The sequence below is a fragment of the Aquila chrysaetos genome, chromosome 9 (assembly GCF_900496995.4).
Source record: "Aquila chrysaetos chrysaetos chromosome 9, bAquChr1.4, whole genome shotgun sequence".
Taxonomy (NCBI): Eukaryota; Metazoa; Chordata; class Aves; order Accipitriformes; family Accipitridae; genus Aquila; species Aquila chrysaetos.
In genome coordinates this window covers 6,489,882-6,561,970 of record NC_044012.1, presented here as the reverse complement: position 1 = coordinate 6,561,970, position 72,089 = coordinate 6,489,882, and the positions used below count along the sequence as shown (strand labels likewise).

Genomic DNA, 72,089 nt, shown 5'->3' with positions numbered 1-72,089 from the left:
CAAAAAAAAGATGTTGTTTCATTTGCATGGAGCTGATTTCCAGATCAGAAGGCAAACATCTCAGTTCCAGCAAAGGCAATGGCAAAGTTCCTGCTGACACCACTGGGACAGCAAAAAAGTTTTCAAGACTTAACTTGAATGTAAACTTCCAAAACTTAAATCCCTAGTGAAGAAATCTGTATATTTTTCATCACATTTCCATTGGTAGTGAGCCAGGTACAACACATGATTGCATTTCCTGCTACTTTTTAAGCAAATTTGTAACTCCAGAATCTGTCTCAGGCATCGATCATTGTGTGCACCACGCCGGGCGCACGATGAATACACCATCCCTGATGCCCCCATCCTTTAACCACGGTACAATGTCAGGGATGGACTCCCCTTTCTGAGAGTCTTGGCCATGATCTGCTGCTTACTGCAATTTTAACTGCTGTCTTCTAGAGCATTTAGGCCTGGGTATCTCACTTGGGAAGAGCTGTACCACTGAATTGATAATGTCCACAGCTTCAGCATGATACAATGACTTACTGTTGCTGTCTGTGCATTTGTCGATAGAAAGGCAGACCGCGTCGTGAAGAACAGGTGAATTTCTGGTAACCAGGAGGTATTAGCAGATTGTCTTAAAATTTCCCTCTTTCTTTCTAAGCTTCTAACTTGGCTGCAAGGTTTACTTAAAAATAATAGATTTCCTTCAGATGCCTTGGTCCAAAATTTCTCCTGCTTATTTAAAGAAATGATTGCCTGCTGTCCAGATTTTATTTTGCCAAAAGATAAGCTGGAAGGTCTACTGAAACCTTTTTATCGTATTCCTAATCCAAAGTGTTCTAATGACGTTAGCCTTGCTAATATTATACTGAAGAACTTCCATTCAGCCTCTATTTTTCAAAAGAGCTTTTAATGTTTTGCTTTCTGGTGCCACCCTTTCTTTATTTATTTACTGTGGTGCTTTGTGGTGGTGGTGGGTGCTCGATTGCACCAGTGGAAGGATGTGCAATCAAACTTGCAACGAGACAGTAGTCTCTGATTGTCATCAGCTGCAGCTCATTATTCTCTCAAGGATTCCTTGTGCCAATCGATGATAAACAATGTGTAATCACTTGCAATTGATTGCAAATCAGATTGCATAGACTGGCATGTGGAGTCCTTGATGGAATAATGAGCGATGCCTTTTGCCCACTCCTGGGTCTGTAAGGCCCACATGCCATTATCTGATAGCTCCTCTCCTCTCTTTGACTCAAACGCTAAGCAAATCATGCAGGACGTATCAGGTCAAGGTTGCGCTTATATTTGGCACATGACGTTTTGGCTGTTCGTTTCATACTGGTCTTGTCTCTCCCCACGTGTGCTCTAGGGCTGTATTTTCCTGGGACGTTACCCTCTGTGCAAAGTTGAAGAGACAAAATCTGAGAGCTTAAGGGGATGTTTATCATTCAGTCCATCAACAGTGCACTAAATCTATTTTCCTTTCTAAAGATTTCTAAATCTCTATTTTCCCCTTCAAAACTGGCTTGACAGCTCAGTTTTGAAGCAGTTGTTCGAAGAACGGTCTGGACAAGTCACAACTAACAGAGGAATAAGCCCCTGCTGACTTGTTCCAAAGCCACGTAAGATATGTGGTGAGTTCAGCTAGGTTTTGCCATTTAGACTTTTACCTTCTAAGGTAGTGTTAATCGGATCTGGTCTATTGACCATTGGTGGCCCGAAAAGCACCACAAAAAGTGGTCAGTGAAATTACGGCAAAAAGAAGAAGAGATGGCAAACGTCTTCTGTAGCTGCTTTGTGATTGACGTTCGTGGCTGCCACCAGGCATAGCTGGCACTGTAATTGAAAATGCTGGTAACCAAACACTAATATTTTGATTTTAGAAGTATTTTGTTTATCTAATTTTTAAATACATTGTTATTTACCAACCTCCCTCCCAGCTGCTGTAGGATAGTAGGTTTCTAGGCCAGAACTCTTTTGTTTATAAAAAACCTCATTAAAAGAGGTCAAGAAACATCATTTTAAATCAGTTCTCTATCTGGATGTTTTAGTTTTTAAGGCCTAGGTGTATGTGAGACTCCAATGATCTCATTCCAAGTACTGATCTTAGAAGAGGACATGAAATACCATCTAATTTCCACATGAGAAAAATAAGCAAAAAAAAACATTAAAAAATACTCCTGGAGTAGGTTGTTCAACTGATAGTGGGCTTTTTTTGACTTCAAGCAAGCAGGGTCTTGGCTTGATCTTTATATTTAAATGAGGAAAGAATAACATTAGCATTCGCTGAATATTTTGATTGAGATAATAATCTCTATTGATAACATACTCCCTTTTAAACATCTGTAAGGCAATCAATTGGAAACTGATGCACTGCTCTAATCTTACTTTAGAATCTGGTTCTTAGTAAGGACTTGAAAACCATGAAGGACCAAAAAGTAGACTTTAACAGAGATGAAGCTCTTCTAGTAAGTATGCTTTAAAAATATTTTTTAATGGTTTTTTCCTGAAGAAAATTTTCCTTGCAGTTTATGTAAACCAATGTAGCTCCGCAGATTTCAACAGAATTAACTGATTTACCCAAATAACAGTGAGGTCAGGGAGAAAACTACACAATGAAAAATGCACAGCTAATAATTAAAGAGATGGCCTGGTTTTGTAAATCTTTTTCCAAGTGTTTCATTAATAGTCATTGGTGTGTTAAAGTACAACTTTTTGAAGCTGCAGTATAGCTTGCAATTGCTCTTCTATGAGCATCACAACAGCCATCCTTAAAGAGATAAAGCACATATATTATCTGCAGCAGGCTTCTAGAAGAACATTATTCCCCATGGGAATTCCCTTTTCAAAAACAAAAAGGGTCATGAATTTATTTCAAGTCCATTCTCCTTCACTGACCAAAACTGGTATGTCAACAAAGGAAGCAAGTAGACAAGTTTGGGTTTTTTTCCCTCATAATCTCAGCTTATAAACAGAAACAGAAGGAGATATTGTCTTAGTTTTTTGGGTTTTTTTTTAAAGTACAGTCTTATCAGCAATCTGAAATATGTCAAAATTCTCCAGTATTTTAAAAGGTCACATATTTGAATAGTTGGTTTAAATTACCTACATTAGAAACAAATTCCTGACAATTCACCTCCCAGACTTGAGAACACACTCTAAAACTATGTGAAGCTTTTGAAACATTACATACAAAATGTGAGTCAAAGTGTTTTGGAAAGGGGGGAGCAATTTCTCACTGGTGTGAGCCGTCCCTGCACGGCAACGGCCAGCGGCAATTCACACCGTTGACTTTAACGGCTTTTGAGTCAAGCTTTTATACCCTTTCCAAAACAAATTTTGGTCATTGAATTGAAATATCCAGCTCTGAGCAGCACTAGCCCAGGACAAGGCATCGCTGCACAAGGGCTGTGTATTTGGGCAGCGCGGTATTCACGGGCAAGCGACTGCGCGGGCAGATACGTCGCTGCCAACAGGATTCCTCAACGGCAACGGGATCCACGGGTGCCAACGTTGGCAGGGGCCTAGCAGCTGGTTTTCATTGCTCCTTGAGGTACACACACAGTCGGCATCTCCCTCGCGAGCCAGGGGTCTCCTCCATCCGTCTGCTCTCCAAAGAGAGAACCTTCTGAAGGCGGTGCTGCAGGAATTCACCACGCTCCCCGCGCGGAGCACAGCAAGGCACAAAGCACGGGGCTGGTTGAGTTACGGGGCTGTAAACCTGCCGTGGCTGGCAGGAGAGCAGTTATGAGATGAGCTTTCGTCTGCCCTGCTGAAGAGGAGGGTGATTTATACGTGGTGTGTGTCTGCTCGGTGCTTGAGCTGGACAGACAACTTTAGATTGGCTTTGTTACACGTCTAGAAAGAGGAGAGCTCTAACCAGCCTCGTGATAAAGGGATGATGAAGGTGTGGATGGTATGCTGGGATCTTTGCTGTGCCTACGGATGTCTTGTGTAAGAGGAGTTGTGATGTGGTGTAAGCTGTGGGAGACATCCTACATAGTTTTATTTATTTACACTGGCGCTTTTGCATGACAGATATCCAGCATTTTACATGTGTCTCTTATGTGAGTTGAAATGTTGGCCAGTTTACAAACAGAGTGGGCACGGATGTTCTGCAAACTGCTTGGTAAATAATTATACCCACGTTTGTATTAACTGCTTTTGCTTTCTGCAGCATGCTGATGGATATATGCAATTGGAGAGCATCTGTGATATGTGCTTGGATTTTCTCTGGTTTTGTCTTACTGTAGGAAAAAGCAATTTAATTACAAGCACCAAAATAGATAAAACATAATTTGTTTCTGTTTTGACACTTGGTAAGGATTTTTAAGCATTAAACAGTAAAACAAGAGCTATAGTTCTGGCTATAGATAAATAATTGCAGCAACTGTGTAGAATGATGAAAATACTAAGGCAGGATTTATATCTTCAGTGTGATAGCAAAGAATATACAAACTCTCTCACACTGAAAATTCTTTCCCTGGGTGTATATATTGTCTGCTATATTGAGCAACACTTGTAAACCAGAGGTGAAAAACCTGTGCACATCTGAGAATTGGACAAGATTGTCCATACCAAAGAAGCAAGACTGCTTTTAACCAACGATGTCAAAAATAAATGCAGCATAAAATATGGAGTGGTGAGAAAGATGTTTATGCCTGGAGATGGATTCAGTTTAGGGTTAGTCTGGGTTTTGAGGTTCAGTTGAGAGACTTAATTAAGACAAGGGCTGTGTTCAACTGCAGAGAAATCTCACGGAATTTCAAATTCTCTTGGCCCAAACCTTCTAAGAATCACTGTTTTCATGAGATTATATGTATAGCATATACAAATGGTCCTCCTGGCTTGGATGTGACTTAGAACCAAAAAAAAAAGAGTTTGGATTTCAAAATCTAGCTTAGCTCATTCTTCCCTAGTGGTAACAAATTCAAGGAAGAAAAAAAAATATAGTAAAATACTATGAAAGTGTGAGAAAGCAGATTTAAACATGAACCATGGAAAGATGATGGGTCTGTATCACCAGTCCATGCCTATTTATCTTGCTACTAGTATACACGGTCTTCTGTCAGACAGTCTTAAATTGTTGAGCAATGTGATATATTGTTGGAAAGTACTTGGAAAATGTTCATGACTGAAGTGTGATTTACAGGTCTAGTCTTACAAAGAGCAGCACACAGTGCACGAGAGAACCTTTTTACAGCATTTTTGAGCAGAGACGCCATGCCGTACTGTGCTTTGCAGGTAGCTCGGTACATTTTTCATCCAAACCAAGTTAACTTCTATTTTCTCCTCCGCAAATCTTTAAAAAGTTTTCCTTGAAGATGAAGCCTCTATTATATGGTGTGTATTACAGAAATTAATAAAGCTAATGAAATCAGGCACTGTTGGTTCATGTGTGATTCATCAGTCACACATCTCTGTTTAATTTGCACAGGTTTGGAGCCTACTTCTCACTTACACAAAAGTCTCACTGTTAGTTTAAGAAGCCCTCGTATAAATAGAATCCATTTTCTGATGCACCATAAAATATCTAATAGTAATGACTGATTATAGTCACAAGAGCTCTTTTGGCTGGACTCATGGTAGTTCCCCAGGCCCCGGATTAACACCGCTTTCCCTGCATTTTGAGAACAGAGGAATTGTCAGTATCCTCCAACCAGCAGTGACTAAAACCAGATGTTTCAGTGGAAGAAACCTCTCATTAGGCTCGTAGGGAATGAGCTTTGAAAAACTGGTTTGCTTGTTTGTTTGTTTGTTTTAACAAAGGGGAGTGCAAATGCACCTGAGTGTAAATGCAAATTGGGCTTTTTGAGTTTCATGTTGATACAGCAAAGCCTAAAGGAAATGACAAAAATACCCAGCCAACAAACAACCCTATTTAGTTTGTGGTTTCAGAGCTGAACTCCAGCCCTTGAGGATCACTGAAGGCAAGCTCAGGTTAGAATTTCTGCCCTTTGGAAATTCTCCTTTTTGTAGTAAAGGTCCCAAATTGGCAAGGCATGTTTCATTCTGAAGAGCTCATGTAGGGCTACCTTCATAGCCAGGTATTTAGCTTGTTCAAAATGGTGCTATTTTGGTTATAAAGAAACCAGAGATGATAAGCCCGGGCTCTAAGTGTAGCATTGACACGTGTCTTCAAGTTGGACAGGTTTTTAAACAGTAGCAATAAGGCAGGATAATACGAAGCTCAGATCCAGCAATGCCTCCAGTAAAAACACCACCCAAGGAAGAAGGATGGAGGGTGGTGTGTGCTCTGGCGGTGGATAAAAGAACCTACTTCAGAAACCAGGCATGAAGTGAGGCATCCTGGCTGCAGCAGTTTGCTTTGAAAGTTAACTCCTCTCTCCAGGCAGTCCTGTTGTGTCCCATTTGCAATTGAGGCGTATTTGCCTGACAACTGTAATGAAATAAGCGTTTGCACTAGGCATGCAAATACTGAGGTAAATGTCCAGAACTTTGGAGTCCTGGACACATACTTCAGCACTTCTATTCCCCTTGTCTGATATCTATCTGACCATCAATATATAACAATACAATACGGGGTTATGGGCAATTAATAGGGGTTGAACGTTCAACTCCAGCCCAGGCTGAGCTGTTAGGAGTCAGGACAACCTGTAAGTAGCCTCTGTCCCAGGAACGGTGGTGCCAGGACAAGCTGCCTAAAGAACGTGTGCGGATGAACACAGGACCATTGCCCTGGCTTGCTCATGGCTGTGGTACCCCTGTGACAGGGTGATGGGATGAGAAGTACAAGCATGCGCGTGGCCTCCTTGCCAATAATAATATCTACCTACCTAACTTCAGGTAAGTCACTTCGCCTGACTCATGCTGCCTCTGCAGATCGGACGTTGCAGCTCCCTCTCAGACGGGATTTGGGGATGAAAAGTCCTTTAGCAATCCTGAGGGCTCTGAACAGTGCAGAACCCCGTAACAGCATGTGCAGCGGGGTAGCCCCCACCTCCTTCCTACTTGCAGGGTTGAAAATCACTACCATCAGCCCCACGACACCGAGGCTATAGGGAGAAATATTCATACCAGAGGAAAGGCTCCCCGAGGGATTACGCACCTTCTGTCTGAATAATCTCGTGTGCCTCCATTGTGGGTCTTTGCCTGACATTGCGTTCTAGGTTTGGGCTCTGGCAGCCAGAGAGGTGTGCTCAGATGTGGCACAACAAAATGGCTCAGAAAAGCATGCCGCACGGCAGTGAAACTCTGTGATTTTTTTGATTGGGTTTTTTGCATTTAAAAACAAAATTCCAGTGAAATAATAAGTCCTTAAAACATGTATTATTTATTTTCAACAGAGTAAAAGAGCCCCTACAGTATTTTGAAAGAATGTCTGTTTTATAGGTCTGCAGTGATAACATGTTGGAAGTAACTAACAATTATGTTATTTTTGTCCTCGCTAATAATGCTCAGGGAGCAATTGATGTTTCTTTTAGAGTTAATAAGAAACATTTGCAGCAAAAGCAGGAACTGTGGAGATAAAGCAATTGGCAAGAAATAGTATGTTTAAATACCATAAAACAGCCAGTATCCAAACAGGTGTGAGATAAAGTGGTATAAATAAACTACTCTGTATGCAGCCCATCACACAGCAGAGTTGTGTAAAAAATTGCATGAAATAACTTCACTCCTGTTCAGAGGGAAATATAACAAAACCAATCCTTGTGTCTCCTAATTAGCTTTAGCAGCTGAGAAAACATTTCTCATGTGGAAATTTCTAAAAGTTAAAAGTTGTTCTGCAAAAATGGAAAACAAACAAAAGAAGCATTCAGATTTGCAAACCTTTTGGAGAAACTGTATCTAAATTTTGTAAAACTCTTCACCAGTTAAAGCCAATATCCCGAAGAGACAGTGGAGCCTCTTTCAACCTTGCAAAGCTACACCTGGCTCTTTTAGTTATACTGCATTGCCTGGTGGCATTACGATACTAGATGATGTCTGTGTTATTTTTATTGGTCCTGCTTTCACAAACACACAGACATTTGCCCTTTCTTCATCCAAACATTTGGTTGCATTAAGGGTTGTTTGGTTTAGATTAAAGATTTTCTTTTTTTAAGACCGGTCAAATGCAAAGTAAATCAGCACTAGCAAACATGAGGTGAAAATAATTACCCATGCTCACATGACTGATAAGCAGAACTATGGAAAATGGCTCACAACAAAATCCACCTGGTTTCTGTGGCTCCTACAAATAAGAAGCCGCGATAGGTTCATTGAAAGATTTGTCAAGATCCGTCAACCTTTTGCATAAGTGGAATGACTTGTATTTTTCGTTTAATCAGCATGTGAATTTGTTCAACATGTGAATTTTAGGTGACATACTATGATTTTTGTGAGTCTTACTCACTGGCTTTGGGCTCTTTCAAACCCATGTTAAAGGAAGACAAGAACTTAGATGTGCCTGTGTGCATGTAGATACCCATGATGTGAAACTGCTGAATTTCAGGTGGGTTTAGAAATCAGAGCTTTCAAACGTTCCTCACTGTAACTCCCTCGTTTGTGAATCAGGTCCCTGAACCCAGCTCTGTGCAGTCCAAGTTGTGCAAAAAGCCAAAACAGAAACCACAGCATCTCTTTGGAGACTCGTTCTCTGGCCTGTAATACGCTGTGACTTGGAAAAAGGAGCTTCTCCACGGATACTCTCTGCTGACAAAGCCCTCCCCATAAGTTGTGTTCTGCATAGCATGGAGGAATCCCTAAACACGGTGACTTGGTTCCCACACAGTGCCTGGACTAAGGGAAACACGCTTTGTCTAACACCAATGTTTACTTCTCCTCTGTTATTCTGTGCTGGAAAGATTCGGAGGGGCTGATCCGGAGAGTACCTAACCTGTGTTGTTGGTATCTCACTCACAGCCTGCGCACACTGGGATTGCTCTGGACCAGCCTTCCATCAAGGGGAAAAGACAGATATCACATCCAGGTGGACGCCACGCTCATTTTGGAGTCCTTTGAATCAATCACCATCAGGGCTCCCCTGGCCAAGTCGCACCTAAATAAATACGGTGTTAGTGAAGAACTTGGCCCCGTGGCTCTTCAGGAGCTCATGTTTTTAGCTTCTAAGCTCTGTTGTCTCGGGCTTGCTGCATGAACAGAGACAAGGGTGGGTTTATGAGGATACTCCCACGAGATGCTGACGTGAAGCAGCGCCACGCTAATCAAACTCGAGATGCACACGGGGTTTGCTCTGGTGCAGCACCAAACAGATGTGAACTCGCTTTGGTTGTCCAAGCTGGTGCCCTTTTCTGACAAGCACTGCGTTAAGCAAGCTGCCCGGAGAGCTCGGAGTTGCAATGTGTGACATCGCGTGCTGTGTACACGCTCTGGAAGAGCAGAGGTGTTCAGAGAGCAACTGATGCAGTACCGAAAGACACGCAGAAACGGGAACACTTCTTCTTCGAGCTGGCTCTTTTCAGTTAACCACCGATAGATGTGATAAACTCCCGGTGCTGCTGCTAATAAGTAAAGGAAAGGAAGCCGATGTTCTTTTATACTCTGACACATGGTGCATTTTGGTTTCCCTCAGAGTAGCAAACCTTTCTTTCTCGTAGCAAGTATTATAAATAGGCCCACTTCTTATCAGATCCTCCTCTTAATGTTTTTCATTAGAAAACCACAGTTAATTTTAGATAATTGTTAGAGATAATCTCAAATTTGTGTGTAATGTATGCCCCAGTTCTAAGAAAAACATGACATTGGGGAAGGTACTGCCTGCCTAACAGCTTTTCATTTACAAGACTGGTATGAGATCTCTTGTTCTTGTCAAATGAATTCTAGTGTCTTAGACATTCAGACTCCTATCTCTCAAAGCAGATAAAATTTTAACTTGCTTAGTATTTATTGTCTTCTATATTTTGTAACAGCTTCTGAGCAGTGTGCTCAGGGACTGAGCACATGTCCTGCCAAACAAGAAGAAAAAGGTTTCCAAACAGTCTATGCCAGAATTTGCAATGGCATATCTGACTCTTTAAGCTTTCCTGTGGGAGTCAATTTTACTTTATTTGACAGCAGTGCCATTTGCTGCCAGAAGAATAAAGACAACAGTTGTTTAAAAAAGCACGTGTGTCACCCTGCACTATCAAACAATCTGCTCCACGTTGCAAGAGATTTAAGATGAAACGAACAGATGAATTCCCAGGACCAAGGAGAAAAAGTCTTTCTAACACCAAAGGAGGAAGGAGGTTCATCTACCAATAAGAAAGGATTAAAAGCGGGCTGCAAATAGTCCATTAAGCCTTCTGGAAAGGACAAGGAGCAAAACCGAAACATGACGAAAGTTTAGAAAAAAAGCATTATGCATTGCCCTTCCAGTCCAGTTTTCTGTTCAGTATAATTGCTGGATATTTTTTGAATAGCATGAAAATAAATATAAAATATAGTGGCATTTGGGCCTATAATATGCAAGACATCATATGCAAAAAGCAGTCTCTGAGCTTCCACTTTAAGAAAGGCAATGGGGTAATAGAGGTGCAGTGTTTTCTTTGGGATGCCAGAGGATGGTCAGAGAGAAAAGTGAGGGACTTTTAGATACTGTGGTCTTCCTAGTCCCAAGCAAAGACATCTATTCCCTGAGCAATGTTTACTTTAACAACTTTAACAACTAGGGCTGAATGTTGCAAATATTTGTAGCTGAATTCTCTCAACATTTTGAAGACTATGTACCTTGAATGTTGTGTTTTTCTGGGAAAATTAGCGGAGAGTTGTTCTTGGCATGCAGAAATGCTAGGAAATTCTAACATCATGCACAAAATTTCAAATCTGCCTTTAGGAAAAGCCAACTTCCTTCATAAATTGGCTCCTTCTCACTGGCAAAGGTGAGCAGGGTCAGGCAAAAAAGCAAACACAAGCTTACTTTTAACTTTGTGAGGAAATTTTAAACCCCATAAATTTCAATACATTTTGCCTTTTATTGTGAAGTCCTGGCATATTTCTAATCACAAGTTTCTTAAACAAAGTTCAGCTCTGCTATTTTATACTCTCTGTTTATGATACGTGTGAATGGATGTGTATCCAAGTTTATAGCTGACAGCCCCATCAGAATGTCAGCCAGTCTAGAAGTCTGCAGATTTTTGGGGTCAGCCCCATTTTTCACTCCCTGTGGTCCACAGAAATCCATAGTTTATAGATCTTAAGATAATAGAGGGACCATGGTGTTTTCACCCAGAGTTAATTGTATTTCAAACCATCAGGCATATACTTTTTACTGTGATACACACCCATAAAAACCATCTCCCTTTCATGCTTATTGGTGAGGGAGAATAAACTGAAGGTTGATAGCTTTATTCATACACAATAGCTCTGCTAATAAGCCTCATTTCTTATCTTGCCGTTCCTGTCTGGCACCTCAAATGAACAGAAACTGCTAGTAAGATCAGAAGGTATAGTGTTTTTAATAAAGTGATACATTAAACTCATTTTCACCTGTGATCAGAAGCCTTTCCATGTAGACTTAAAGAAGTTAAAAGTTAATGTATGTATGACACAGATTAGCTAGCCTGGGGTATTGTAGAACAAAACATTCCGCTTTTTAGTGCAGATTATTCTTGTGGCTGCATTAGCAAATTAACAAACGAAGGGAAAATACAAAAAAACACAATGTCACAAACACACTTCATGCTCATTAAAAAATACCTGTTAGATCATAATGTATCTACAGCAAAAATGAGTTTTAAGATTTCACAAGTAGAAACTGCTAGGTTTGCAGTAACTCATTGGTTCTTGCTGTCACTGTAGTGCTTTTTAGATCAGCAAGGCTCTGCGGGATAGCTGATGTCATGAGTGTGTCCCTCATCATAAGAAAAGTCATAAAACATACAAAAAAGTCTTTATTTCCTGTTTTAAAACTAGAGGTACTTGTTTGACAGCAAGCTAAGTTTGACCAGAAAGTCCATACTAAAAATCCCCAGGGTGAAATTTAACCCTATATAGCTGATTAACCATTTAATAAACATGCTGGCAAAAAGGCCAAACCACTGTCTGTACTCTTCTGGCCAAGGACAAGGATAACGTTAGCTTTTAAGAGGCACATTTTGTTTGCTGAAGCATCCAGCAAGCTGCCAAAAGGGATCCTCTTATTGGACCGGCTATCACAGGAAGGTTTAGAACTCCCATCTCTTGCCTGCACAAAAATCCAGTAGCAAAAGATAAGTTCCCATTTAAACTGTTCTTTCTTTCAAACACCTACCAAGTGACTTATCTGCAGAAATACAGGTGTGGATTCCTTCCCCCTCTCCGCTCCTTCCCTCTTGGCCCCATGCTGAATTCAATTCCATCGTAAGGGTGATCCAAGACCACAACCTGCAGTGGGGGTCCACTGCACTGATGGCACTTAGAGGATAAAATTGATCGTCCTGGCCCCAGAAGGTATTTTTCTCCTCCAGCCTCCAGCCTTGCTTCCTATACAGTTGTGAGAGGATGCTAACGCTAGCACACTCACTTGCAATTGGTTACGAGCTGCTTTCTTCATTGCATGGGGCTACAGATCAAAGAACCGTGGAAGTCTACACCCAGGTAACACTCCTGAGCAACCTACAGCTGCGGGGCCCTGCATGGGACAAGTCTGCATTTCATCGTCCACCTTCAGTCCAATTACAGCACAGTGATGACGATGACCAAAAAATGCATCCCACTTTCCAAGTGCAGCATAGCAGAGAGTGGTTTTGGCTTAGTTGCTCTAAACAAGACACTGATTAGCTAGTAATCAGCAAGCGATTAGCAAAGACAACTGGGTCACTTGGAGTTCAGCGTGTGCATTGTTTGCTGGGAGGCACTGAAATGCCTGTGCTCAGCATGAGCACACATGCTGAGATGATTGTCCACCGCAAACATCCATTCAACAAACTTGATTTGGGAAATCGACTTGCGTCCCATAAAATTTTAAGCATAAATATTGCAAAATAAGAATCATAATACTGGCTAGCTTTATAAAGCGTTATAAGATGTAGGTTGTTAATGGTTTTGATTGAACAGCTCCAGTATATAACACATAATCAGGAACACTGTGATATAATGAAGAACCACTTTTTTTTTTTTTTTCCCAAAGATTATTATAAACAAGCTGTACCATGTTCCACAGCCTAGCCACGATCATTCAGTATCAGATCAGGAGGTACCAAAACCCACTGATAGCAGCTTTGCATAAAGGATAACTACAGAGCAGCCCTTTCTGAGTACAGGCACACCAAGAGTCACACACAAAACCATAGCTGATCTCAGTTAGAAGGTCTCCATCAGGGGCCAGCTGAAGCCCCTTGTATTTGCAGATCTCCTGCTCCAAGCCAAAGCTTGTATTGATTTTGGTGAGTCAAAGCTACGTCCTGTGAAACCTGCGAGTCCTAGTTCAGCACTTTTATTCTGTGTGCCACCTCCTAGATATCAAGGGAAATATGAAAGAGAGTCATTTCAACCACTTAAACAACAGGGCTAGACTTGTGCCCGAGGCAATTTCGTTGTCTCCACATTACCCATTGCATTTAGTTTCTGCTAGACTGAAGTATCCAGTGTATCTTAGTAACTCTTCACTAGATATGTCTGAAATCTTGTTCTTCGTGTGTGGAGGTGGTGGAATGGATATGGTCTCACTTTGGGAGAGCGAGGGCAGGCATTTTGGCTATCTAGAAGAAAACAGATTTTTATACCAACACATTTGCCCCTTCCTTGCTAAAACAGTGGATGCCTATTCCTGCCAAAGCAGGATTTTATTAATTGTATGAAAATGCTGTTAATTTTAGGAGTCTCCATCTTCTCCGCCAACAGAGCTCCATGCAAGGATCATAATCCTGAAACTCAAAATCTAGCAATCCCAATACGTCTGTAGGAAAAATTCTTTCTTCACATACTGCCCCTTCCTTCTCCCACCTTCTTTCCCTCTCAATAACAGAACAGAAACAGAATCATCTTGTAACTAGCACGAGCCTCGTGAGCAGTGACACTGCGTTCCCGCTTCCCCAGCACGCTCCTTCCCCTTCGCCTGCAGATAAGGAAGTCACGATCTTTTCAGGCAAGTCACGATCTTTTCAGGCACTCTTTCCAGTTGACTTTCTCTGCAGCAGGACTCTGTGCATGGTTAGGGCTGAGTGATGGCTGGGGTGCATGCGTGCGTGTGCACACGTGCAATATAGACACAAAAATATGTGCCCATATATATATATATATATAAAAATAACATGATTAATAGTGCCAGAAACTCGACCCTTAAGACTCCAGCTAAGCGCTTTAATACGCTGCTGTACAGCAGGCCTCTTCAGTGACTTGCATTTCCTGATAATATTAATTTGAGTGCCATTGGACTTCTATTCCTGCTTCGAACTTGGTTGCTGTTGACTTTAACAAAGATTGTAATGTAAACTTTTGAAACTCATATTTTTGCCAGGTTAAAAAAAAAGCAAAAAATTCCCTGTGAATCTGACCTCTTTTTCTTGCAGTGCCTTTCAGTGGGTGTTGTAAGAAAGCAGCTACTCAGTTATTAAAAGCAGTGACCGTTTTGCTAAAGCACAATATTTGAAGTAAATAGATACAGCAGAATATGTGTATGTATGTCCCAAAGTTAAGTTGAGCCTAGAAATTGGATGCACTGAATTCAACTAGAGTTAAATTAGGCTGGAACAAATATGGGCAAATCCTCCAGCCAAGAGACAAAATATTTTTTTTGTTTCCAGTCTCTAGGACACTAAAAATATCCTGTCATGGCAACACTATATAATACTTGAAGCCTGATATGCTACAAAACAAAGTCTGAAGATGCTGTCCTGGAGCCATTCCTTGCATCGGCGCTGAATTTGATCCCCAATACTTGACAAGTGTGTGTTTCATCGGAGGGTGACCCCAGCCACCCTTGGACAGGCAACTGCCCGTGCCAGAGGTGGCTTCATGCCCCAGAAGAGTCCCAGCCCAGCGCCATGAGAAGTTCCTAGGCTGTAGAAACGGTGCGTCTGAGACACTGCTGGTCCCATCCTCTCCCTCGATGTCTTTCCCTTCTCGGGGGACCAAGGGGGACAGAAAGCTAAGGTGCGTCCCTTGTGTGTCTGTGACAGAGCACACACACAGAGCTGCTCTGCTGAGGGCAGCGGGAAGAGTTCTGACTTTGCCACATCCAGGCTGTTGTAACCGAATGTGTGTGAAGAAATGCGACATCAGATTACGAAACAGAAATGAGGCGTATGGAGATATTGCAGGAAATAAAGCAAATGGAGAGGAGAAATATTTGAAGGTTTTTTCCTTGCCAAAATCACACACATCCATAATGTCAGCATCACACCAGTGCCTGCTCTCAAAATAATGCGTATAGGGCCAAGGGAAAACATCGCTGTAATTATTACAGAATGATTAAAGAATCGTTACTTGAGAAGAAAGCAGGACGGGAACAGCAGGGCTTCTCATCATGACTTAATGGCAAACTGAGTTATAAAAGCGCCTCTATTAGCAGAGACAATGCTCCAGAAGTGGCAAAAAGCACCAGGAGAAAGCAGAGCAGGGGAAGAAGGTGCGACAGCGAAAGGGTGGGTGCAGGAAGCAGGTTTTTGCTGCTTTACAAAACCCACTTGATTTTCTCTTCAAATGGAAGTGGTTAAGGAAGGTAACCCAACTTCTCATTTTTTTCCGAACAAACCCACCCTTATCTACTGTATGTGGAATGAGGACAAGGCTGATCAACACGGTAACTTCAGCACGAATCACCTTGTGCCCATGAAGAGTATCAGCTAAGCTGAGATAGAAAGATATTACAACCCTTATTGCTTGAGCAGGATGTCTACACTATTAATTGCAAGACATCTGCATCTTGCTGCCATAAAATGGGTGCACATTTTGAAGGCACCCAGGGAGGAAATGAACTCATAAAACAGGAGGATTAAAAAAACAAGAGAAACTATTTAGTGGCAGCCTTTCAGGTTGGCGAGTGTCTGGGCTGTGAGATTTTGCCTCAGTCCCCTACTTTTTAAGATCCCGTAGACCAGAGAGAGGAACACGGCGTGCATGAAACAAGCAAGGGAAAACTAGATCACTTACTGATCCCTGCACCTCACCTCTCTTCCCAACATCTTCAATCCTCGTTCTTTTGTGGATTTCCAAACAGATTATCCTAAACTTTACAACAGAGCTGGTAGGAAACTTTCAGCCTATATGGACCACAGAGCCCTCCATAACTTTCACCAGGTACTTTCAGGTGAGATAAAACTGTTCTTGATGTTACATAAAAGCTCTGCAAGGAACAACTGGTTTTGGCATTAAGTTTATTTTTATGTTTTAGCCTAATGTGTCTCTTTTTACCCTTCTGGAGGCTGACATAGGAGCACGTTAAGTTCACGGTCAGAAAACGGAGGCAAATGAAACCAAGCAGAGCTGCTCTTGCTCCTGGCGATGCACTAACCGTGTGCTCGCTGCTGCACACAGCAAAGCAAGCAGTACTTTCAAAACTTCTTAAGAGGATTTGGATGGCTCTTTTCCCTTAATTCCAGAAAGCAGAAGTGTTTCGGGGTGGTTACGTAATGACCCCAAAGCTGACATAAGTGAAGGAAGAAACGGCAGAAGGGCAGCCACAAAGGGGAATCTTTGCCAGGCTTGAGAGAGACTGGCTTCCTACTGCACCGGGATCAATACTAAGATTTCAGCTTTTGATTACTTACAGTATTAAACAGCTTGATGCATTCTACTGGAAAATATAGCAAACACCGGGCAAAGATGATAATACATGCACGAAGCGAAAGGCAGAGCTTGCATCATTCGTCAGCCTGTTAATTCATATTTGCCTCATGGATATCCTTGCCTGCTGTTGTTAAAATAATCCTAAAATTACAATTGAGCAGATCTATTAAGAAATACAGCCAGAGTATCAGTTTACACTGCGAGAGGTTCCTGTGCAAATAGAAAATGCCGGCTTCTTGGAAACTGGAAATTCCTATCTCCCAGCCTGCAACTCCGTACTGACAGTCATGTGTTTCCAGCCCATCAGGGCTAATAGGCTCTACAAAACCTAAGGACTGATTATACTTGGAGCACAACACAGCACTGAGCATTATGTAGCAACTTAGCCGGTATATAATTACTTTTGAGGAAAAGGCATTGCAGAACAACATCACTTCTCAAAGATTTAAGTTATTAAGGAAGATTAAGGAATTTCACTCTGGAAAATAGACTTCACTGTGACCTAATTGAAGTTTTTAACATTCTCAGGGGAACTAATAAAAATTGGTTCATGCAAATTCTCCATACTTTCAAAGAACACGAACACAAGAGAACGTTATCTAAAAAAATTAGGAAATTGAGATCAAAAAGAATTTAGGAAAAAAAACCCCAAAACAACAGAATAATTTGAATGAGAGGGGACTGTTCTACCAGGTCATTTAATCCATCCCCTCCTCCCCTTGAATCACAGAAGGATTGATTTCCTTATCCTTAAATAATCCCTAATAGATGGGTGTCTACTTGAGCCAATGATGACAATTCCACAACCTCTCTTGGCAGCCTGTACTTTCAGGAGAATAAACATACTGAATAAATTATTAAAAAAGGCCACCGTGGGCAAGGAGAATCAATGAAATCAAGGAAGAACTTGTTAATATAGAGTGGGGGATGAAAGACAGGGAGTAAAAATAAGCTTATTAGATGAATGAAAGATGAAAATGGCAGAAAAGGAACAGAATCTTGTGGCGCGTTTTTTTATTCTTGTAGTACTGTTTTCACTTACTATTTAAAGAAATTACACAGAAAGAACACCTACACATTTCTCCAAGCATGAAGCAATTTCAAGAACGATCACATGAAAACTGCAGCGAGTGTAGCCTCTGACAAAAGAAAATGAACAAAAGAAATGCCCAGCAGTACATACAGGAACAACTTTCTTACAAACTGAAACCAACACATTTGCAAGAGACAATTTCAGGTAGATTCATAAGACATTCACACACAGGAAAGCATACACAGAAATAAACCACATTAATAAAGTACTTACACGTGAAAGTTAGATTTTCAAGGACACGAGGTACAAATACATAAAGCCCCTCATCCTGCAAGCGGGCATATATTTAACTTTTCACACATAAGAGCAATCCTGGTCAACTCATTGGGATTATTCACCTCCACAAAGTGTTTGCCAGATGAAGTCCCCAGATGTGCACAGCTCCTCACCCTGTGGCCACCCCACCAGTTAACTCTGGGAAATTTTTGCCGGTGTGCTTGGTGCAAGACTGTCAACAGAAAACCAAGTGCTTTCCCCAAAACCGTCACCTAAATACTTCCTGCAGAAACACAGTTACGATTTCGCACTGGGCAGGACAGCATTGGCAAGGGCAGTGGAGAGCCAGTGCCCGCGAGTCACGAACATCAGGAGATGGCTTGCCTGTCTTATCAGAAGAAAACCTCCTCAGATTCTTTCACGGCTTTCCCAGTACTGACTCGAGTGTGAAACCATTCAGAAGCTATGCTTGTAGGACGGCAGAAAAACTTCAGAGGTTGCAGAGTGGGGCTGCTGGAGCCTTCGGAGTTGCTCAGACATGTTGCGAGCAGCGCTCTGTGCTCCAGAGCACAGATCTCTGGGTGTAATTCAGATTCTTCACGTGAACTTTTACATTGGGGTGTCACTGGCTGATGCACTTGCACCAAAATGCCTGGAGACAATTTTTTTTTTCCTAGAATGGTGTCAAAAGTCACAACTCCTCCTCTCTTCCCTTTCCTTAAAGTGCTCGTGGTGGGTTATCATTAGACGTACGTGAGTCTCTGGAGAGGAAAGAGAAGGATGTGGCTTGATTGCTTTTGTTTGGATGGATTGACTAACTGCTCATGGTTATCTTTGACATTTGGATTATTTTCCTTCATGCATTTTTGGGTTTTGGATTTTGAGTGGGGTTAGAGCACTTCTGATTGCTAGACATTTAACAGAGACTGAAAAACACAACAAATAGGAAAGTGGAAAAAATCTTCACTGCCTACAAAGTCCTAAATAAACATGCTGTGATTAAAGAGGGGCAGACGTAACCATCAAACACTTAATTATTTTTTTTTTAGACCCTTTCCAGATTTCTCAGATATTCATATACCATGTTTGCAGTATGTGTTCACTCACTTGTATACCTGAAACACTGGATCACTTTAATTCTTACTGTCACTCTCTGTTTCCCAGCAATAATGTTTATTTTTCATTAGCCTTACTTCTATAACTTCCCTATTTATTCAGGCTATTATGCATAGCACCTGGTCATATTCTCTTTACGGACTGTCCATGCAAGGCATTTAAGTGACCTGCAAACTATAATTATAACTGTATAAGCACATTCTGTCACTTTTACTACAAACATTATTGATTCGCACAATTACAAGATTGTACCTGTTTTAATTTTAAATGTAGCAAAATTTTCCTTAAAAAGAAAGAACAACTCTGATTTAGGAACTTTTGTGCTAAGTTTAGACTGTATTTGATCGGGCTTTAGCTGTTTGTTCACGTGCAGCCCTTGCTGAGGTGAGTTTATGTCTATGCAATGGATGCAGACCAACTTTTTTGTTCCTGACAGGTAAAACTATACTTCCCTAGGCATTGAGTGCTTTCTCTCTCACGCAGTTTTATAATTTTGTGAACGCCTTTGCTTTTGAGATGTGAATTCTAGTTCTGCCTTGAAATGTATTTTGCACTGTACTTGGACTGGTTAATAAAATCCAAATGACCTCATTTCAGCTTAGGAGACATTGTGGGAAAAAGATGACAATTAAGACATAAAGATTTTGTTTTCCTGCATTTATGTTTTCTTTTTCTCCTAAGAAATATTTAAGTGAAATTGAATTTAACTTAACTTGAGGTTTGTTTAAGCTCAACAGTCATTGGTTTATTGCAGCTACTTTCAGAGAATTTTTATCTTAAAAATCTTTGGCATTAAACCAGAAAACATTCTAACCTTCTTCTCCTTCGTCTTTAAGCTTATGACTTGCTTGTGCAATTGTTGCATGAAAGTAATTCTACATTTTTTTTTCTCTTATAGGAAAACAGATGGAGAAGAATTTATCTGCAGTTGGGATTTGCTGCATATAATTTATTTCACAGGATCAAGTAAAAGATAACTGTGAGCTCACACTAGCCAAGCTTCCAGGACGCCGTCACTTCCAAATTATATATATATTTTTTGAGATTATAGTTATGGAGACACATGGGTAGAAAGCCATTGAGGCATTTTTCAGATTTCCATGAGAGCTTAATGCTTCTCTGCAGCTATACAGTACATTCCTAGTGCTCCCTCTTGACTGGGTGGCTCCCATGAATAGAAATATATTTCATATTCTGTCTCCTAGCTTTCTGAAGCACTTGGTATAGAAGAAACGGTCTACACACCTAAAAGAGCTGCTCACTTTTCCACGGTGGGCACAAGTTGGGTCACTTTGCCATATGCTCAGATTATGTGGACAGGATGGAAATCATTCTGACATGAGCTTATTACAGAGCCCCATTCCTCAGTGGAAATTTTCTGGTATGTCCTATTGTTTTAGCATTACATTTTATTATTTTTTCATTAATACGGTAGGAAAATCACATTGCTTCCAGAACACGTTGATGCTAGTCAGGACGCTCTTGAGGCTAACAATGAGTCAGGACTCTGGACTCCTACCAAGCTTTTCTTCCATTGAGCTGTGCTCTCTTTTCTTCCTCCTTAAGGAACTAGCTTTTATTGGCCTCTTTAGCTTTGGATTAACTTACATCATACATTTCATAGTATATATATATTCCAGTAAAAGAATACACAGAGTACCATGCAAATTAACCTCCTAATCAAATTAAAAGGTTGACTGACATATATAGAGCAGTGTGGAAAAGAGGTTCCACACGGTAACGTGATGGCTCGCCTTATGTGCCTGGCAAATCAGGCATCTACAGTGCACTTAAGGGAGTGATAAAGCCAAATTACACTTGTGAGTCAAATGCTGAAAGAGTCGTGACAGGAAGTTGTGCAGTGAGCAGGCTTTCACTTCCCAATGTGTTTTAACATAGGCAGGCACGGCACTACGTTACGGAGGACACGCAGCAGGTCTAAAGGGAGAGCAGGAAAGGTCGTATCCGCTAGGAAAGGAAATAAAAGTGGGTTTCTGTCAATGGCACAAAGGGACATAAAGGTTCAACTCCTGTTCATTTCCTAAGTACCTTTAAAAACCTCCCTAGGAAAGGTCTAGGAACGCAGCCATAACCAGGCAATGGATTGCGGAGAGCGGCAGCTGCTGGCAAGCCTTGCCTGCGATTTTGGAGTGTGGGCATCCGCGTGCACCTCTTCTCTCCTGGTGGGAAGCTCTCCTACACAAACAGGGTCTGCATTGTGGTAAAGGTGTAGGATGAAATAGTGCCAGCATGTGTGTTATGGCAGTTTAGAGCCTCTCGATACCACTTTGGTGCCAACAGTGCTGTGATAATTCCTCTCTCCTCCACACCTTCAATTGTTTCACTTCTCAGCAACATATTTTAGCCCTATGGCTCCACTGGCTTTTTTTTTTTTTTTGCTTTTTTTCCTTCTGTTCCTAAGCATGGGGTCATTGACTGCCTTAATCAAATCTCACACCATAATGAAAAGTCAAAGGCATAATGTAGCATTTAACAGACTGACTATCCCCCGTGCTGACTGGCATATGATTTTTCTCAAAGAACGAATCTTCAGTAAGACCTGAATGGTTCAGTTCAGGAAGAAAGAGAGGCCAAATCGTCTTTCTAATCACAAACCTTTGCCCCATGGGGTCTGAATTCTTGCTTTAAGGACCACATCAGAAGATTTATGAAGTCTGCTGCTTTGTTCCCATTTTTAGGAACCACTCCAAGTCACACTGAAGTCAATAGGAGTCCTTTCATTGACATGATCGGGCTTTGGAGCAGGTCCATAGAGAATGTCACTTTTCTATGATAAAAAGAGAACAGCGCTGAACACTCTCAGCATTTCCACTGATGCTCACGTAGAGTGGAAAGTGTTTCTTTCTGGATGAGTGATCATCCTGCACAGTCTGTAGAAACACTAACCAGACGCAGCACTTGCCCAGTTCATCATCCCAGTTACTCAGAGCAAGGCAGTACAACACTACAGACACAGCTTTAAGTACACTTTAAGATAAACTTGAAAAACCACTGAAATTCTCAGTTTCTCAGCTAGACCCTCACAATGCAGAGCCCAAAGGGACCTAAGAGAAGGCAGCTTTCACTTGGTCAAACCACCAGAGTCTTTATAAAATGAAGCGCTCAAGAATTCATTACAAATTACTGCCATGTTTACGTGGATTTTTATATTCTTTTGTGGCCCGAATATAGGTGACAAAAAAGATTGTGTTAGTGTGTGCCAGTTTGCTAGGCGTGAAAATCAGATCTGTGTAATGCCCCAAAACTCTAGATCCCAGCACGCCAGAAACACGTCAGATGTGATACCTGTGGCATAAGGAGCAAAGCAGATGTATTTGTTGTGGTGTTTTATAATGAACCCTTCAACGTGAGCTCATTGGCATAATTACCAATGCCTTCATTCACTAAATGACAAAAAGTCACCTGTTTCCTACCAAACATTTTAGTAATGTGAATGCAACTAACGTTGCTTCAACTGGGCAGTAGCTTCTGCCTGAACGTGCAGACACTGAAGAGCTCATCCTCTTCACCAGAGGAATCCTGGGTAAAGAAACTCCTTTGGTTATAGCCCAGAAATATTTTGTGTCCTTAGAAGGGGAACCCCAAGTTGGCCAGAAACGAAGCTAGTTGAATTACTGGTGCTTTTACCAACATAATAAAGAACAGAAGATCTTCACTCATGGAGCATCGTGTTACAACAGCAGCAGCTGGGTTCATCTCTTTCTCCAGCGGGCAGCAAGCGATTCCACCCTTCTCATTTCAGTGGGGTTTGGGGGTCCAAGACACCCTGGTTTTCACCACACATTGATAAAAAAGATGTCGTTACAAAGAACGTTAACTAATACACAGGGAAGGAAAGAAACAAAGTCGTCCATGGGAACACTGGATTGAATTATCTTGTTCACTCCCAGCTATAGCATGCAATCAGTATTTATTTACTTGCAAGTGGAAGGTGTGCCATTTCAAATACTCTCCCTCTGATGGATGCAGGGCTCTGCTGGATCATGCTGTTTAACTCTCTCTTTGGGGCTGTTTGTCTTTGGTTTTCAACTGTCTTATCATGATATATGTGTACTGTGCGTACCATGGTGTGTCAGGCTAGATCAGACTACAACTTGTCACACACAGCAACAAATTAAGGCAGTATGAGTGAGCTGCAGATACATATCACATGGCATTGGGAAGTTAACAAAACTTAGTTTGGTGGAAAATATTTTGGTGTGTAGCAAGCATCCTTTGGATCATGCTTCCTTCTCGCTTGGCTGGTTGGAATCTTTTTTTTTTTTTTTTTTTCACATGTACAGTTTGAAACTTAAAAGGTAATTATGCTATTTAGAGGTATATGTTTAAATTTATGTCTTTGTTGTTCCCACTGTTCCCTTAACAGACTAATTGGTTAAAGTCATCTTTGCAAAATTATTCCAACTCATTTTTATTTTATCACTTATTTTGCATTATTAGAAGAAGCTATTAACAGAAGATGGGAAAGCTCTTGGTAATTACGGAAGCTATCTGGGTATTTATTTAAAGGAAGCTATGTTCACAAGAGGAAGAAGAACATTTTAGGCTAATATAAGAACCACTGAAAATTTTAGCCCAGATGTCCATTTCAAATTCACCCAGGCATTTCCTCCCTTTGCTGCCCACCATACACACTTCCACAATCTGGGTCATAAGCGTTGAAAGCTGCAAAGAAAATAATTCCCCTTTCAGCCCCCATCCTTCCTTCTTAAGCCAGATGTGTTGCTGAGAGCTTGGCAAACCTGGACGAGAAAAAGGGTCTTGAACTCAGAGCACCAAAGGGGCCAGCCAGGACGCCGGGGCTCTGCGCCGGGCTCTGCCCGTCACCCTGTTTGACTTCTTATAGTTTGTTTAGGCATCAGTTCAGGGAGACTCAAAGCCACGTGGCTGACTCCCAGCACAGGTAGTTTCACAGGAGTCAACTGAAAACAATAGGGCTGTTAAAGTGTTGGGAGTCGGAGCTGTACGAACGTGTTCCCTTCGGTCTGGTGGCTGAACGGCAAATTGAAAAAATGATTCAGGTGAGGTTGAACCCAAAACACACAATGTGTTGGTGGAACAGACATAGAAGCCCCCCCCCAAAGCTTAATTTTGGATCAACTCAGATTGCTTTGATTGATCTAGAATGGAAGTTTTCATATTGTTTTTAACCCCAAATTTAAGCAACAAACAGTTCTAGCTGAAAAAATCCTCCATTTCAAAACATCGAAAGGAAACTTAATGCAGTGACAATTCTTTCTCTTACTGAGAAGTCTAGTATTCTATTTATCGTATTACTTTCGAAATAATAATGAACAAAAAAGGTTAACTTTGAAAAGTAAGTGGTTTAAGACAGGTCAAAATGACATAGATTTTTTTGAAAACACTGAAATGAAACATTTAAACTTTCCCGAGAAAAGAAATTCCCCTGATTTTCTTTCTGACAAAACTCTTCATTACATGCAACCTGAATTTGTGAATAGTTTTCCACTTCAAATTGCACTTTTGGCAAACTTAGTCTATCCTGGAAAGATTCCACCAGCTCTGTTGAAACTGGCACATGCTCACATACTTCACTGAATAAGAGATTTCATCCTGTAAAATGGGGATAAGAATAAAACTTCCCCACTGATGGAGAAAAATCTATAGGTTGAGCCGTTAATGCCTGTACGATATAAATGTCTAAGGCAGACACCAAAGGTTTTGGCTTCCCGAGGTATAACACTTCACAGAGAAAGGAATTCTCTTTGTCTTAATGGGAACTAGATTAGGTCTTCAAAATCTTAACTAGGTAGATGAATAAAGAGCTAAAAGATAACACAAACTTAAGTGCTGTAAAATTATGATATAGAAGGCCTCTAATTTGCAGTATTACAATATAGCTGTTCAGTTTCGTTTGAAGTGATAAATGGACACGGGCATCCCACACGTGGCTGCGGCAGCGAGGCACACAGGGGTTCCCGCTGCAGGCACAGCACGGGGATGGTGTCCCGTGTCCCGCTGCAAACCACCAGGATAATGCTCTTGGCTGCAAGAGGTCTAGCAGTGCTCCTGCGCAGGCGTCACCTACCACTGTCTTCCTTGTCCTCTTCTTCTTCCTTACCGGGAGGGGATTTCAGGACGAAAGCCAGTGATCAGAATGTTTTGGGTGGAATTTTCCTGTTTCGTTATATGTGACATGTTCGAGACTGAGTTTTGCTGCAGACTCGTAGCCTATGGCGGTGGGCAGGAGAGATGAGGCTTCACTGAAATGTGGAGCAAACGTCCGCATAAAGAAGATGGATAAAACATTAAAACGACAGCTTGCTGAGGCGGCTTTTTGTTGGAGTGGCTTTAGAATGATCACAAAGTGATGTGCAGTAGTTGACATAGCTTGCTCTGACGTGGTGAAACAAAATCGATGCTCGGTTTGCCCCACTAGACGAGGATTTGCTACAGGCACAAAATTTCCCAACCGGGCCACAACAGGTGTGCCAACAAAACGGTGAACGTACAAAGAGACGTGTCTATACGTTAGGCTTGAATCAAACATCTACTCAAACTTTGTCGAGATGGATTCAGAGGTTTGATCAATGAGCTGTGCTCTGCGGCTCAAGTCCATTGTTAATTTTAAAATGCTTTTGCACCCCATGCAATGTGACAGCATAGATACAGAAAATGATGTCAGAGTTTATAAAAAAACCTCAGAGCCAGAAGAAATGTAAGTGTTTGGGTCAAAATTCCAGCATCAGTAAAATCAATGGCAATACTCCCACTCCCTTCTGCAGTGCCGGAATGTCACCCTTTACCTATAGAAAAGTCAGCAGATACGCAATAATATGAATATCCGCTACACTGGGGTTTATTTTGTAAAAGTCTTGGGTTTAACTTCTGAACATAATTTCCAATGAGCTTTTGTTTAGCTCACCAAGGTCAATTAACGTAATTCCGGAACTTCTGGATCAAGTTTTGTGTAGATCATTCTCTCTAATGCATCCGTCTGTCATGAACTACTCACAACTTCTATTTTCACTTAATTCCCTTTGAAGTTACCTGTATGCCTAAAGTTAAGCCTCTTTTAAAAATCTTTACAGAATCAGAGACATAGTTTTTGTAATTCTCCATTCAGCTGGTGTGGTAAGAGTAATAAAAAAGGGCTGTGATGTATGTAGAATTACATGGTGTGCTCTTCCTCCGAGCTGCTGCATTTCTATAGCAGTACAAAAAAATCCTGTCTGCAGGGAATGTTGTTGTGGTTAAAAATCTATATTTTCCTTTTCTCCATTTGTTCGACAAAACTGAACTAACAGGCACAACAAACATACATACAAACGTGCATACAAATATTTAAGAACAGCAATCATACTGGGGAGGAAAAATATGCACTTGTTTTAAGCACTATAAAAGTATTTCTTTCAAAGCCTAAAAAAGGAAAATACTCATTTGTTAATTACCACAGGATGTGCAAATATAGGAAGGGTTTTTTTCAATGTGCTTTTAGAACTTATACGAGAAATGTTGTCGTTTAATTCACATACAGTATGAAATGTTAAATTTACATTCCTATTGGTTCCAACAAGATTATTTTATCATCTACAGAAAGAAATAATAAATACCTATAAATATAATAAAACCTGCTTGCATAACATGTTATTTTTTAAAAGAAAAAGATAACTTATCCTAACTGCTGCCAAATATTTAAGTCATCTCTGTTTCTAGCATTCACTCGAAGCTCAAGGACTTCAGCTGGGAAAGCTCTTGCGAGCAGCACAAGCGTACACGTGCGCACCCGGGTCAGTCTCCCCACGGGAGTGAGACGATACCCACTTTCTGCAGCTGCAAGTGTTGATGAAGAGGAAAAAAAAAGGTTTAAATGACAGATGCCAACTTCCCCGTCTTTCATCTCTACGGACAATAGGGAAAATTAATCCTCCTCTTTTTACAACTTCCAGTGAAAATTTCCCCAGCTCTTCCCACGCTTTATGTGCATCGCTGGTATGTCGAGGACCTCCTGTTTACCCACAGGCAAGTGTGACACTGCGTTTAACACGGCCTCGCTGGAAAAGTGCACCTTTTGCTCGTTTTACAGTTAGGTAGCAAAAAAGCACAGCTTTCCCTGTTTTGGACACAAAAGCAAGGCTTCGCGCACACACTGAACCGGGGAGGGGTGTCAGTCCTGCCCGGCGGCAGCCCGAGGTGGCCTGGCTGCCGTGTCCACGCGGGGCAGGGGGGACAGCCACCTTCTCCCACGCTTTTACCAAACTTGTCCCCTTCTCCCCCCTGTACCGACGCTTTTGAGCACCAGCTTGGAAAGGCCTCAGCTAGTGCCTTGCAGAGGCAGTCAGGGCTCTTGTAAATAAATAAGAGGCGCTCTGCTTTTCTAGCTCGGGTTATCCTACAGTAGCAGTTGCAATGTAAATCTTCTCCATCACTACTCCTCTTTTTTCAGCCTGCGTTTTTGAAACCCAGCGCTTTATTCTGCTCTTCCAGAAATGCCTGTAACGGCTGAGCCAAGACAGCCCTTTCCAAACGGGCGGTGAAAGAGTTAACAATGCCCTTTCATGCAAAACCACAAACAACTGGGGGGAAAGAAAAGAAAAAGAAGGAGAGAAAAGAGTTTTTAACTGAGAAATGGAAAGGCTCCAAATTCTAACCAAGAGTAAAAGCACAGAGAGAGTATGAAACGCGCAAATCATCCCAGGGTTCGGAGTTGATAAAGTTATTAAAAAAGAAAAAAGGATTTGGGGGGGGGGGGGGGGGGGAGAAAAAAAACCCTTTGTTTCTGCCCTATACCTTGAGGCTGTGGGAGCAGAGCAGGAGGGAGAGCAGAACGAGTCAGACAGGAGCCCAGCGCGGAGCCCCATCCATCCCCGCGGGGCTCCGCAGCGGGAGCCGGGCACGGGCTGGTGCTCCCCAGCTCCTCTCTGCTGAGCTCTTGGCATGAGCCGGGTCGGGTTTGCTTGCATAAACTCGGCACTTCTTTGGCTTTTTTTTTTTTTTTTTTTAAATTATTATTATTAGCAAGTGGGAGAAGAGAGGCTTTTAATACAGGCGGGCTGGAGCCTGGATCCGGCCGGAGCGCAGGGTGGGGTTTGGAAGGCCCTGCCGGCTATTGGGCCATCCGCTTAGCAACAGCATGGAAAGGGCCAACCCCAGCATTTTTACAGTTGGGCCACCTTCCAAGGATGGGTGCCAAATGCTCCGCTCCTCTGCCAAGAAAACAAACAAGGGCACTTTTAAAAACTCCAGAGTTAAAGAGGTTTTGGTTTTTTTTTTTTCTTTTTTCTTCTCTCCTCCACAAACGCTCCTCGCTGGCAGTTAATGATCTCTTTCCCTTTATTGCAGAAGTTCAAGCTTCAGGGAATTGTCACTTCTGCAGGTTTCAGGAGTCGCTTCCACTTTCCCCTTCTGTGGCAGTCTCCCATCTCTGCAGGCTGGAGCAGGCGCTGGAGTTCAGTCAGCCGATTTCTCTTCAGATGCTGCAGGTTCCCTCCTTTCTTCCTTAACGGTAGAAATCTCTGCCGTCCGCATTAGCATTGAAATCTGCTTGCTATTGCCATGCATTTATATAACTTACATAATTTACTACCTATGTCACTCTCTCATCTTTTACCTCTTCATTCATTTCAAGCCTGCTAAAGAAGTGGAATAAGAAGCACAGAGACTTAAAGAGGCAAAAAGTGGCTCGTAGCTAGAAACCTTTTTTTCTGCAGAGAAAGAAGAAAGAATTTTGCAAGTCTTGCTTCCTTTTATTAAGGACATATTTTTACATTATATTTTTAATGCAGTCTTTCTTATATATTAGTCTTTGTGATTGCTGAAGTTGGGGTAGAGCCAAACGTTTGCTAAGAAGAAATATGGACTATGGTTTTTACCAGCTGAGAAACGTGTAGGTCCATATTGTGACGCCAAACCTCTTCTTTTCCTGTGAAGGGAGAAAAGCAGAGAAGTCAGAGCCCATTTCCAAGAAGCACCAAGCGTCTTCAGGTCCCTGTGGCTTAGCGCCTGCCCAGAGAGAGCTTGGACCTTGGCTCCTATGCACTAGAGGAAAAAAAATGAAATTGAGATTTCCGTTGCTGCTGTTGTTGTTGCCGTAAGATGCTTTGGTACGAGGTGAAGCCAAACAGTATTTCTTAGGAAATACTAAACGCTACGCAGGGACAGGCCTAAAGAGGCCAACATTGCAGCCCTTTTCTCACGCCAGTCATTCCATTAATTTCAGAGACACTGCTCACATGAGTGAGGCTGGCAGGGTCAGGCCTTTATTTGCACACAGTAGCACCTCCGAAGGTTAAAGGATGTCATTTGCAGTCATGATCCTGTTTCACTTCCTACCTCTACCTCTGATTTACTGGGAAACCTCGAGTAAATCACTTAACCTCTCTCAGACCAAGTTTAGCCAAGTGCAAGAACATTCTGAGCCTCCAACAATATTTGTGAAGTGTTTTGAGGTCCTTGGAGGAAAGATGTACTTGCGAATTAACGGTGTAGCTGCTTTTATGGAAATAAATCTAAGTTTCTGTGTTTAAGCACATGTCCCTGCTGTATCCCAGTCTCACGTCTGCATAAGAGTGGTTATACACCATAATCTACTTGGACTTCATAGGAAAATATGCAGGAAAACTGCTTCAAAGGGCACCTCACTCAATTGCAGCCAGGTCCCTTGATCCAGAGAGCTGGGCTTTGGGCATGCTATATGGTGCACTTCATTCTCAAAACAGTTTTATCTGATATATTGAGGGATATGTTTCTGCAGCTGCATGCTTCAGCTGAAACTGTAGTTTGCTGATGTGGTAGCCACAGTCCATGCACTATTTGCTTTCTCAAACTACCCAAACATCCATTGTTACAAAAACTGGGCTGGAGAAGATTTTTCTGAATAGCAAAGAACCAAGATGATGGGAACCCGTGTGGTTGTGGCAGTGTTCCCTGTCCCAGGCAGAACTAGGAAATATAGGAACAACAACAGGAACCATACAAAAAAAGAGTTTGGGTAAAGGTTCACTGCGGGGAGAAAAGGGAAGGGGCTTCCTTTTTATCTGTACTGGTTCTGCTTATCTTTTACTAGAGGTTGTTTTTAGTGATGAGGAAGTAGAATAAGAAATCCATTTGTTTTTCTCATGACACAGCAAAATCCACAACCTAATAACTCAGAATAACATCCCTTCTGCCCTAAAGAAATAATCTGACAAAATTAAACCAAGACTTTATCCAGAGATTGCCCAATTCAATAGTAAATTTCCACTGAAACTGAAAAGGCTTCGGATAAAGCCTTCATGTGGGAATCCAGCAAATTGAAGCAACATCATAAATGCTTGATATTAATTCAGGACTAGGGTCTTAATTATTTTTCATTCATTACTCAGGCGAGCAAAGTGCTACATATTTTGATGGGAATTTACGGGACTACAAAACAGGACAAAATATTGTGGCACATAAGGACAGCTGGATCAACCTGTAGGCCTTGAGCCAAGAGTCAGCCGATACGCATTGAAGCACCATTTATCACCATGCTTTCCCCCAGAACGGCTTCCCCTCCTGTGCTGCTGGCTCCGGCGTGTTCAAAATAACACCACCACCCTCTACAGCACGTTTTACAACCACCTGAAATTGTATTTTATTTAAGGGGTACATACATTGTGTCGGTAATTCCTATATACCCATAATTGGTTTTATAACACCTGGTTACAGTAGGCAGTATAATTTGCCAAGAACTTGATATGAATGCATTTCATAACATGCTTTATATAATCCATTATTAGAGAACATTGCTGCATCTGTAATTATGTTTGCAAATGCATTTTATTGAGTTCTACATAAAAGTATGCAGTACTGAAACCAGCTCTTAGGCTGCAGAAGTATATATATACTTTGTTTCCTTCCACATATTTCTTTTTTTTCTGTATAGTCAACACTACAAAGGGGAAAGTGCAAAATTTAGCCCCAATTTCCTATCAGATTCCAGCCCCTGATCCAAGCATCCTTGAACCTGGGGACAGTTCAGACCTTCACCGGAATCCTGTCATTTTTATCTGCTTTAGTTCTACACACCAAAAGTGTTTACGTGAGTCCTGGCTTCAGGCTGACCAAATCTTTCCGTGTCTCCTCTGCTGTTGACACCACTGTGAGAGGCACAAACTACATTTGGTACAGGCGTACCTTTACCTGCAGAACCCACACAGGTAACTGAGCTGGGATCTACTACAGCTGGTGCTAGAAACGTTAAATATAGTCTGATTTCCTAGCCTCTTTTTGGCAAGGTATGAGCCAGAGAGAATCTAGGTTGATTGTCACATTCCAGATTGACTTTGAGTGACCAGCAGCTTTGGGAGGGGAGCTGCCTTCGCTGCTCCTGATGATACCCATTTGGCTAAGTGTAGCCTTAGCCTCTTGCCTACAGATTTCCAAGAAAACCTCTCCTTTGCGTTGCTTATTTGCAGGAGTCAGGCAGTTCAGACAGCAGCAGCATCTTTTCTCATACTGCCTTTCCAATAAACGCCCTTTCAGTCGGGGTTGATTATTTCATCTGAAGCTGAAGTCCAAGACCATCACCAGCCCTTACACATACTGAGCAAACATACTACCACGCTAACCTGTTGTGAGACAGTTACCTGTTGTGCACTTGAAAAATACAGAACATGTGAGTTTTGGTGCACTTTTTTCTCGTCCATGGAAATACGGTAGAAGTGTGGTAAAAAGCTCAGACAAGGTAAATTAATTATAGTTCAAGCCTTTTTCCATTTATGGTGAGCTTTCTCCTTCTTTCCCAGCCCCCCAAGGAATTGCACTGTAAAACACTCTCTCTAATAGGTTTTATCTCATTCTGCCTTGCCTCCATTTTCTCCGGCTCCTCTAGTGAATATTTGTCTTTCCTACCTGCTGCCCAGTTAAATCAGCCTCGGAGGCAGTGACATATGCCAGATCGCGGGGGCTGTCACTTTAATTCCCCGTGCTCATATTTTTCTCCTCCTAGCAGGGCGCTGGGGGCAGATGTTTGGAGAAGGGACCCCTTTGCTGCCTGGCACACTGAAGTCCTGACGTTAGCTGCTAATTATGGGAGTCGAAATCCTGGCCCCGCTTGCAGTACCCAGAGTTAAACAGTCGGCTTCTCCCGAGCGCAGTTGAGTGCAGGTTCTAGACGTTAGAAATGAAACCTTACACTCCACCATAGAGTGCTTCAGGAGCAATTTCTTCCAGTTTCAACTCAACTGTCCTGTCTAATTCCTGCCTGAAGGCATCGGCCCCCCCAAGGCGTGCGTGCTAATGCTGGTCGGCTCCCATCCTTCAGCCTTCCAAAACAAAGCTATTTTCCCATCTGGGAGAAGGGATAAAGAGACCCAAGAAGCTGTGGCCTCCACCCCTGCATTGCACGGATCATGACGGGCTCCAAAGCACCGCTGACTCCTGATCGCTCCACTGCAGCACAGCTTGCCCAGGGAAAATGTTGGTGAGACCTCATGAGGGACGATGGCCGGGTGGGTAGCACATCCCTTGTAGCTCCCTGCAACGGGCAGCGGTTGATCTGGGGCCACATCACATTGCAGATAAGCCAACAGGTTCGTATTCTGCACCTTCTCTCCTCCTCAGAGGGAAAGGGAGTGGATGTCCCCTTCCCCTTCAACGCAGATCTGCTGCTCAAATCCACCTAACTCAGGTTTTGAAGAGCCTATGAAATTTTTACCCTACGGGATATATCTCAAAGCCTTTTGAAATCAATGGAAATATCTCCATTGACTTCACACGGCTTCCACGGGAATGTTGACTTTAAAAATCTCACTGGGCCAAAACTGCAGTCCCTACCTGGCTTCTTAGAGGTGTCAGTAATTTTTCTGCCAGTCTGACTACGAGAACCTATTCTTCTGCCGGCAGCTTTTCTCAGGAGTAGAGTGAAACCCTAAAGCTTCGGATGGTTTGCTAAAAATCCCCAGCTACACAAACCTTCTCTCATCTCTGGCACCATATGGAGCACCCTCATCTAAGCCTTCCTCAGGGCAGTGGAAATTTAAGGCCTAACCAGATGAAAGCTTGATAGAACAAAATAACCATGTTTTCTTAGTGGGCGACATTTTGGCGTTTAAACTGAAGTTTATTGGGAAAATACTGGAAGGGAGAAAACAGTCAAATCACTGATGAATGCAGGCACAATGGCAAAAGCAGCCAAATTGTAGCTCCTGCCTGGTGGGATAGAATAAAATGGACCATGGCCTGTCATTACCCTGCTGTCCCCCCACACCCAGATCAGGGGAGACCCTGACACGCTGCTGTCCTGAAAAAAAAAAAAAAAAAGACTTTGGTGTTCCTTTCCGGAAAGATACACTTCCCAACACCACACCTTTCTTTTCCAGCTAGAACTTAACACCATCTCTAAACAGACAATGATATAACACACATTTCCAAGAGCGAGTGTCCAGGGAGTGATAAATTGAAGGTTTGGGGTTTAGTTACATTAATAATGCATCCAGAAATGTTATTTGAAAATAAGAAAATGATACATTTTATGCTGTGCAGTTTGGGGGGCAGGAGTGGAAAGAAGAAATTTAGTTTTACGTTTCCTTTGTAGCGCCGGGTCAAGGTGACTCCCAGCGTAAGCTGGCACAACCCCACCGGCAACCTCCTACGCCCCTACCTAGCGTTGCTCCAGCTCCTCTCCCCAGCTTAGTCATTTCTCCAAGCATATCGTAGGGGGAGAGCTGGGAGAGATAAGGCACAGGATTGCCTATCCCCTCCCTAGGATGGCCTGGCCTGGGGCATGACACGGGAGCTCTTTCCACTCCTTTCGTCCCGTCTCCTGATCAGAGCAAAGGATTTCGGTGGGGAAACTGTGCCTAAGGATGTAGTTGTAAATCATGGAAGCAACGGCTGGAGCAGAGCCTTTAATTTGTTATTACTCAAAAGAAAGCAAGCAAACTGTTTCTACTGAACTTCAACGAGCAGACAAACTCGACATTAAAGCAGTGTGCGAACATTCGCATTGCAGCGCGAGTTTGCTCCAGCTGTACTGGTACAAGATGGCAGGCCACGGGCATTTGAATCCTGCACGGTTAGGGAACGCATGCCTGACTCTGCTCGCCGGCTCTGCCTTATTTTACGAGTGCTTGATTCACCCGGCGAATGAAGAGTCCTAGCACGAAGGCAACCGGGAGATGAACCCGGAGAACGCTGCACCCTTTGCAAGAAGGACTGCTCACACGTACAATTGCTTTTACTGGGGGCTGTCGTGACAGAAAACTGCAGTGATGCACTTGGGGATACTTTCTATGAGACCGGAATGGAGCATTGCTTAACAAAGCAAGGCTACAGGCTTCCCAGCATACCACTGCGCTGGCAATTAAATAAGCCTCTGAGCCACATGTGACTGTGCCTTAAGAAATTAGTGTGATTCAGAATGATTTGGGTAGAGGAAAATATTCCCTTAAAGGATCCTGCCTGGGCTCCTCAGTGCATGGAGGGTGGGAGAGGAGAGTTTCCCAGTCCTTGTGCAAAGGTGAACTCTGCCCAGAAAGAAGAAATTCAAGCCCACTGCAGCCACCTAAGGGCATTCCACCAACCAAAATGGAAAATTAATTAAGAGAGTGAATCATTTTCTGAGACTTACTCAGTTTTGTTCAGCTTTAGCGTTCGTCTTTTCTGTCAGTAGAGAAGCTCTTGATCCAACACGGTGTTTATAGCCACGTTTCCATAGAGCCCTGGCGTGCAGAGCCAGCTTGTGCGAATGACCTGCAAGACCTGTTTATAGACCTCCATTACAGAGCCTCTCATTTTCTTGGATGATTATCGTAGGTGTCAAATAAAGCCAGATTACCTGTTTTATGTCTCAGAATGATAAGCAAGCCAAAGCAAGTCATTTGGCTCATGTAGTTATACAGGTATACCTAGATATATGCATACATACATTATTTCAAACACTCAAGGCAATCTTACAGCCTTTCTCGTCGAGATTTCGAAATCTTTTCATTTTACCAAAATGTCCCTCTCGGTAAGGCGATGCTGGAATTTCAGCTCCTCTGGCTGAGCTGCAGAGCTAGTTTGCAAGAGTTAGCAGCGGATGGCCTGGGCACAGCAGAGCGGTGTCACGGGGGCAAGAAGCCCTTCTCCCAGAAGACCGGTGGAGTCCTCGCTGACGGAACTCCCAGCCGCGACACGGCTTGGCTCAATGGCGGTGCCTGCAATGGTAACAGGAGGTGAAGCATGTGCTGACAGAGCTCATTGCTGGGAAGCTTATAAATGATTCCTGGCACTATAGTTGGCAGTGGCCAGTGTTACCAGTCCTACCATTGCATAACATCTGCACTTTGCCACAATCACCAAAAGAATCAAGAAAGAAGAGCATGCTAACGCTTGTTGGAGAATAAACTCAGCAGTCGCTCTAATATCACCCACTTTTCCAGCTCGCAGCTCCACCTCCTTCTCCTTCCCTGCCTGGGACGAGTGGGCTCCTGCGCCGGTACCCGGAGGCCCCACCTTCCCGGGCGTGGTGGGGACCCAGCCCTGCTTCCCCTGGGCAGAGATGTGCTCAGGCTTCGGGATGCGCTGACTCAGTGATGCGCGGCTGATTGCGAGCGGCAGTTTCAGTCGGCCGGCCAGCTCCAGCTAGTGTATAATATGCATTTACCAACAAACAGACACAACCGCAAGCTTCTTTTATAAATGGATTCCAGAGCTGGACGGCAGAGAGCTGGCTCGGGCTGAAGACTCGCACGGGGCAAATGAGGGTACCGTGGGAGGCCTGCGCGACGACGGCCTTTGCGCTCCCACAGCTTGGGTCAGCTAAATTCTCAGCGAAGCCCCGTTCCTCAGCAGAATCGAGAGATGCTCGGAGGCTGCTCTAATTAAAACCGATTGCCGTGGCCCTGGGGAGGCTGTTCCGTGACATGGACTTCGGTCGGACCTAGGGAAGCTCTAGGAGAAACCCCTTTCTCTTCCACCTCTTCTAATATATTCATTTATGCCCTCAAAGGATCCGCTCCTCAAAGGTACGCCCTAGAAGCCAACAGATTCAAGTCCCTGCAGGACGAGCCCTAGACCAAAGTAGCCCTTGCGAGAGTCTCAAGTCCTCACTTGAGAGCAGCTCACTCTCCTTCCCAAAAAAAGACGTTCCAGCTGACACGCTGCTCCTCTCAAACGATGAGGCAATATCCCCTGAGAAGAGAGGGTGTCTCTCGCATAGACAAGCTATTCCCAGACTGCTGGGCCTGATCCAAAATCAATTGAAGTACATGGCGAGTCTTTCCACCGATTCCAAAGAGGTTTGAATTCGGCCCAAACGTCAAAGCCAACACCATAAACTCTGCCTGGGAGCCAATACGCAGCCAAGTACCAATTCCTCAGCATCGGTGTCATGTGCTTACAGCGAGATACCCTGCTTATTCAGCAGGATGCTTGCCTTCTGCACCGGCTCCTCACTTCCCAGGGGATTTAGCTCCCTTTACTGCATTGCAGTTCTCAAGTCTTCAGGTGACAAAAACATGGATAACAGCACCAAGGTCCACAGCCACAAGGAAAGGTCACAGCACTCGCCGCCAAGCAGAGATGGGGGCGGCGGGGGGGGGAGAGGACAAAAATCAACAAACTTCCTGTACATAAGGAATGGGGTCTCCGAGCTCTCGGCCAATTATGTTAAATAGTGGAAAATCTTTATTCCCCCACAACCAAATGGAGCAAAATGATGACACAATGGCCTCAGTGCTTTAATCAGCAGGACAAGTCAAGCCTTTTATTCCTTTGTATATTCCAGTCAATGGAAAGTTATTGCTTAATTAACCCCCTTGAATGAATACCTGATAATTAATAAACCCATATACTGTACCCCAAGGCTTTGAGTTTAAGAAATCTCTTCTGTTCAAGTATGAAAAAAGAAAACATGCTGAACTAATGGGAAATAATTCTGGTAGAAGGCAAACCAATTAGGATTAGTGAATTCCATTTCATTTAAAGTTCCAAGATAGAGAAGTAATTTATCTAGTAAATTAATAGTGTTAGTGACTTTCCTAATATATTAGCAAGTCTTTCGTATCATATTAGTGAAAACCAAGCTGGCTAATACAATAAAAGACTTATTATAAAGGTATGAAGGTTACTAATGTGATAAGATTTTTGCATCCAATTAGTATTAAAAGAACGCTGCTCTAAAATGGACTTTTATATTTATTTATATGATTACCCAGGCTACTGTCGAGACCACAACTTTTATCTAAGCAAATTACTAATTCTCCTCCCAAATTTGGAGCTACTGTATGTTACGTTCCTCATTCAAAACTGCATGCGTGCCTGTATCTGCAGATCTGCATGGACAACTGACCCAGATTATTTGGTCTGGCTGCATTGTGTTTAGCACAACACTACAGTGGTTTTGCATTCTCCTAACCTTGGATCAGCTAGAGACTGGTCTAATCAGATACAGCAGCCTAAAGGCAAAACAATTACACTGAAATTATCATATGGAATCAAGCCAATGCTCCATCTTGTCTGGTATCCTGTCTTCATCAGTTACTAGATCCTCCCACCCTTCTCTGGAGCAAGGTGAAAAATACCTGCTGCACCGAGCTGATGGAATAACCTACTTGTACAGGCATTTCTTCAGAGCCTAACCAGGTACTGGCTTCCTGAATGAAACAGCAAGGTTTATGTCCTTTTTAAAATCCTGAATTATAAACCTTATTATTATAATACAAACCCATGTAACTATCCCTGCCTAAGGCTATGCTACTGTGTCAGTGAGTTCCAGAGGTGACTTTTCAATGGCGTGAAAAGGTATCTGCTTTGGTTAATTTTAAAATGTGCCGTCTTTTACACTGTATTTTTAGATATTGTATGAACACAGCTTTTTTTCCATGAAAGATCTCACCTACCTCCTAATGCCTTTGCTGTGGGTGCAGTAGCAAAAGAGCAGATTTGCCTTCAGTGCCAACTGCAAAATAGGTTGCACATGGCGGCACGCAAAACCAGAAAAGACAAGAACCAAAAAGAGGTTTTGCTACATTTATTTGACCCATTGTTGTACAAATGGGTAACACTTTGGATCTGCATATAGCTAACCTTATTTACTCTTATCAACAGTTCTGGAGTATCTGCCTATATATATGGCTTTGCACTGTGTTTATGCACAGTCTTGGGAAAGAAAGTTTTGAGATCATCATAAAATCCCTTCTTATGGGGTTGGCAGTAGAATTGTACAGAATCAGAAACGTACACATGGGTACGTAGAAATCAATTGTATTAGAGAATATAATTGGTGCTATTTTTCATCTTTAAAGTTCCTGCAAGAGTAGTTTCCTTAGGTATATCAAATTAGTAAAGTAGAAACAGATGCAGTCGATTGTCCATCATTCAGGTCGAGGTATGGGTGATAAAGACTGATCACAGTCAGGGGATGTTAATGTGAGAAGATATATTCCTGCACATTCCTCCGAAATCGGAGCTGTGACTGATCTGATTCATCTCGTATCCTTAAATCACTGGAAATTGTCATAGTCTGGATTGCAGACTTATGTCCTACTATTTCACCCCCATGAAAAGCATAGCATCTTACACATCAGCCTGGAATTTTGCCTAACTTTGCAATACTTACACCTCCGTACCTCCAAGCCAGAGATAATACAGAGCAATCTCAGGTGTGTGCAGGAAAAAGGTGAGCTATATGTCAGGGTTTATACTGATACATGAGTATAAGGAGTTGAAAAGATTAGGATAAATTCCACCTGAGAAGACATCATGCGCTTATTTTCTTCAGCCTCCTCGCATAAATTCAGACGAAGGGAATTCCTGGTGAAGTGCAAGGTCAGTCTTTTAAGAACACTGAAAACTGCACGTTTTGCTGCAACAGTCAGCCTGAGCCATCATTGAGACAATTGCTACACTTAAATTTAATACAGAACCTCTACCTCCCTGAGTGTAGGAAGAATAATTATGCACGCATAGCGACAGGTATATTTAACTTCATAACTAATTTATTGCCCTTGTGGGGGTGAGAAAGGATCCCACATCATTAAACCATACTCTAAGCATATAGCTAGCCAAATCTGTGTGCGTCTTTTTGAAATGTCATATCACAGTCACATCTAGATGGAGACCATAGCGAAAAAAAAAAAGAGTTATTTAAATTATTTCAAGGGTGGAGGCAAAAAGGAGGAAACAGGGACAGCGGAGGAGAGTGAGGAAGTCAGAGAGGAAAATAGGAACGGAGAAGTAAACAGAAAAAGAGAGGGAAGCACGAACTATCATGTTAGGTCCCTTCTAGACGTACATAGAGACCTTAAGAGGGAGAAGGCATGAGGTAGGGATGGAGGCTTGGGCCACGGTAACAGAGCTGGTGCGCGAGGGTTTGAGCCGAGCCGCGGAGCAGGCAGCGAAGGAGCCCGAGGTCACCGGAGGTACCAGCGGAGCTGCTGGAAGAGCAACTGGAGAAGGAGGAAGATTACTGGAGAGCAACAAGTTATGGGTGCTGGAGGAAGAAAAAGAATGACTGTCAAACCAGCACATAAAATAAGACAGCTGAAGAGAGAGGTCGTGGGAACAACCCATACCAGGGTGGTTGTGGGGGCTGGGGAAAGCGAGAACAGTCATAGGAAATCAGACGATGATTTGATAAGGGAAATTCAGATTCAGAGGTCAAAGGGGAAAAAGTTGTTGGTGAAAAATAGGTCAAGGGAGCAGCCTGCCTTCGTTATTTTGCTTTTCAAACCTTTAATTTAACAGTTGCTAATGACAGACAGTGCACAAAATGACATTTGTATTACCCTCCGACACTGATGTAAAAATAGGCATAATCCTGTTTTTGTGATGATTAATGCAGTGTGAAAAAGATAATTAAATGAGGCCTGGTGTACTTTTGCTTTCTATGCCTCACTGCTACCTTCCGTGGCTCCTGCTCAATCTCCTTGAAAATCTATTAGGCTCTGCTACCACCATTTTATCACTTTTCCTGCGTTAAGTTAGACATGCCCTCCCCGAGCTTTAGACAGGGAGCAATTCCTCAGAGGAGGCAGAGCCGAGCGAGAGCCGCGGTGTGCCAGCATGCTGTCTGCCACCTCCTACTCATGTGATTACCTGACCCTTATATAAATTCCAGCACATAAAGTTTTTACTGGTAATGCTTACTCTTAATTAGCTAGTTCATGTAGTAGTAGCAACTTTTACGCCTTCACCTGGTTAGAAAAACCTTTGGCAGCCGAGTTCACCACTGAAGGTGATGCACTTCACCAGCTCGCAGTCTGAAATCTCATTTCTGAGAAGCATGGGAGGGGAACACAGGACAGAGGTGTTCTGAAAACATTAAAAATACCCTGTAGAAAATACTTGCATATTTGTAGAAAATAATTTTTTTTTAAAGTTCTGCTTTGGAATTTTATCTCTATATTTTTTTATTGCCAAAAAAAAAAAAATAAAAATTGAAAAAGGCACCAAATGTCTGAAAAAAGTCTTTCGTAATTATTTTCTTTGCTGATGGCCTAGACATTTGCCAGATTTGTTCCGAAACAAACTGCAGACAAACGCCAGCTTACTCCTGACATTGTCAGAAATGGATTTTCTTCCTTTGTGCTGCCCCATACATAATCAAACGCAGATTCAAAATACATAATGGTCTGCTAGTTTAAAATTATTGCTTGGTCCTATGGCTGTGGAAAAGCAGTGGAGTCAGCCAGTGTTTCTTTGGGGTGCATCAGCGGCAGAGGCAGGACTAGAACTGAAGACACTGCAATACCTCCCTCTTCTCCTTCCAGCTCCCAAAGCAATAAAACCTCTCTATGCTAAATTAGACTATTGATCAGTGGCTACCATTCCTAATGGACATCCTGTCTCTCATGTCTGGGATTAGGATGTTCTTGCTACTGCTGGATAATCTTAGTACTGTACAATTGCTCTTTCTCTGCTAATGACTGACTATAAGGAGAAATATTTCCTGGTTGCGTTTGGTTTTTGTAAAATCTCATCATGCAGGCTCCTCCTAGTAAGAGGAGCTAGCAACACCGATTTGTGATCTAGTGCTATCTGATCACATTCAATCTAACTACCAGGTATGTGTTTTATTTTCTATGAAGGGATGTTACGTCATTAAACCACCATCTGCAACGTGTTATAAGATACTTTGATAATTCAAGCTATCAAGTCATAATATTCATTAGAAAGAAAAGAGAAAAAAAAAAAAAAAAAAAAAAAAAAAAAGCCAAACCTTTCTTCCTGTTCTGGTGATGGTCAAATGATAAGCATGAGCTGAAAGTCACATCCGCCAAACTTCTGAAAAAGTACCACAGCCTGAACATCTGCATCAAATACAGCCTATGCGGGTAAGCCTTCAGCTGGGGTAGCCCCAACACAACCAAACTCAAGCTCTCTGTGATTACATGAGAAATAGGGCAAGAGACTCCCTTCCCTGTGACCCAACACCCACACATGCTCTCACACGACCAGAGGAACATATGCCACGTGCTCAGCAAATCCTGAGTTTTAGCCCAAAGTGGGCGTGCAGCGAGTGATGATGTGACAAGAGAGTTCACAGAGCAATTTCCCCAGCTCTTGGCCACGTCTGAGGGCTGCCGGGCCAGGAAGATAACGGCAATGGCAGAAGATAGCCTCAATACTTCTCTACCCCTTCCCGACAACATCATTTTAGGGCAGTTCTCACAGATTCTTTATCTTTTGGACAGGGAAGAAGATCACGCATTGATGAACGTTTTGGTATCTCAGCTGTAATCCTGCACTGAATATACCACTATGGCCAGACCGAGGGCAATTTTAATCCAGTTCATTGAAATCTCCAAAATCTGCACACAACTTTTGTGTGGGCATGCACCTATTCTCTTTTCACCCATCTTTTTCCTAGTCTGAAAACACCCGTTAGCAAGTCAGGCTCCCAGGCTACATCCCAGTAGCTAACTCGCGTGTCACAGGTTAGCAAAGGGGAAAAAGAACCACGTCTCTGGTAAATGTACCCTGAACTGAATCGTGCTAAATGTCAAGCAGTGGAGGTGAATTAGCAGCCCTGGCACAAAGCTGGAATAGTGGACATATTTGAGAGAGCTGCGAGTGCTCTCTCTGCCTTCTCTAAGTCCACAACCAGCATCCAAATGGATGTCAAGAGAGAGTCGTTTTTTCTTTAAGTGTAAGCTGTTTTCTGTCATATTGTGGCCTGCAACTCAGCATACAAGATGTACTATGGCATTATGAGATAGTGACAGCTGCTGAAGAAATGCTGTGTTCTAAACATGCAATGATGCAGTGAACTGGCAAATCCATATGGCTGGAAAAATGAGGAGGAGGAAGAAGAAAAAATTATTTCAGAGTTTTTGAACAAAATAGATACTCAGTAGTTTGCCTCAGCTTACATGGCCCAATCACAGCTTTTTTCTTTAATGGAAAAAAGGCTTATATACACATATATACACAAACAAATATATATATTTAAAAAATATATAAATATATATATATATATATAGTATTATCCTAGGGATGATTTACATGTGGCTGGAGAAGCAGAGGTGATATTTTCATATACTACCATATTTCTGCTTCTTATTACTTTGAGCTCTTAGGCTGAACAACCAGCGTCCTGAATTGTCACAGCACTAACTCCTTCGTGCAGCCCCCTAAAACCTATGTGCAGTTCCCCCCTCCCTTTGTCTGTGCAGATGGGTAAGCTCTGCACATATACAGCAGGGGAAGGTCAATCACTCACTTTTGCAGTGTCATCAGTCAGGGAGGATTCTCTGTGTGTCAGAATAAATGAGCGTGGACGGGACGGACGTAGGACGTCACTGAGGGAGACCCAAAACCACATGGAAATGTTTATACAGCTTATATATGTCCTCATAATTGATGGATCTCAGCAAGCATACCCATCCATTGCTTTTAAAAATGCTGATAAATCCAAGTCCATGACACATGTTTCTTAGGAAAGCAAGTATTATGGCTTTTTAAAAAACTGAATGAGGAAATGGAAGCTTGCAGTCATATCCATCCCCATTTTCAAACCTGGTTGCCACAGCTTGCTTCCCATTTCTGAACATAAGTTCCTAACGAAGGTGGCACAGCTTCACACGCATCGTGTGTTAATGGTGGCAATCCAGCCCTTTCTCAGTCCAGCCATTTGTGCTTGGGGCCCAAGTACAAGATTAAAAATCCCAATTTTGTCACACAGGTTTGAACTTGCAGCCCAAAAGCAGATGGAAACAGAAGCTGAAGCTCATGAGTCTGCTCTTTTGTGTGGCACTTTTCCATCCACCTTTAATCAATGACGTCTGAGAAATGAGGGCTCAATGAGTATGCAGTCCAGCACTGGCAACATTTCCCAATGCTCCATAATCATCCTCAGATTTTTATGGAGAGTTTTCTCCCCGGTGATTTTTTTTCCTTGTCATTTAGTGCCACTATTTCAGATTTCCTCTTGCTGAACTGCTAGAGTGTCATCAGTGCATCTATATAGAGTATGAGAATATATTTGGAAAGCTTATTTCCAAGGGCCATTGGAGATGACTAACATTTTTACACTGCACAAAAGAAGAGAAAATAAATTTAGGAGTAGCAAATAGAGCCACTGTGTTATTTCCTTCCCTGTAAATAAATAACTGTAACACTTATATTCCAATCGTGGAGCTGGGTATCCAGCATCTTTGTGGGGAAGGCACATTTCAAACAGCCATAAACGTTCACCCAAGACATTGACAATGAAGGCTTAAGACAGCACAAATTATAGGGAACATGAAAGAGGCCCTGCTTCCCTTGAAGACACCACCTGTTTAAGCACCTGGGAAAAATTATTCATAGCACTTTACCACTACACAGACAATAAAGATCCTATGGAAATGTCTTTGTTTAAAATCAACATTTATGGCCCAGATTTCATAGAAGGCTATGTAAATGTTAACTGATGCAACAAATGCAAAATGACATCTTTAAAAACATGGTCCCTGCGCATCAGGCTCCAGCACAAGTCAAACCATTTCGGCTTTAGAATCTCACACTTTAGGAGCCGAGACCTGAAACCAGAATTTTCCTCCTTCTAATCTTCAGTCTGGGTTGCTTCACCTCAGTACATATTTATGTAATGATTTTTTCCCTGCACAGAACTGTCCTCCTCAGCTGAATAACTATTAACTGGGAAATGGGAGCAGAACCCATTGGCATTCATCCTAACGCTGCTACTCGGTTCTGTGTCCTCGCCCAAGCCACGAGAGATCCGATCCTATAAGAGCAACCAAAACCTCTGTAGTTGGCCTTTTGCTATGCAGATGGATAATCTCTACATGCACCAGGGAGAGGGGGACAGGAGACAGACATCAGTTGCACGAGAACCCAGGTGACGTGCGTCCTTATGCCCGTACCTAGGAAACACGTTCAAGCCTTCATCGCTCTGCGTTGTGCCTGATTTACCTATCTGCAGAATGGGAGCCACAGTATTTCACATCATGCTTGATCACGGTTATAATTTAAAACCCTTATGGTGCTTCCACAGAAGTTTAAAATATTATGTTTAACAAGCAGTGCATAATTTAATTTTGAACTATAAATTTTACAGTTACCTTACACTGCTTTGATTTGTTTCTGAATCCAGTTTGAAGATCTCCTGAAACCAATTAATGGGTGTTCTCCAGCAATCTCCTATTGACTCTTTTGTTGCTGGCACCTTCTGTGAATAAACATTTCACCAAGGAAATGAGGAAAGCTTTCAGGTGTATTTGGTCTAAGTCACCACACGGCAGATGTAGCGCATTGTCCAGATGTGTTTGGAAGGTGTCCCGCTGCAGAGGACTGCACACTCCTTAGGTGTAAAGGACCCAGGCAGTACTGAGCGGCGGCAGGAGGAATGGAGTCAAGGCACTTCTAACCCTTCCCTGAATCATTTTAGCATCCAACTAGAATTTCTCCCTTATACACAGGGAAGAGCACTGTGGGGTCAAATACGAGTAAAGATTTCTTGTCTGCTTGACCGCCGTCATCATAGTACCTTAGACCTGGCCATATAGCATGTGATGGTACTACAGCAGAGTTCACACTTTCCATAACGCTTCTTTTTAGTCACGCAGGAAGCCCGATAACTCTTCTCTGCTTTCTAAGCTGAGGAAAATACCGGGAACTGTCCTCTCCCCACCCCCCACTTTCTTTAGAGAAACCCCAACAGTCTTCACAGAAATAGGAAATGAGTGTTACCTTCAGGCTTGTGGGTTTTTAGGTTCTAGCCTTCTTTCTTTCCTGTTTAAAAAGTTGACTCTTCCTTCCATTTCTCTCTGTTTGCCTCCGTCTTCCAACTTTATTTGCATTCAAATAGAATATATTTGAATATATATTAGAATATACATATTAGAATATATATATTAGAATTATATATATATATTAAAAAATTTGAATCTCCTCTTTTTTTTTTGGTCCCACTTCTAACCCAAGAGTGCTTCAGTCACCACAAAAGAGATGCCAACAGCTAAGACCTCAAAAGAGCCAAAGCAAGGAGTGCAGTCAAGTTTTGGTACTTTTATTACCAAAGAAATTTGCTATCGTACCCCTCACAAACATTGCTTCTCCAGAAGGTGAAAAGCTGATCAAGGGACAAGGAAAATCTTTCTCCTGGCTAGAGCAAAACTCTGGCCTTTGAGAACAGGTTGAGTGGGTTTGTAGCGGGGTGAGGAGTTTGTCCCTGGTTTGCTGGAGCGGGCAGGGACGTCGCAGGCTCGCGGAGCTCTTGCTACAAAAGCTGCTCCCTTGCCGTGTTATAAAGGAGGACTACGTGGCTTCACCAGAGCAGTATGCACAGGGTCAGGCTGCTCATACAAGGAGAAAGTTCCCTTTCGCAGTGGCTGCTGTCATAATTTTACACTACGGGAAAGGGACTAAAAAGAGTAATCAAGGCATAAGAAGTTGCAGCATTTTGATTTTTTTTTCATTACTTTTTGCACTGAGTAAAAACAAGTGCTTAAAATACTATCTAAGAAATCACGCAACTGTTTAATATTACTCGCCGTGGAAGATTTTCATAGTATTTGGTTGAGGATACAATCTGCCCCGGCAACTGTTGCGGCTGGTTATTTTTCCAAGTGAATGAAAACACAGATACGAGCAGAAGTTATTGCAACCACTGCTGCCTCATTTACCTCTGCTGTCAGGTTGCTACTGGTACAAGTGCTCAGTTTTATACAGGAAACACAATTGCAGGTGCAAAACTTCAAGCTCATGTTTACACCCACCAGCGGGAGGCTCACCTTCTTAAATGCATCTGTCTATGTGCAAAGCGCTGTGGAAATTGCCATAATAATGATACCTTCTCCAGCGCATACATAAATATTACGATGTCCCCTCTGCAGAGAGGAAAGTGCAGGAGTAAAAGTACATAACTTCACGTCACAGCAATGGAACAAAAAAGCCAGGGTTTTCAGGAGTTCCTGCTCCTTAAGACCAAGTCTGCTTCTCCACTTAAACTTGCTTTTAAAAATAATTAAAAGTATTGAGAAACTTTATAAAAACCCACAAGAAGCTTCAGTGAATCTACTTCATATTTGTTTGTTCTACAGTTGCCAGAAGGTCTTTCGGTCTCCTTGTCATTTTGCACTATATGACCTAAGTAACACTGATATTTATTGCTCATTTTCATTTAGCTCTTTGAAGACCAATCCACTTAATGATCAGAAACCTCACACAATTTAGCAGATAACATCACTGCAGAGACTTGTTGGGAAGCTTTAATAAGTAAAATGAATACTAAGAGGTGGGCTGGGGTGATTGCTGTGTTTTAATCCTAGATGATAAGAATCAGAGTCATACCTGCCCATTCTTGCTCTGCAATTACAGAGACAGAGCAGTTCAAGTGGACACAAATTTTAGGGGATGTTGTTACAGTGACTACCTCAAGCACTTCTAAGATATACATTATGATAATAACGCCTGCCCTTAGTGTCACTTGTATTTACCCACACACAGTTTCTCATGCAGTAGGTGAATCCTGTTACCTCTGATCTGCAGATGGGAAAACCACAGTGACCCCAGTCCCGGCAAGCCCCAGGCAGCCCCAGCCAGGCAGGGCACACGGTGCCAGCACTGGTACGCTCCCTCCATCCTCCCCCAGCACCAGTTTGGGGACTGGAGCGCTTTGGGGCAGGTCATTGCATAGGCCACAGCCGGTAGGTAGCTGGCAGAGGAGCTAAGGGAACCTGAACAAGGGTGGCTTTTCTGGATATAAAATACTCACTTGGAGTATAAAAGGGAGCATCGCGGAGTATGAAAGGGAATCTAATAGAGTTTCACTGCCTGTGTGTACTTGTAACTTGTTCAAGGTCATACAGGAAATCTGTAGGGGAGCAAAGAGGAGAATCCGGTTCCTCCCAGTCCTTAGTTCATGCCCCAACAGCTGGACACGGCTCCGCGATATATGGAAATACGCCTTTAGTCCCACTGCAAAATGCTTCAAATTACAAACTTCCTACTGTCCTCCGAGAGAGTTTTATTTGTGGAAACGTTAAAAAAACAGTCTCCATATAATAACCATGGAAAGTTGTTTTCTTGTAAAATTGTAAATAAAGCAGTATTTATATTATTGTTATAATCTCTCTGGTCCTCAGTGACAGGGTGACCTCCGTTGGTGTACGGAAATGGAGCAATTAATGAGTAATGGACCGTTTCCTGATATGCATATGCTGCAGCCCATCTTTTGTTCCCAGATCTTCAGGGACTATCTCTTATCGCAGGTCTTTTCCCCTACGGAGAAACACTCGGAGGTTGCTTTAGGTAACACAGCAATGGGTAATTTTCAAAGCCAGCTTAAATTAAAGAGTCTTTTCAGCAGTTTTCAGTATGCCATTAGTGGATGACTGCATAGGTAAATGAATTGACTCACCCTCAAAAAGTTTTAGGGTTAGAAATTCTTGGGTTTCAGACCTCTCGTCACGAAATGAAGCAACAGGCACCACCACCTCGTTGCCATGAGCGCCTTCGAGTCTCATTTGAAACCACGGAGTTCTGTTCTATAACCTGCGGTCTTTGCAGGAAATATCACTTTGAGGGCTGAATTATGATTCGTTACCTATCAGAAAAGGCCAAATCCTACGGTTTTTTGGTCGGTTTTGGGGATGTTCACCCTTTACGTACAAACAGATGGCATTGGAACAACAGGTCTCTGTGCATAAGGCAAGGTTTTGTGGATGTGCAGTTCTTCAGCGAGCATAAAACAAAGTAAAACCAGATTGAAAACTTTCATTACCCAGCAATGCAAGTCACAACAGCGGGGTTAAATCTGTTTCTGTTTAGACAATATCTGGAACAGTGTTTTATTATACAGCCTGTAAAGCACTGCCTGTGCATGGGTGGAAAGTACATTGTCTCCTTAAATAAAGAACTGGGGCAGGATTGTTTGGCACTTTCTTTTTTCTTCTTCTTTTTTCTTTAACCATAAATACAAAGTAACCATTTCTCCATAACATTGAACTCTTTGTGGCCTTCCTAGAAACAATTAAAGTATCCAAAAATAAACATCTACTTAGAATAAATATTAACTCAGAGACCTTTAAAATATGAAGAAAATGGTCTCTGCAATATCATCTCTTCCCTGATAATGCAAAAGCCACCCCACGGGGTTTAAAACTGAGGGATTTCAAGGCTTCAGGGTGTCTCATGATGCTCGCTCTGAGCAGGCTGAATGCCAGGCTTTGTGAACGGCTCTGTCTTAAAAGACAGAGTCCTAATCGCTTTCAAGTTTTCTAATTCTTCACATTCCTTCCTAGCAAAATAACTGCCTGCCTTATAATGGCAGAAACATTTGGAGACTAAAAGAAACAAACAAAAAATAATCAATTTTCAAGGTCCACTTGCAGACGGAGGAACTGTTTATGAAACATTTACTGTTCAGTTGCAGGAGAAAATCTCATCTTAATGGCAAAAGGGGAAGCACGGAAATACTGGAAAGAGTTTTGCGGGGGTGGGTGTGGGCATAGAAACTCTCCTACTCTACAATTCAGATGACTGACTTTTCCAGCAAGTAGATCCCACCCGTGCCTCACCCAAGGACACGGGAATTTTCAGCTCTGTGGAGCAAGGAGTGGGTGCTACCACCTCTCACACAAAGCAGAACGTGTTTGCTGCCCTCAAAGGGGTCAGTTTAGCTTGTAAAAACATCCCCGGCTTCAAACTGGCCAAACCCCGACCGCATGAACAGAGCTCACCCGACTGTCCAAGTGCTTCTCCCGGGACAGTTTTGGTTTCCGAACCAAAAATCTCCTGCTGGGTTGTGACTCACCATATTTTACAGATTTCCCACTGACAGAGGACAAGAAACTGAAATTTCAAGCCAATCTTTCTACACAAGGCCCGGTCTCAGCTTTCCCCCGCATTTTGCACAAAACTTGGCGTGGTTCTTGCAGCAGTGGCTTGTTCACATGGCCCCGCACCACTCCCGGCTCCGCTTGCCCTGTACTCCTCATCACACGAGACTGTCGCAATGTGGAAACACTTCCGATTAAAACCTCATGGATTCATCAGACTCTGCTACCCATACTTCTGATCATAGCCAGTCATTTGTCTAAAATGATCTATCTCCTGCCCATGAGGTTAGAGGTTGGGTATTTTGTTAGCCTTATCGCCTCTTGGATCTGGTTTTGATCTTTATCTTCTACGGTAATACTCTAAGAATTAAAAAAAAAAAAAAAACAACAAAACAACAGCTTTTATTGCCTTAATTTAAAAGTAAGACTTGCTTTTCAATTCCAGTTAAATAATTCATTTAAATCTTGCCAGAGATGTTGAAAAACTAATGTGTACAGATGAGAAGCAACCTTTCTAAAAATATGAATGGAAAACATCCAGTCTTTCCTGTTATGTTTATAGTTTTTCCCTTACAGCGTAACATTAAAATTACCAGCTCTTATGTGGTATAATTTGGTTACATCCCCTAAAGACACATGAAAGTAGTCCCAAAGGAACTATTTACTTCAGTGAGAATAGAAGGTGCTGAGTACATCACTCGGGAACATTTTTTTTTGGTCATTAGTGTGTGGGAATATTGGTTTATTGCCTAAATCTCCTCAGACCTCCCTTCCATACACATCAAGATGGAGCCAGGTGGGGGTGGCCCAGCTCACGTGCCACTCTTACATGGAGGTTTCATGTCTCTAGGTCTTGGGGTCCATCACCTTTGCACACATGGAGGAAACAAGTTGTGAGAGCAAAATACAGTTGTCCCCAGACTAGCGATGCGGTGAGAGGACTTGCACAAAGGTAGTACATCCATGAGTGAGCAAAGACCAGAGCTCAGCTCTTCCGTCTCCACGATATTTCTCTTACTACTCCCAACCTGATGAGCAAAAATTTTCAAAAGCCTTCAGCAGTGGCCTAACTCTGCTGCCCTTGGGGCTAAGGCCAAAACTAGTGATGTTTGCTTGAGGGCTCTGGAAAACCTGATCTCCTGCTTGAGAGCTGCTGAAGACCTGCTGTGTGCACTTTCCCTGTCCGTATTCAGCTCCTTACCAGCCCTCTGTCCCTGGTTTAGGAAGAGCCGGGCTGCACTGCTGCTGTACGCTTGCGTTACCCCGCTTGGTTGTGGGCAACAGTTTCTGATGCGCGACAAGAGGAAGAGTCCAGAATAAACACATTAAGCATCTTGAATTTGCAAGGCCCTGATATAGTACAACAGATAAGTTCAGTGCTTAACTTTAAACATACAAATAATACCACCGAATTCACTTTAACAAAATTATGTTGCATGCTTAACATTAAGCTTATGCTTAAGCGCCTGACTGATTAATTCTCTCCCTGTGTACTTTAACTCAAGTTTGTTTGGAGTCACTTGATGCCATCTTACACAGCTGCACAAGAGCACAGCTTCTCTAAAACAATACACTGGAACCGGTTTTCACACACTGGGAAGCTAGCAGGTAAGTGTCTGAGGAGTTGTTTTCCCATTAAATATGACCCCCAATTTCTATCACTACTTTTATGGACAGTTTATCACCTGAGAAGCTGAACCTGCAGTTCTCAAGATATCACAGTTTCTGGATGTAACCTCGGTGCTCACAGGGTATGGGCCGCATTTCCAGCCCTTAACGGAGAGGCATATACAGCAAGTGTATTTCTGAAAATTTGTGTACGCTCCTGCTACAGTTGTTAAACCAAACAGTCAGAGCTAAAAAAGTTATTTTGTCTAGCTGGGTATTACACGTTACACTTTCATGGTCTTCACGTTTTAACGGTAAGTTTTGTCAGCTTCATAAATTGGTCCATCATGGGTAGGCAGAAGCCTTGCAGAAAGCAGAAGCTCTTTTGTATTGTCTTCAGGCTTTTGCTTTGAAATAGCTCTGCTACATCTGCATAGATTTGAAACGGGACATGGTAGGGCAGAAGTGTGAGCAGATTGTTCTTTACAGATTCTCTCCAATGAGGAGTCAAGGGATTAATTCTCAGTGCAATCACGTGGGTTTCGGTGGGTTGCGCTGCTTTGATGGGGACAAGTTATTCCTAGTGATTCTTTCATTATTTAATATACATCACTTTCCTAGTAATTTTGCTTTAAGGTCACTTCACAGTTGTGACTGCACGAAGAACTGGTTTCTAAGTAGTGCCACACTTTTCAAACCACCACCTTTGCAGAATTTGCACAAGTACCAGCAATAACTAGTTTTTGACTTGCATTACCCATGCGAGGGAGTAAGAATCTTACCTACAGCCAGATACGAGCCCCCAGTTCCTGGCCTGAAGAACAAACGTCCCATGTCCAGGGATAAGTCCCATCCCTGTCACCCAGCTTGCTGCTACAGATGAACTGATACAGATGAGCTTCAGATCCTTTCCCCTTGCTGAAGAGAAGAAATTGCGACCCGTGTGGCGATTCTCCTCTTGCCGCGTGGAACCCCGTACCCAGAGCTCGGTAGAAAGGCTCAACCTAATCCTCATAGCTGTTTTTGAGGAGTCACTTATAAAATCCAACAATTAGCTGAAGAAGCTAATTGCTGATATTCCCTTAAATAAAAAGAAAACAAAATGCTTCAATGATCTGTGTTGCGCACTGCTCTAAATGTGTATTCAAATAAAGCATATATCTTATTGAACACATCCAATACTGGGCCTTCCAGATTCAGTATAAATAATTAGACCTGTCTCTCTTTAGACAAATTATCAGTAGGGAAAGCTTTAAAAATATTTTCTTGTGAAATACAGTGCTATTTCTTTAAATAAAGGGCTCTGGCAGTTCTGTGAGGCAGTTAGCTTAGCACCATTAATACAGAATACAGTCTATCAGCATTTAGTGAACTCTCCGTGACCCTGGTGGAAAGTAACTCCTTTAGCTTATACTTATGAAAAATATTATTAAAAAATGCTGTTGAAATGTAAGCATCATTTATAGTCAGTGTTAAACCGGAGTGATATTGCCAGCTCCATCAAGCATTTCACCAAAGATGGGGACCACTCATCTTCTTTTCTCGGGGATGTAGGGGAACTCTGGGAGCTGGAAATGGGAGCTTCCCAAAACATCTCAGTTGTCTCCTGCTACATGCATTCACGGGTTTCTCTTTTATTTGCTATGTATTTCACCTTTCAGCAGAAATCTCTCAAAATTGCCCTATACGGTAAGTTTTTAAATTCACCTGCTTTGCAACAGAGCAACAAATGTGCGCTATGCGCATGAGTACGTCCTAATGTGCCAAGACATGGACTTTGAAGGTCACGGCTCCTCCCTTGGAGAAGGGCATCTTGGTCAGGAAGGATCTGGGAGAGGAAGCCCAGGGCTGTGTCTGCTCTTCCTGCCTTGCAGAGGAGGAAATTTCAATACTTCTCTGCCAACAAAAGACAGTAAATGACTTCTTTTGGTCATTCAGACACACAGATCTTTGGCTTGCTGAACTAGTATCGGCAGTACTATCCACGGGATTACGCTTGTGTGTAACGGCTGTCCACCAAGTAGTACACGAGGTCATGCAAGAATATAAGCCCTTCGAAGAAGCAATTTGAGGTGACTTTTTGGCACGATGTGTAGTTATCTAGGTCCAGATCCATAGCACTGCAAGTGCCCAACTCAGAAGCCTGCGTTAGGGTATTTGTTATCCTGGGCTCCTTTTAGAGCCAATGGATGGACAGGCACCCATAGAGGACAAATGCGCTTCCCTGGGGTATCTCTGGGAGTGCCTATCTCTCCCACCTGAATATATAAGGGAGCTGATGTGCCTAATGTAGGCTCCTAATTTAGACATTTCATTTAATCCAGGCCTTAGTCCAAGTTTTGGCAGCTGTGAACCGAACTCAAGGAGCTCTCGCAAGCTTCTTATTTGTGTGACATTCAGGAGGTACAACTGGCGACAGGGGCTGAGCCCTCAGCCCACAGCATCGGTGCTTTTGTGGATCGAGCGCACGAGGATTGCCCGTCTGAACCCTCTATGTCAGAAAAAAGGGGTTTTCCACATCTGGAAGAGGGCCATCACTGGAAGCTGAACCTGGCCAGACCAGTTAGCAACATTTTCATGATAAACAAAGCCATGCGTTGCTTGGGCCACTGACTGATTATAATAGCTATGAAATTACCCAATTTAGTTCACCACGTCAATAAAATTTATACGAAAATACCACCAGAATCTTGGCTAGCATATGGATAACTGTACGAGTGTTACCCAAGCCAATGTGACAACCATTTAAGAGGACTAACCTCTGTCATACGGTTTTCATTTTATGTACATGCTATACAAACACAACCACCACAAATATGCATTACAGGCTGCCTGGGACTCACTACTGAGGTGAATTAGCACTGTAGTCTGACCTGTTGAAAAGCTTAACCTTTAACCTGCCAGGCAATGGCGGTTGCAATTTGCAAGCCATTCTTGTGTTGAGTGGCTGAAAACATACTTATTTACTTGTATAAAGCCATAAATGAAATGGGTTGGGTGAGCTCAGCTTACTTCCCAGTTCACAGACCATGTCACAAAACACTACCACATGTTCAGCAAGTAATTCAGTGTGAGGACTGAACGCTACTGCACTGTGACCCAAATTCACTCTTCAGAGAAAGAAGAGTTTCTTCTAATCTGGAGTGAAAAGGAGAAAATTCAAAGGGACTTCCTTTTTAAGTAACTTCCCACTATGCTTCCAAGAAAAAGAAATTCAAAGAAATTGTTTGAAAATAAGTCATTTACTCCCATGAAAAATCTGCATAAGCTTATAGCTTGAGAAACTGAAATCCTCCGCAGAACCGCACGGCACTTATCATTAGAAGTATATGCTGCTTCTCGCTGCCCACTGGTGAGTCTCAGCTCTGTAGGGCGAAGCATTCGTTCACTCACTTTTCCACCTCATCTCCAAAGGCTGCCAGTGGTGCTATTTAGGATTAACTGTAGAGACGGAGTTGGGAGGTGGACAGAAATGTAATTTCCTACTCGCAGGTTTTGCAAGATTTATCACTTATCAGGTTTGTGAAAGATGCATCGTTTCGGGATGTGAAGCTCTCCCATGCTACACCTGCTCTTGTCTATCAAATGCAGCCAAATCAGTAGATAACCCAGGTTTAGCAAACTGGATGTTTTGTAATGGAGATAGCTGGATAATAACTATTTCTAGATCAAAGTCAGTGACTAGGCGTTGCTCTGGGCTTGTTGGCTTTTCTGTCTGACTGTATAACCACAGGTAGGCTTGAGTTGCAAAATTCAGATCAGGATGCAAACTCCATAATTTGGGAAGTGTTTAGTTGCAGAGACCTGGTATGGTTCACGGAGAAGTGAGACAGCAATCAGGATGCTCAGAACCAGGGCTGCATATGAATTATGGCCAGCCTGACCACATGGTGCAGTCCTGGTCCATCTTCAATCCCAGAGGAGTTTTCTGATCAGCCTAAAGCCACATTTTGAGTTTTTCCCCCACCCTGCACTTGCACCGACACGTTTGCACAGACAAAACCCCATACCTATTACAAAATTCTTTCATTAAAGCAGATATTTCTGATTTTTGTTTTCTATTTTGATCTTGTTTGATTATTCCCTTTCATGTCCTACAACAACAAAAGAAAAAAAAAAAAAACCCTTACAATATATATTTACTATACTTCAGCAAAGACATAGACGAAAAGGTTTACTTCTCTCTTACTTCAGCAGCTTTACATTATCCAGAAAAAGCTCAAAAGCCCTAGATGAGCCAGGAAGGGTTGGGGAGGGATGTGAGGGAACACCACACTATACGTATATCGCTGCTCTTCACTGCTTTCATATACATACCATAGGCAGCTGCAGCCCTACAAGTTTTAGGTTAAAATGGGACACAAACCCTGGGATATATCAAAGAATACGAGAAGATGACACAGCAAGCAACAGGGATAGAAGAGGATGGAGCAGAACCTGGATGTCCAGGCTTGGTTTACTACAGCTGTAGGCACTACGGAGCGTCCATAGCCCATGCTGGTACTGAGATCCTGCTTTCATGTATTTTTTGAAATTGGGGTAAAATAATAATAGTAGCAGCAATAATAATAATGATAATAAAAATAGCACCATCATTCCAGGCTGTGTGACAACCTACTTTCTGAATATTGGTGAGAAGCGCAAGATTTGTTTTTAGAAGAAATTTTAATGAAAAACCCGGGGTCTAAAATTGCAGTTTGCAGAAAAACTCATCTTGGATGGGATCCACGTCACATTCTTCCACCATATTTAAAAGTTGGTTTCCGTGGTGAATATCAGCGTTTGAAACAATATTACTGTTAATGGCAGGGTCATATCTGTTGATTATGAAGAAAGAAGCAGATTTCCTTCAAAGAGAGGAACCAGTATCCCCCACTGGGCGAGAGCTTGCTACGATAGCTCTGCAGTCAGAGCCTGGCAATAACTACACCTTGGGTTTTGCGGTCATTTTGGATTGGTGTGAACATGATAAATGACACGTTTTAATTTGAACTATTGCTCAGCAGGCCTGTTCAGGTAGGCAATAATTCACTCGAGCAGGCAATAAACCTGAACAGGTAATAGCCCACACTTTGAAGTATGCCAGCAAACTCTTTAGCAACAAAATAAATATGTACATGAACTTCCGCCATAAATTGTCTTTGGTGAGGCAGACCTAGTAAGAGTTTCAGAGCTGGCTTTTCAGGTACTCATGAGGAGCAGAGTGAGTCAGTGGGCAGATCCTACTACTGGGTTAATTCTTTGAAGCTGGACTAACGAACTGGTCCAACATCCACTGAAGTTAGTAGGAGTCTTCTGTTCAATGAAGGCAGAGTGACTAAGCTGGTAGGGCAGTTTGGTCCTTTTACTAATGTAAGTAAATTGCCTTCCCATGAAACCACGGACTTATAAATAAGCCTATTCCTATGCGGTTGAGCAAACTCCAAAAATGCAGCACCAATGTGCGGAGTAGCTTTGCTACACCTCGGAAGAGATACAGGAGGGTTCAAACGGCTCTGATTCTCAATGCTCAGGAAACCTGCTGGCGAAACCATGTTTGCACAGCACTTTTCTTCACAGCATTCCTTTAACTGCTTTTGAACAAGGCTGTTTGTCAGCCATTACGTTACTTTTATATTACAAATACAACATTTTCAACCTTTGGGCAAATGCACGCATTGTTTTAGTTACTTACACCACTATGTTTTGTGCAAATTACTCCAGACTTGCTGGTAACGTTTCCATCACTGTGGGATGCTGTTGTAAAGGAAAGCAGAGGTGCCTTGGTTTCCTTTTCTTTTGGCTGCCAGTCGGTCTTATTTTTATAGGTCGGGACCTATAGTGTTATCACTGATCACCCCAATGCATGCTAACTTGTGATAGGAGGGGAAAAATAATTCAAAGAGTAACATGACACAAGCCAACTTGTTTGAGGTTGGTGTCTGTGAAACTCTTTTGCCTTCTCCTCTATAATAAACAAGGGAAAGAATTCAAAGCCAGAAGAAAAAACAGCAACAGATTGAATGGAAAGAGACAGTTTATCATCAACTGGAGATGGCTGTGAGTCCCGACTGTTCTGCTGCCCAGCCATGCTTTCACACCAGACACCCATAGCAGAGGTATTCTGAGATACTTCAATCTCTGAGACTGTGTCTAGTGCAGGATGATCCCTCACTTGTTTGCAGAAATGCCTCTATCAAATCACCCTGGAGGACAGGGCAGCACGTGCCACCATCCTCTGGCTGTTGGGAGGAACCTTTCCACGGCAATTCACCATGCAGGGCATAATGTTGTTTGCCTCGTCATTGACAATCATTTACCTTTAGAAACACACAGAACATGAATTTCTGTGCTGGGCTTTGAATCCAGATTTGCATTCTTTCCTTGCCTGAAGTTGCCTAGCTCTGTCATTCTGGTTTGAACCATCCCAGGAACAAGATCCAGCAGCTTCCTTCAGATGCGAATCCGGACCTGAAAGCCTTCCTTCTCCCTTCCCACACCATCTGGGAGCTGGGATTTTCCATCTTTTGTTAAAATAGTTACTTACAAAAGAAGGAAAGGGTTGAGGGCAGTTCACCACGTTTATTTCACTTGGTATGTGTTTGCCTTTGCTTTAACACAGGCTGTTTTCACGCCAAATGACAGTTCTATTTGTTCCCCCACCCCCTTTTTTTGTGTAGCTTATGTAGAACATCTGGTTTTAAAAGTGTCGCAATTTCTAAACATATTCTAATGCTCTTGGGATCAGAATATCAACAACTGTCTATTGCGGTAAACCGCATGTCTGGAAAACATTCCTGCAAACTGAGTTCTTAAATAAACATAAAGCATCTATAACACATAATGCAAAGCAACATTCACTCGTAAACTCAATATTTAGACCAGATGAGGTGCAAAATACAGTTTTTCTGGACTGAGCCATCACGATTTACAATAACACTGACGGGCTTTCCGTTGTATACAAGAGAGGGCAGAGCTGTGGCATGCAGATTGGAGCCTTTCCTTAAGTGCTCATTCTGCACTTAAGTCCCATCTTGTGAGATTTTCTTACTTCAGTTGGAGAAGGGAGACCAGGAGTATGTCCTCTGAAAAATTTCTACTGTTATTAGAAAGTGGGAATCTAAAAGGGAACTGTAAAGGACCACAGATTAGAAATGCCTGTATCTGATAAGCCTGACCATCTTGTGTAATATCTGCATCTATGCTAATTATCTGCATACATGTGTCTGAAATCCAGAGGCAATTCAGAGATTAAATAAACTGAATAAGATGGTGAAAGGAAAATTGCAGTAAATTGGTCTGAGTGGGAAGCTTTTGTTATTTTCAATCACTATTATTATTTATAGGGTGTGGAAAGCGGAACCATAAGCAACTTTATAGAGATATGCAGTCATACTTTAAAAAAAAAAAAGGTTTCACTTTGAAAACCCCCTCCACACTGGTTTCAGAAGCATTTGCTCTACACTTAATGAGGAATAGTACCAAAGCAAATAATCACTTCAAATTAGTTTCTAGGAGTATTGGTGGCTGATGAAGTTCGTTGACTGGAAATGGAAATGCTGAAAACTCATTAAACTATTGCTAAATGCTATAAATGTATTTTGATTATTCTTCCAGATTGTTATTTTTTAAAAATATTACCTTCTTCCCCCTACAAAGAGCACCAAATACTTTCTTCCAATTAATTCTTTAAGAATTTCCACTCTAAACTTAATGCAAAAATGTTTTATAAGGAGAAAAGATGAACATATATGCTCAGGCTGATGTAATTACATCTGAAGGTTACTGAGAAGTCTACCGAATCCACCTCCTGCGGCATCTCAAAGTTAAGGTTTATCAAGAGAAAATTGAAAAATTAAGTCAAGCCTTATCATTTCATTCCCTAATATTAAAAAGGGCTGGATCTTTTTTTTGATGATTAACATCTGGAGTTATGTAAGGTAAGATAAGGGTATTAGAACATCTCACTTCCCTGTATAAAGAAGATCTGAACAGTATGGAAATGAGGGCCTCCACCCTAATACCCCATTATGCAACTGAGAAGATGTTTTGGCCCCAAATCTGCACATATCAGGATGAAAACACCTCCCCTGCTTGTTCACCACTGGAAATACGTACCACAGGCTGGACCTAAGTGATTACTGGGGGATGGATCCTGCCTGCTTTGAAGACTGAAGACCACTTTTGAGGTTGGTGAAACTTTTAGGTCTTACAAGGATAAAAGCTTAGGTTCTTTTTCTTTTCCCCCCCCCCCTCTTCCATAATAAATTCAAGGGTTTGCATTGCTAGTGTGGGTTAGTAGGCTGACCTGGTGTAGCTGAAACTGATTCTCCCTCAAAGCTCAAACAAATGGTTTCTAGAAAGCAGAGCCGTTTTCAGTTTACTGGAAGCAAGTAAAATTTTAACAAATCAACCAGAGTGAAAAAGGCCGAGCATTTAGCCGAACATATATCAAGCTTGAAACAACCGTGCTCTAACGCAAAGCAGATTTGTGCCAACCTGCAGGGACTTCTCAGTCACGGCACTCCCTTGGGATTTACCGGTGTGGTGCACTTTGGGACAACCAAACAGCTCAGCCTCTTGCTTCTGCGAGTGACGCTGGAGGAGCCACGCTCTTAGCAATGACAATTAGCTGGCTGGTGTCATCCGTACAAAACAACTGCTTTTTTGCCAAGTCTCATCGCTGTACTAGGCACCTCACCTTCTTGAATGAGAGGTCCTCATTCAAGCATGTAGTTTATTCAAAAACACATGCTGCATTCATTATAGCTGAATATTAACGAACACCTTGAATTCTTGGAGCATTATTGGTATCAGGTCTCTTGGCTGCCGCTAGGACAGAATGCCTTATGGGAAGCTTGATGCCCGGCCAGGACTCGGATTACAAAGCATACACATCTTTCTTTCAATATACCGAAGAATTCACTCAACCTTACGTATCATCAAAATACTTCCTAAACATATGTGTTTTTCCAAAATGTTTATGTTGGGATTGGAATGACTCTGGAAAATTCCAGCTTTCCTTTTCCAGAAGCTGGAAGACAGGGATTACTCTACTGAAGGTTTTAAAAGGCACAATTGTTTCATAGGATTTTTTTTTTCTCAGGCTTTTAGCGGTTTTGATAAAATCCTGTAAGAAAACATAAAGAATAAGCTCAGACAAGGACACTTTAGAGCTCAGGTTGCATTGTGTCCTCCTGCTCGCTATACATCTGAGGTAATGACTAGCGTATTGCCACAAACTCATAACTAGCCGCATTTTCCAGGAATCTGATCTATCCATATGTTTGCGTGACCTTCACCACTTGAAAACTTTGCAAATTGTTGCGTCTCACCATATAACATTCCTGTGGAGCGCAAAAAAGTTTTTCATATTTTTAAAGGCTGTCAAACTGTCTTAAGGTGTAAATAAAGTGACAGAGGAAGTCTGTGGTTGCGTGACAGCAGAAGGTGGATCACCTGAATACCAGTTCAACATCCTGCCTCCGAGATCGCCCTTGCTCTACACATCAAACCACATCTTACTGAGAGACGCTTATTATATTAACATATTTCTTAAAACTGCATCCAATATAATACCGCATTTCTTCAAATACCCTGTTTCTTCAAAGTATTATGTCATTGGCATCTTCCGTTGAGTAAGCTGGAAATAAATGTTTCGGGTTTTACTCCTAAGGCGCAATATTTGTTATTTATTCTAAAGGGTCATGGACATAGACATCTCGCACAACCTGGGGCCAGGGTTCTCCCCAGTTTCTGTCCCATCCCGTTTCAATTCATTCCCCTGACCTCAAGGACTATCTTGTAGCCTCTGCAAAGATACCGAACAGGCCCACCAGTAATCCCTCTGGGGTAGCTGTAACCCTCTGAAATAACGATGGAGAGCACTCAAATGAGACACCCCTCGTGTGTCCCTAGAGGAAGGGGACAGCACTTCTGACTAGTTCAGATGCTCGCCGTCATGTAAATTCTGCAGTGGAAAGTCTCTTATCCAATTTCCTGGTGTCACTCCAGAGTTTGCATTTGAAGGGAGCCATTTCACAAACTGCAACACATAAAAGCTGGCTAGGATCAACCCAACCCTGCTATTTAACTGAAATGTGCCTTGAGATATAAGTGAGCAGGGGAGGTGCTTCTTTAAAGAAACCAACCCATGGATTTTGGATAGGATTAGGCACAAATATCCTTCTGCTTTTATAAATATTGACAAAAGGAAACAGGAAGATAGGTCTGTCCATAAAGAGGAGGTCTATTAACCATAATGCTGCTCTATTCGAGTGATAGTTTTATCTTTGTATTAAAACAAAAAGGGTAAGGCTAGATACTACTTTTTTTATACTGATAGTTCCAAACCTCATAAAATATTAGTATCTGTATCAGCTATAAAAATTAACAGCTCCACATCCTTCAGTGTTGTGCTCTTCAATTTTATTTTATCACCAGTTTTTCAGTTGTCTGTGTGTGTACGTGTGTGCGTGCACACACGCACACATGTCCCTTCCTTTCTAAGCTGTTTGGCTGTTGATGAATAGGCTTATAATTGCTCAGTAAGGCTGTCTGGTAGGGTTTGCAAGTGGCACTCCTGATTCCTTTACATCAGAGGTCACTATTGTACAGTGAGATCCTGATAGGAGATAGTGATAACAAGATGCAAAAAAAAAAAAAAAAAAAAACAGAAGAAAACTCTGGTTTTGACAGCGTGGATTGTTCCGCAGTTAAATAACTTTCTAGGCGCAAAACTAAAAAATTCTGTCAGGCATGTCAGTCCCAAACTGCCCTTTTAAAATGTTTGGGAGCCAATGTAAACACTAAACCCAGTATGATGTTTGTATTCACTTACCCAATCTAACTTTTATTAACAAGTAATCCATCAAATTTCAATGCCTATAAAATCCTCTGAGTCACAAGCCCCTCTGGAAGTCTGTATCTCGAAAACAAAAATTGCAATTACTGGCATTATTTTTTGATGCAGAATCAAATTTAAACTGGTTTTACAAACTGCAGAATTATCTGCATTTCTACTGTCTAAAGGCATCAGATTCCCTTAAAGCTCATATACAGTGTAAATACATAGGAACTACAGGAGGCAGCCAGTACATATGGAACAGATAAAGGCCACATAGTTTATTGAACCTTGTGGCCTGCTGATGTAACAAAATAAGCTTTGCAACGAGCAGTCAGATCTTAACATCAGGTCGCTCCTTCGCTAGAGTGTAATAGATGATAGCTCTCAGAGGGCCAGATTTGGATCCCCATATTTATCAGGAGTCTTACTTCAGGCTCTGGCCCTCAGTACGCTGAATGAGGGATTTAGAAACATTCATTCGTAATATTTTCTTTTTTCTGAGCAAAGTGTGGTGAGAGGCAGCTGGAAGGTTTCATGTTCCAGCAGTTGAGGGGAGAGAGATCCTGAGACCAGCTATATGAAATCTTTCCAGTACTGGTGAGTCCTCCTCTTCCAAACAGGTAAACAGCTCTTTGTTGGGGTAAAAGCAACTTGGACTGAACTGTCTCATCATTGCAATAACCCTTTGCTGAAATTTTAAACCAACTCGAGGAGCCAAAGCAAGCAATGTGTGCTATTGCCTTTACCTGCTAGCAGCAAGGAGTCCGTCACTCATGAGAGATACCCAGTTTTCTGTTTCTCTTGCTTTTTTTTTTTCCTTCAACTCAGCCTTCCCAGCATTTGAAGTCTAATCACTCTGGGATCATCAATAATGAAATCAGCCCGCGAGAGTCTGGTGCAAGGGTAAGGGAGAAAGTCCTCCCACACCTTAAATCTGGTGCTAATGGAAATACCCTAAATGCTGATGCAGACCACAGCACAGCAAGGCTTTGAGGGAAAGTCTAAAGGTATCTCAAGAAGCCAAAGCGCTGTTCCTGTGTGTCTGAGGACTCTTACCTCTTCAGGTGGAGAGAATTCAGCCTCCAGGGGTATGATCCCAACGCTTGTGCCCCAAGCAAACATCCTATGGTCTCTGTGCGTCTGTACAGAGACGCTCCTGATTATAAACCGTGGCAGTGAGTTTTGGCTCATAAGGACTGCTTGTTTGCTGGTAGCACATCTATTAAAACACAGAGACTTTGTTGCCTCAGGAGACATTTTTTGAATGGAGACTACGGAGCTGTGAGAATAACGGGTGACTATTTACTCTTCTGCGTTTCCAGCAGTTCTCCCTGCATGCTTTTCTTCCCATGTTTATTTCCATTCTTCTGTTAGGAATTAACTAATACCTTCAAACCCCAGTTTCTAGGAAAATTTAGGCCGGAAGGAACCTCTGGAGAAATACTATTTCGTTCCAGCATCTCAGAGGCCTATCCTGTATTCTGTCCCCATGAGGCACCTACATCCTCCAAGACACTACAAAAGAGCAGGTTAATGACATTCTTACTATACAAATCCTTTCACAAATATGCATTCGTTAAACATCCATCTTCTCTTCGGTGAAGAACACAGCATATTCCTAACCTGTTCCTGCTCTGGAGTTGCACTTCTGGTTTACCAGACCACACTCATACATCCATACTGCCCACTGAAACAAAGTGACCAAACCACAAGACAAATTAAACGTTAAGTACATTTGAATCCATTCATAATATAGCAGATATCTACAGAGAGCACCTTCTAATCTGTTTTCAGAAATCTGCAGGGAATGAGAAGTACATTTCAAGATTATGCACAAACTGAAAGCTCTGAAAAACTTGCAAATACTAAAATCGACGTAGATGGCTCTCGTGGGTAGATAACACTACGAGAGGAAAGGCAGCTGCTCACCAGCAGTCGCCGAAGGTAAGCAGGGCTGAATGAACAGGATTCCCAGTCCTGGCAGCCAAAGAAACACAATGAGTCAAACAAGATCTAATGCAGCTCAGGAGTCAGGCAGGTCAGTCTCAAGCCCAGATGAGAATGAAGGGGGTCACGGTCACCAGTGGCATAAGCAGATAAAAAGATCCAACAACAGCACAGAGACATGCCCCCACTGAGTAAACAGAGGAAGGTCACGCAGCTCACAGCTCTCCTGCAGCTCGCAGGAAAGCTGTCTCAGTGCCCTAGACTGGCAAAGAAACCACTGAAGCCCTGCTGAAAGGATTACTGCCTGGTGGCGTTCTCCAAATTACCTCCAAAATGTTCTCTCATCCCGATAAACTGAGAAGAAAATGTGATCTTTTGCCTACAAAGACAAAAGAGGAGCAAACATGCACAATACAATAATGTGTTGATTCACAAATAATAGGAACTTGAGTTCATTTTCCACCTCCTTAACATTTTCTGCATTGTGTGGGTAGCAGTCAAGAGCCAATTGTTTCTAAAGTCAGCGTATCTGTTTTGGTTTAGGAGATGAGACTTAAACAGTTCTGGATCAACTATTATTTTTATCTGTGGGTTTGGTTTTTTTCCAATAACATATGACCTATGAAAATGTCTTCCTAGGAACTGTTGAGATACGCACATAGACCGACCATAAAGCTTTCATAAGAGCTTGTGGTCTAACCATGGGGAGCATTGGTTCAGTCCTGATTACCTTTTACCTTTCAAAGGTTAATACACTTCATTCCATTTTGCTCATTATGTTGTGGACCTCTTAAAAGAAAGTCTAAAAGCAAAGGTCCTTTGTGATTCTTGCTCCTAGAACGTAATTTTCCATGGGCAGATCTCAGCGTAATTCTTCACATGAGAGAAATGAAGATCTATGCTCAGGGAACAGATATCGGGGGGAAAAAAGACCTACAAGAGAATTCTCATCGTTCGAAGACGTACCGTTAATATATTTGATTTTAAAAAAATCTGATCCTCCATACTATAGTTCCTACACATTTAAACGAGGTTATATATTTCCCACAGAGCCCTGCGATGATACACTCCCTATTAAGCCTTCATTCTACATCCTGTTCTCTATTTCCATGGCTCCCTTGGATTTGCATTCCAGTGATGCACTTTGGGATCCTCAAGATGAAGCATACTACTGAAATGTTAAAATAGTTTCATAGTCTTTATTTAATATGTTTTTACCATTAAAGGACAGGAATTATATGAGAAGTTTGCAGCCTAACGCGTAAGAAAACAATTATTTAGATAAAGGAGATCTGCACGGCTTATTTATTTCTTGTTCTTCAACCTATTACATGACATCATTTTAATATAAAAGTACTTTGTAATTATGATGCCTTTACTGATAATTCTTTGTTGTACACCACTGGATTTTCCTTATCTGAGCCCAGAGATCTTTTTAGAGATTTTATACTCACACCTTAATGAAGTCCCACAAAAAGTCTTTCAACCTTCCCAACCCCTTGCTTTGCTTTTGTGTGCTCAGGACAGCATTTTCTGTAGTTTCCACGTTTTAAGCTTTAATCTTTGCCTAGAGGGCAGCAAAACAGCATCTCCCGAGAACTCCGATACCTAAATCTGCTTCCCTTATTCAGCGAAGGACCGCAGTCTCTTCTTCAGTACGTCTCGCACTGTGCTGGAAGGTACAGCCAAAACGTAACCCATCTTCGCCAGAGTGGCTTGGCACGGGCACGGTGTGGTTCGCCCCGTCTGTCTCCCCACTGACCTAACAAACCAAGCTGGGACCTGCCAGGAAAGAGCCTCCACTAGCCATCCCCAAAGGGTTTTGTCAAACCTGCTGCCAGCGACCCACCAGCTATGAGGTAGTGTCTCCAACTGCTGGGCTGGAGATTGCAGGACTAACTCAATTATTTAATGATGGGGGAGACTTTACTGCTGAGACTAGAACTTGCTGCTCTAGTTTCTGGGCCTAAATGGGGACCGTGAAGAAATGCTGGAAGCAAGACAAGCACACAACTGTTCAGTTGCAAAACCTAAACGTCTGTAAGATTTTCTTCCAGTGAGGTATGCAGCTGAGACACTGCTTCATGGATCAAAAGTCACCTGGCTAGTGGAACGAGAACACAGATAGGCATGCAGCCTGGGTGTTCTTTCCTTTTTAACTGAAAAAATTACATAAATTCAAAACCAAACAACCTCCAGAAATATCTCTCCAGATCTCTCGAAGCTCTGAGGAAAGACACATGCCCAATGGGACTTACCCTTCCGTTACCCACCAAAGTATTTGAATTCCACAAGAAAATGCACTTGAAGCAGAAGTGAAGTATTTCCTAGATTAGAGCAGATAACACTGAAGTTGAACATGTTGGAGTCAACGGGAACAGGAATGTCCCAACACAGAAAAATATCTGAATAACTGAGCAGTAGGGCTAATAAATCTGGCTTCTCATGGCTTTGTGTGTCTTAACTGGCTCCTCTGATGCCTCGTGAGAGCTCCTGCTGTAGTTTCACCTATTGGGGAAGGCATGACTGGAGTATTTCTCCTCCACCTTGCTGTCTATTTTCATAAACCTGTATAGGCACATTTTCCCCATGGCACCCCCTTTTTTTTTGCCTTCTGTTAAAATTGACCAAAAGGATTAAAAGTTAGCCAGGGAGGATAAAGATGGACAAAAACAGGATATGATAATAGTCTCTCCCCTCTAGAAAATGAGAAAATGTGCCAGAAAAAAACTAATTACTATTGAAGTTAGCTATTTGGAGATATGAGGGCAGAACACATGCAGAAGTGTCATCCCCTCAGTATTTGGAATTACTTAATCTTGCTGGGAGACAGTAACAAAAATAATAATAAAGACTCACAGCTAGGGTCAATCCCTAGCAGATACTGGCAAATGTTTTCAAGTGTCAGTGCAGAAGGGATAACCCCCGCTTGCAGCCAGAACAGAGTGACCACTTTCTATCCGGCACTCCCTCTGTCCTGTTTCTTGTGCACAGGTCCGGTTATGGTGAGCCACAAACCATTTTGATTTTCTTTGTGGATGTTTGAACCCCCTCAAAAAGCACAGAAAGCTATCGCAGACCTCAACCAAAATTTACTGGAATTTGAAATTTGCCTGAACTGGTTTGTCTGAGCTCTCCGCTTACACCGAGACTCAAAATTCACGGCACAGTCATACCCACACTCACAGGTTGCTCTGAATAACAAACGCAACCTTCCCTTTTATCTCTGGCGAAAATGGAGAAGCAAAGCAAGACAGCTTGTAAAAAACATCTTATATGCAAGACAGATTAGAACATTAGTGGTGTAATAAAGTAAATAAGATGGCAATTGACCTGAGACATGTGGGGTTTACCCCAATTTTTTGTTTATAGTTGAAGGTCATAAGCTATACAAACCTCTATTGATCAGAGTCCTCTTTGTTTAAACAGAACCTACTGTATTTATTTGTGCTGTTCCTCTAAAGTCAAACAAAAGGGGACAGTTTTAAGTAAATCTCTGCATGACACTGCTGCCATGTGGTTCATTCACTCAGTATACAGATGTTTTCAATCTGTACAGTTTGTCTTTCATATCCATATGAGATGAAGCAGGCTTGATTTAGGCTGGGAATGATGCCAAAGAGAGAAGAGACATCATTAACCCTTAATAAACGACTTATGAAGTATCCCTGGTTTATTCATTAAAAGGACTCCATGAAGGATTACCATAACACCTTACGAGCGGTAAGAACCCTTTACTTGTCCATAATACTATGCGACAGGTATTTATATGCAAAATAAAACGCTTGGTGTGGGAGATCCTCCCCTTTCATTCCCTTGCACACTAGTACACAGGCTAAAAATAAGCATCTACCCAAACTTAGCATTCAGATAACGAACATTGTCAAGAATTAGAAGGACAGAATTCATTTGGGTTTCACGTTGCAACTGATGCGCTGTGAAATCAGGACCCTGTGTCCTGGGCAGCACACGAGTCTTTACAGAATTGGTTCTTGCTTTACCACGTTAGTACATACTACGTGTATATACTTAATACATACTCTGGGCATTTACTCGATACGTACTACGTATAAGAGGCAAGATGGTGCCTCTTATTACACGCCTGTGGAACCGAGACAGCAGATTAAGAGACTTTCCCAAGATCACGTGAGAAGGATGTAGCAGAGCCAGGAACCAAACCGAGCTGCTCCAAAACGCAGCCCAGTGAGTTCCTCACACGACCAACCCTCCTATATTGTTTCCGCTCTGCTTTCCTCAACATCCCTCTCTCCTAACAAACTGTTACAGCTCTTGACAAACATTAGACGTGTGTTACGCGCAGCACTGGGCTCATACTGGATACAGGAATATTAGAAGCAGCTACTGGCTTGGAAGCATTTGGGGAAACAAAGGACACAGCTTTTTTTTCAGACAGTTTACAGGGCTTTGCACGCTGAGTCTATTCTTACTGTATTATTCGGCAAACAATCTGTTGCATCACTACAAAGAAGAAACTGCTGATCTAATGCAACTAATAGACAATCTCATTCAATCAGTTTCTTCCTTTATTAAAACACGCAAAACACAGTAGTGAGTTTAAACCCGCTGTGCCAATAGTAACATCTCTTGATTTTAGCAGGGAACAGTGTGGCTTGGCAAGAAAAAAAAAAAAAAAAAAATCAGAATTGATTTGTTTTTTCCTTCTACTCCAGCTCAGTTAGAAGGCAGGAATTCACCACACTGCTTAGCTTAAAAAAAAAATCAGAACTGAAGGCCACTGCTCAGAAGTGTGGGCTGAAAAGGCTGCTCCCTGCTATAAAGCCTTGTCCCTACAGATTTTATAGCCGGTCCTATGCAGTTAGCAGGAGAAAAAGCCTAAGAAGTTGGAAGATATTCTGCCCCATTTCAGGTTGTGTTTGAAGAAGGGGCTATACATAGTCACATGTATGTTCAATTATTCATTTTCCAGGAGGTGTTTGAGTCAGGGAGAGCAGGCTCAGCACATACCATAAAAATACTTCTGCTCCTTATGCTCAAGATCTGCACTACAGGTCAAACAAGCTACACTCAGTCATGGGACATTAAGTCCCTGGATCTTGAACTCCAGCTGACTGCCTCACCCAAGCTTTTGGGCTAAACGAGCATCTCCCCAGCCTAGATGCTAAACGAAGAAGTCAGCAGGTCAGGCTTCTCTTAACCCCGCTGCCAAGAGAGCTCCTCTCAGGACAGCTTTTGCACAGCCCAAACCCTCCCCAGACACCGCGCAAGCAAGGAATCAGTCAAACACGGTTTTTTTCCACCTCCTTCCCTACCATAAAAACCTAACTCCCCCCCCCCCCCCAGCGCTAATCCCAGCGCTAGAGACACAGCCCTTTTCTAGCTGACTGGGGGGAATTACTTAATTCGGCGCAGCTGGCCCAGCCCAGCTCACCACGCAGCGCAGGCAGCCAGTGCACGCAGCTGGGAGCCCTCGGCTCAGCCCGCTTTAACCCCATCCCTCACGGCTGCGGGCGGAGGTGAGCCCCGCCGGAGGGACTCGGAAGGGGAATCGGGGGTGCCCGGATTGGGAAAGCACCCGCTCAGCTGCCATCGGACTGGTTGAACACCTCCCCGTTTAATTGCAGGTGCTAAGCACGGAGAGGGGGGGTGCGCACGCTGCTTCTGCTAGGGCGGACCTCGGAGCTGGCTAGTCCGGTCGTGTCCTCAGATCTGCTCGGGCTCGTGGCCGCTCTGGGGCACGAGGTTTCAATTTGCAGCTGGGTGGGAGCCCGGACCCCTCGCAAAGGCAAAAGGCCAAAGATGGAGAGGTTCACGGGACGGTGATGGATGAGAACTGGAAATACCCAAACCTGAAGGTGGGCGGTTGAAAAGAGGTCTCTGAGGAAGGGCTCTGACCATTGGGCTGTGATATAAAACAGGACAGTCATCGTCTCTGTGTTACGGTCCTGAAAGTCTTGGACTCCGCTCCGTTCCTTGGAGGAACAGGTTTTGGTGCCCCTGCCAGGGAGCGACCAGCATCTCCACATCAAGTGTTCTTCTTTGTTCAAGACAAAATAGGGCGAATCACGAACGAAGTCAAGTGAAACACAGTGATTTGCTCCAATTCATAAACCAAGTCAAGAGCAAAACCAGCCCAGAGCCCAAGTCTGCCGAGTCCCAGTCTTATTCACCAGCTTACACCGTCCCAGCTATGCAACCTACAACCGTATGGAATAGACCTTTTTGGAGAGACAAACTCCCCTTAAAAAAAAAAAGAAAAGCAGACTGGTTTATCCACAGTACTTTAACAGAAAGCTTCTTCAGTAAAACTATTTTAAATTCAACTACTCATTTAAATATGGGGCAAGAATCGGGGACTTAGGGGGAGAGAGGGAGCCACAGCTACTGGCCCCTTTTTAGGTTTTAAACCAAACCAGAGACAACAGTCAAACTTGGGACAATCCTGGGTAAACCACAAAAGATGGCAGCACTTCTCATCATCCTAAAACAACAACATTTTTCCAAGTTTTTTCAATCAAAAATGCTAGCAAGGCCACCCTGGAATTTGCTACCATTTTTCCTTACCCAAAGCTATTTTTCAACACAAGTATTGAGTTTACATATTAATATACCACTAAAAACAGGATGAAGAGATTGGAATGTTGGAGTTACTGATTTGTTTGGGATTTTCTAAGAAAAAAATAAAATAATTCTGTTCCACCAGTTTTCTTATTTTTTTCTTTCTTTTCCTTTTTCCCATTAAGTGACTGTTTCAAATTAATAGAAAGAGGATGCAGCATTTCTTGGGTTTTATTTTATGGGTTTTCCCAGCATATGGAATCTTTTTAAACATGAGAAGCTGTGGGTAATATGTTATTATATGCATATTTTAAGTTAACCATTCTTTATATCTTTCTCAAAAGAAAAGATTTACCATGTTTATGTCTGAGAAATATGTTTATTTGGAAGATTTACTCCAACTCTACTTATTTCCTTTACAGGGATGTCAACTGGAAAACTATACTAGCATTTTTTATAATTAAAATTAGGGTGGAGCAGAAAGCAATCATTGCTTGTTGCTTTTCTAGATCAGGGAAGTTTTCCATAAATCAGACTTGACAGGTTCAAAACGTTATTTTCTGAGCTTTGTTCCTTTGCCAATAAGGCCATTTTTAGGGTGGTGACAGAAATCCTGACCTGTAATGCCAGCAAGCCCACTGGCACATCTGAGAGATCACAGGAAACCACATTTCCAAAAGTGGCTACTAAACTGAAATACAGCTATCTGGTGAAGGGGGAAAGGAACAAGGAGAGCATTTCTAAACACCAAACTGGCCAAAGGTGATGCCCATTGAAAGCTCCAGGTCTCCCAGGAGCTGCTGAGCACTGCTGAAGCGCAGGAGTCATGGGTGAGCTGAAAAGTGAAAGCAGCTAAAATCAGCAGCCACAGTATGAAAATATGAAGAAAATGTGTAGGTGACCCTGCTCACCTCTCCTTAAAATAGATGTCAAAACAGGAGGTGTTACTGGACTGCCACAAGCATTAACAAATATTTCTAAAAGCTTCATTAGCAATACTTTGCCTATATACGTTGCCAGCCATAGGGGCTATCCATAAACCTGAGGAAACATCCACCGTATCTGGGCTGATACCGGGCCCAGCTGAAATCTAAGTACACACTTTACTTTTCTCCTTCCCTGCTAACCTAAAGTACTAGGATAAGAAATGCGCTACCTCTCAAAATGGGTTTCTCCAAATACAGTTAAAAAAATTACATTCAACTGACAGAAACTAAAGGGAAAACTAGTTTTATGTAAGACGTGCCTGTTGTAAAGAAAATTTCACTTTTGGCTCAGGAAAGACATTTTAATTACACGGGAAAAATTATATGAAGTTGTTACTAAACGATAACTGGGGAGGCAGGTTTTTGGATTCAAATTTGCGTGACTTTGGGATTTTCTCTGGGTATGTGTTTAGTGTTTCTGTGTATCAGAACCGGCAAGTCATGCTGAACGTAACATTTCTCTCCTCTCTGTGCTGTAATTCAGTGTTGATCTGAGATTTCACAGGAGGGTGACACCAAACTAACAAGGAAGGCTATGATACCTGTTCACATGGACTGCCCCTTCCTGAACTGCCCGACCCTTAGGGCAAAGACATAATTCGATTCTGAATTATTGTAGGAAACGGAGCGATCGTGCTCCCCAGGTAAAGAAGTGAACCGTGGATGAAGAGTGACCACAGCCTGGAGATACTGGAAAAAAAGGGGGGAAGTTATACGAGCTCCCGGGGTCGATGCAGGGTGGCAGGACCAGGAAAGCTGATGTCTATGGGGGGTGGCAGGCAGAGATGGAGCCTCCAGCATGGAGGGCTCTAAATTCGGCAACTTCTGAGCACCCAGCTGGCCTGCGGGAGCCGTGTGACAAGCTAGCTGACTCCAAGTTAAACCTAGACTTGCTTCTCCAGACCTTGTTCTGGACT

General features: G+C 42.5%; 1 long non-coding RNA gene across 1 annotated transcript; it reads right to left on the bottom strand.

The window, feature by feature from the left end:
* Positions 1 to 20,368: 20,368 nt before the first annotated feature.
* LOC115345911 lies at positions 20,369 to 45,278 on the bottom strand. Its single transcript, XR_003924958.2, has 3 exons — positions 45,179 to 45,278; positions 44,551 to 44,789; positions 20,369 to 28,961 (listed from the first exon to the last, which is right to left on the bottom strand). It is a non-coding gene; the product is annotated as an uncharacterized LOC115345911 (long non-coding RNA).
* Positions 45,279 to 72,089: the final 26,811 nt, after the last annotated feature.